The following is a 69,560-nucleotide window of genomic DNA, read 5'->3' as shown; positions in this document are numbered from 1 at the left end:
TCCTAAATCACAGGCACCCTGCAATGCAGCTCTTCGTGGTGCACATAAAAACTGGGCTGCTCTTCCTTGGGAAAAGGGTACCTCTAGGGAGAAGGTAAACATCATCATCCCTGTCTATTTCTGTGTAATAAGTGTAATGTTTCTGCCAGTCTGTGGCAGCTGTGCTGGGGCCTGTGCTCTTGAACTTACAGGCTTATAATCAAACATGTTAATTTTGGACACAGTAAATCTGTTGCTCCTGTTGCTCCAGCTGGGAACAATTACAGAACCTCACTTTTCTGATATGGAAATTAAAATTTATTCTTTACCTCTGGAACTGTTCATTGCCAGTTGTGCTCACTTATTCTTATACCAGTGTTCTTTATCAGAAGAAATCTTGATTTTATTGATGTTGGAGGAATTTTACATTTAATTGCAATGAGATTAAAATTTCTTTGAGTTTTGAACATGCTTCAGGGCTCCCCTTTAAGGGATATCTCGATAGTTCTGCAGTCCTGTGTTTTCCTTTAGTCTGGAATGCTTATATAAATCAGAGCAACATTTGTATTTCTAACTTGAGTAACATTTTTAGGTAAGTTGTTACCTGACTCTTTTAGTTTAGTACTCTTTTTCCTGAAGGCACCATTTTGGTTTAAAGCACCTGATTTTGTTACTTTATATAGGAAACCAAAATAAATTTCATCAGTTAGTAACAATTTCTATTAAAAATGTTTTTTATAGTAGTAATTTAAATTACCTGGCCAATGTTTATGTAGCATTTCCGAATACTAAAAATATGTAACTTGCAAAAAAAAAAAGTTCTGACACAATATTTTAATATCTGCCTTCAAAGAAACTTAACACTGTTTAATGCAAGTTGTTTCAGTAGACAATGGTGAGCTGTAATCCTTTGCTCCTGACAAGAGGTTCTGTAGTTTTATGATTCCCACATATTTAGCCAGGTACTGAATCAAATCTTCAGTTTGTCAATGCCAGTGTGTGTGTTTGGCTTTTTGTAGGCTGTACTTGGGTGGGGAGGAAAAGTGCCCCTGGCAAATTTTCAGCCTTAGAGAAGGGAGAAATTAAATACTCGTGACTGGTGCAGGATATCAGTTTCTGAAGTCACAAAGTTTGGAAGTTTTAAAATGTTCTGCTCTCACTTATTTGACCATTTCTAGAGACTGGTGCCACACAGCAGGTAGTGAGTGAGGAGAAACCCACTGCCATGCTGAGACAGCAGATTTGGGGGATGTACCCAGATTTGGGATGAATATCTCTGAGGTAATGCAGGGGATATTGCCAGGTCAAACAGTGAAGCCAAGTGGAATGAAAAATCAGTGTGGCTGCAGGAAACACACAGGTGGAGCTCCACTGCCTACACTAGACCTAAACCTATGAGAGAAAATTCAGAGTAATTGGAGTTCAAAGATAGCATTCTGAAACCTGTTCTTGTGGAGTATTTCCTCCACAGAGGCAGTTCTGCAAAATTAAGAAAATACTGTTGAAACTAAGGAAGTGTCACAGAATTAGTCATGTTAGAGGAGGATTAACCAGGAGAAGCATTCCCACCACCAGAGGGCAAGGATTTGTCTGAAAGTTCTGGTGGTTAAATAAAGAACTCCAGTTACTTTAGTGGTTATTTCAGTAGCACTAGGAGGCACGGCTTTATTCTCCAAGTTACTGGCAAAAAGGTGTTCAGGATGACAACAGAACAAAACAATTTGTGAAAATCAGTCCAGCATCAGAGAATGTTTAAGAAGGAAAAGAGTCCAGACAGAAAATGGCTTCAGTAGTTGAGCTAGTTGAAAGTTAATGGAATTTATTCTCTTTAATTTCAAGCGATGGAAAGTGGAAATGTTTATAGTAGTCCATCAGGAAAAACACAGTAGCCTAATCTAAAAGTGTGTCAGAAGGTTTCCTATTCTATTACACATACCTTCTGATTGAGCAACAACTATGGCAATGAGCTTGGGAGAGCTACTTTATAATTTGATTAGATTTTCATTACTAGGGAGGTGATGGGTTTAGATTTGAATTGTTTCCCTGTCATTTTCGGTTTATAATATCAGAGCACAGTTCAGTTTTCTTTCATGTTTCTTTTGCAGTAAAGATATATGTTAAATATTTAATTCCTACCTCAAATATCATGTGATGCTATTTCAGCATGTTTTCAGTCAGGCAGTTTCCAACAACCTGTGGCCATCAGGCAATGAGACAACAATTGGAGAAGAAAAAAGATGACATTCATATTGACACTTAGCAGATCCCCCCATGGCAATTCATTATTGCTTCTACTGCTGCTCTGATTATTTTAGAAGGAACTTAGGTGCCCACACCCACCCAGTTTCACTTCAGCCCCACAGCATTGCACATTTTTTTTCCCAGCTGCTGGGAATCTGCTCTGACAGTGTCCTGTGACTGCAGACACGATGGCCAAGTGAGCTTTGGGAGGGTTTCTTTGATTCAGGCTCTGTGCTGCATGACCAGCAGGCAGCCTGCTGAAGTTCATGGAAATCTAGACCAGAAGCAAACTGTTGATTATTCCCAGGTTTCAGAATTAGGCCATTTATTTCATAGTTTATTTCTTTGAAAGTTTCCTTTCAAACCAGTTAGTTCCTAATTGGTTATTTCAACTGCGCCCTGCAAGCTCAGCTGTAAGACCAAGTGTTTAAGAGATGATCATGGATCAGGTTGAATTTGGTTGATCTCATATATAAAAACAGACTATTTAAAAAGAAGTTTGAACATTTTTTCCCTTGATTGGAGTACTATACTCATCATTTCCTAGTAGCCAAAAACATCAGGGATTAAATGATAACAACAAAAATAATAAAGTTTGATAAAATCTGGAATAAGTTTTGAAATTTTCCTTTAGAGAAAAACTCCCCCTGCTCAGAAAGAATTTGTTGTTAGTGACAGTACACACTGCTGAGCTATCTGACTCTTACTAGCTAATTTTTGAAGCCTGCAAGGAATAATTTTATGCTTCAAGATAATTTCCAGTTTTGGAGCATAACAATACATCATTTAACATGAAGATGTTATTCCAAGGAGCTGTGACAAATGGTTATTTGGATTTCATTATATAAGGGGATGATACTGGTTGTCTGGAGCACCGAGGGCAATTGTGGGCATTGCCTGGCAATGCTGGGGGGCTGCAGCAAAGAAACAAAACACAAGTGCTCTGAACATTCACTGACTGTTTCTAATGAGAAAATACAGGAAGTACTAAGCCTTTTGGCAGGTGGGTTTGAACAGTGATCTCTGTCCAGGAGTGTAAAAGGAGTTTACCCTGGCAAATGCCTAGGTCAGTATGAATGAAACTTTTCAATAATTACTGTGAAACCTTTCTCTGTCAATTGTTGCTTTGCTTAAATTAGTTCTGTTTTGAGTGTGTACACTCCTAATCAGCAAAGCTGTAGTGCAGCAATGCACAAAGCTGCTCCATCCCCTCTATCTCCTGCCTGCACGTGTCCCCATGGCAGCTGGGCAGATATCTGTGCCACAGAGGGACGTGCAGGGGGGGACAAGGACCTGAAGGATTCAGAGCAGTATTTATAAGCTGGCTATGAACACATCAAACTGTAACAATTGCAGAGCTGGACCTTTATTAGTAAAGCCCTGGGCTCTGAAACAACCACTTGCAAAAAGGAGCATGATGTAAAACCTCTATGTATTCATAAAGTGGACCTTGATAGTTTAGGAAAGTCAGGGTAAACTCAGAAGAGAGATCTGAAAAGTTATACTAACAGGGTAACAAACTCTACAATTACAAGAGACTCGATTATAAGTCTTACTTTGTAAGAAATACTATGGTTTCCTAACAGCTTCTGTAATATTTTTGTTTCCATATTTGTTATGATTTGTTAACTGTCAGGTTCCTTCTCCCCACCAATTTTCCTTATCCATGGTAGCCCAGAGGACCTTGCTGGTAGGGTTTTTTTCCATTTATATAACATCTCTTGGACATCAGGGGTGTATTTCTCAAATGTCTCTGTTTATGTCAGTAAGACACTGCTATTTCTCCTGCTGTTATCCCAACTTTTTCATTCACTGTGCTGCTTCAGAGTATTTATTAATTCTCTTGCTGCCCACAAACCACACCAAGGTTTTGTTCTGTTCAGGCTGTGAACAGAACAAAGTTCTGAACACTTACTCTTTCCCCATTTCCAAAACCCAGTACGTGGAATGCACAACACGCCATTGACTATTCATTTGTTTCTGGTGGTTGTTTCATTGTTGGGTTTTTGTTCTGTTGTTTTTCAAATTTTAAAAAATTTATTTAAACATGTAGCTAGTAAATATTAAATATTCCTGTCACGTAATGAAAAATGCTTCTTTTTCATGTCAAGACATTTTGGTTAAGTCACATGAAGATAAGCATTTTTCTTTTTTATCTCCTGGTTAAAAGAGAGTTTTTCTAATTGACAAATGCTTTCAAAACCAACCTTCTCAGTTGAAATTCCCACACATTGTTTCCAAGAGACGTGTCTGTCATTGCCACTTCAGCAGAGAATGCATTCCTGAAAGAAATCTTAATTTTTTCACAGCTGTTTGTAACTACAAGTATGGCTTGCAGTGTTAAACACAGTTCAAGGCAAGACACTGCAGGTGCTCTTGCTGTACAGAGAAGGTACAGGAGGCCTGAGTGTCAGGGGATTCATTTTTCTTGTTAAACCAGTTATTCTAAACAACAATTTGAAGGTTTGTTTTGTACTTCTGAAGAAAATGACATGGAGAGAAAGTGCTAAGCCATTATTAGGTTTGGTATTGTTTTTCCTATGTATGGATTGAGATTAGGCTTCTCCTGCAGAAAACCTCCCCTAAGAGGGTATTTGCAGCTACCAGGGATTATCCATATCCACTCAGTGCAGCTGCAGGAGCCTGTGCTACATTCTCTGGGGATCTTTTTGTCTGTTGTGCATCTTGTTAGTGCTTTTACTTTTATCTGTTATTGCTACCAGTCATAAAGCCTTTCTCTCTGCAGTTTGAATGAGACAAATTCTCAAAGATTAATGGAAAAAATCTTGGTGACAGCATCTCAGATTTTAAAATTACAGTAGTGAGAAACATTACATTACAGTTCATAGAATTGGTTTTCTTTTTGTAGTTCTCCTTTAAAATATTTTCTTTCAGAAATGGACTGACTGCAAAACTTAATTTTCCCATATTTACATGACAGAGATTATGTTCTGCATTCTTCTAGTTGAATGTCTGACATCAAAAAGCTGTTTCCTGTATTTCCCTCTTTTGTTATGTCCATCTCTATTTTTTTACTCAAAGATATTGTTCTTTTTCATCCCATATCAGGTCCAAATGAGTGTTTCAATGATGTTTAGCTATTCTGACACTTGTTATATTCATTGCTTTGTGCAGTGGAGTGTACAAAACTTTGTTTATCAGGCAAGACTCAAACATTGCTCCACTGGAGTCACTGATTTACAATCTCAGTGTTTCAGATCATGCAGTGCATGACAGGTATTTTGTGACTTGTCTTGGGAACTGTGACTCTGCACCTTTTTTCTTTCTTTTTGTCCTTTTTCATTCTTTATATAATCAGGTTGCTTAGAGAATTGGAAAGTTATGGATCTGTTTTCTAGATTCCAGTTTTAGACTGGTTCAGGGTTACCATGAGCACTGAAAGATGTCTGCTCAGAACAGTTAATTCTACTCTAGTGTTTCCCAAATCAGCCCTCAAGTAATGTTTATTAAAATAAATAAAATTCTAGGGAAGTATGAAGGAGAATATGTTAGTTTTGTCAAGTGTGGGCAAATAAAAGAACACTGGCTGAATATTCTATTTCTCCTATCTATTTTAATAGTCTTTCCCTCACTGAAGATCTGTGTGAAATTATTTCTTTTTGCCCAATCTAAGGCACTTCTAAGACAGCACTAACCAATAGCAGCTTCCACAAATTAGACTGACTAATCAATAATTTAGATTCATTAGTGCAAAGCAACAAAGGCCTCTCTTCACTCCCATGGGAGTTTTACAGAAAACAGGCAGGAAATGCTCATCATCAAGTGGAAATGGTACTGAAGAACTGGAACTTCAAAATACATTGGGCTTTAAATACAAATCTCATTTATAGGTCAAGAAATAACTTAAGTCTTTAAAGTTTAATGTGAAAATTAAGTTGTTCCTGCTCAGAGAGCTGGGAGAGCATTTCCTGGTTCAGTACTTCATGTAGCCAAATACTACAGAAGCTGTGGGGGTTTAGATGTCTGTTTAAATTCTGTCTCCCTCTTCTAATTTAGAACTAAAGGAGTTGAAGAGTTGAACTGTCTTACTGCCATTGAGTTCTGTCTTTCACATTTGTGTCCTAAATATGGGGTTTTTCAATTCTTGTTGTTTTGTTCATATCAGTTCCACAACTTTTCTTCTACCCATAGAGTCTGGGCTGCCTTGTGCATTGCCAACATTCCTGTGGGATGTTCCAGCAAATATAAAATATTATATGACTTACCCTTGTATTTCTATTGCTGTAACAGGATCAAGTATGAATGTACTCTGTGGTTTGAAGGGTTCCACTCTCCTCTGGCATGTCCCTCTGAAAGAATGCATGAAACAATCATTTTACCAAAACTTCTGTGACAGCTTACAAAGCATCATTCAACTACAGGGTTTTATAGACTAATGATAAACCAATATAAAACAAAAAACAGTAATAGAAACATTGGCACATTCTCTAAAAATAAATGTACTGTAAAGATGATCATAAAAATTAAATTCATTTGCCTTGCATACAAGATATGCATTCCTATGACAGATATTTTGCCTTCACTGCAACTGTATATAGGCATGTTCTTTCCACTGCCTAGTCTGTGATTACAAACTGGAATATGATCTTGTGCACTCAAGGCACGATGGAATTCAAGAACTGTGTCAAATGAAGGGTCAAGGCTGAAATATTGATAACCTTTCAACATCATTGGCCAATCTAGAAAGCAGGAAGAGAATCATATGGTGACTGAAAACCATCTCCTACCCCATATTGCTCCAAATGAATTAGGTGTATTTCACACAAATAAAAGATGAGACGAAAACAATACAGACCACTAACTTGTTCATTACAAAAATTACAAAAATCCCAAGCTGATGAGACTGCCTTTTTCTTTATGTGAGGTCAGTTTCTTATTCACAGCTGTTAAGGGTAAAGGCAGGGCTTTCCATCATTTACCTTTTCTTACCATATTAATGTCATAGCCGTGGGCGGGAAATGTCCAAGGGAAATGGCATTGCAAGTAAAGATAATGTTGTAATTCAATCATATTTGTCTGACCATTTTCTTGCATTGAATTGTCCAGATTTAAATAACTGTCAACAGGCAGTATGATTTATATAACCATTACTATGACTTTCTCTTGTTCTGATCTCTTACCAAAACGTATCTATTCATTAACAAAAAGCTACTGCTTGAATAAGGCCAGGCACAGACACACTGATTTCTGCTCAGTGGACTGAACCTTGAGTGGAGCACATCAGTGAATGTTGTGGCTGTGTTCTTTGCTAGCATTTTCAGGAAACCCTTCACATACAAATATGAAGTGAGGTAGCAGTTTATCCCATCCGATATACCTAATCCCAGGATTAATTCTGTGTGCCCATCAGTGGTGAAGCAAGATGGATTTAATAGCCCATTAGCCTTTCAGCATGATAATTTTCACGTCACTTATCCTGCTGGGTTAATTGCTTTAAAGTGGATATTATTGACCTCAATCCTAGTGGCAAACAGAGAATGTCTTATTCATCTCCCAAATGTACATTCTTAGAGTCTTGTTTCTTTTGGTCCTGACAATAAATCCACTAGATTATGTGTTTGTATATTATAATTTATACCCTATTGGCCCATATTTAAGATCTTACCGAAGCAACGTCTTTCAGATATTATTACCCACGACTGGAATATTAAATCCTGGTTCTTATGTAAAGAGAAATGTTGCAAGCATAAAAATAAATGTTTTACCTCTTGTTAAGAAATTAATTTTAATGCTAAAAGCTGTAGCAGGTGCAGCAGGGATTAAGCACTTTTGGAATAAACAGCTGGACAGTATATTTCCAACTGCAGAAGTCTGGTCATTAGAAGGAGAGAATGAAGAACAAATTTGGACAGAGAAGCTGCAGGAAAGGAAATTCAGATTCTAGCAGCGAAACAGAAAAATATATAATGAAAAAGAAAATGTAATGACGAGAAGAAGTTTTATTCATGTGCATTATTTGTGGATATTTTCCTTTAGTGATTTAGAGAAAACACAGACCAGCTGCTTTGAGGGAATTAATGCTAGCTGTGAGCAGTAAAAAATAAAAAAAGCAGGAATGGAAGAGGAGCACAAGTTATGTTATTGCTTGTGGGGAGGTGAAACAGAGCTGGAAGTTACCACAGCCAGTTTTTAGCTCTGTATGTCAACAGTGTTACACACAGTTCTACTTAGGGCCTTGCATTCCTTAGGTTCCTCCGGGAAACAGGAGGGGAAGATTTAGATACTTGATTGTAGGCACCCCAGGTGTGCCCACAGACTCTGGAAGAACCCAAATCCCACAGATCTCATTTGTAACACTGTGTATCCTCACACACCCCTGAGGTCCCATTCTGTAGTTTCCTGGGGTAAATTTGCTCTGTAAGATAAAGGATGGAGAAGCTTGTTATTTACAAATAGTAGTTTCTAAACCACGTTAATGTTAACATAGGTAATTCATCACTAGTGTAAGCCTATCTTGGCTCAATAGGCTTATCAAACAGCAGAATAATGGCAGGACTGTTTCTTCACAAAGCAAACTGGAGCCACAGATTCCTACTGAACTTTCTGATTGAATTACACAGTGCTAGGATTTTTCCTGGGAGCTCAGTTCCATATTTTACTGACAATGACAATGTCAATGTCAGTGATGTAGTTTTGATTAGCAGCTGTTCCTGTGTGACATTGACGTGAGTTCAGTCGTGACACGAGCAGTGGAAGCTGCTTGCTCCTGCTTCAGTTACAAACCACCTTTGACTCTGGTTGAAACTAAACCTGCCTGCATGGAGCAACTCTCTGCTGCAGCAGGTGCGTGGCCAGTCACTGCTCTCTGAAGGATTTTCCAGGAAAAAACAACAACTTGTTTTTTAACCTTCAATTTTTTTTTTTCTAAATTTAGGTCATCTGCTTTAGGTCATTTAGGTCGTTGGAAAAGGTACAATGTTAGCATGTTTCGTAAAAGGCAAAATAAATGAAACCTTCTGAATTACAAGAATATCAGCAGTGAGAAGCAGTGAGAATTTGGTCCTTATAAGACTGGAAATATTTCCTGTTTACTCTTAAGAATGCTGTTTAAGCATTGGTGATTATTTAGTGATGTTTATTTTTCACTTTGAACAGCTCCTGCCATCCATACTAGGAAAAAATTAGAGCATTGCTTTCTGTGTTTAAAACTTAGAACTGGTTGATCAGCTCAGGTAAATTAGCACATAGCACATCCAGAGGAATCAGAAGAGGAAGGACAGATTACTGATGCTGAACACTTAGTCCTAGATTTTTTTAACTTAAACTATGAGGAAAATACAGTGGATCAGATCTTGTTCCCATGTGTACTGACGTCAGGGGCACAAAACTTGACCCTAAATACATTGTATTGGGTCATTAAACATTAAAAGATTTTAATCATACATAGCGTTGCTAGGGTGAAATCACTGAAATATAAAGTGCATTTACTTTTTTCTCTAACATTGATGTCGCACACTGTTAGGCACCTTTGTGCGGAACAAGCACATATTTTGTGGATCAGGGGCTGACTGGTGTTTCCTCTCGGGTACCAGAAGTACAGGACTGCTGCCTCTGCTCTCTCCCCTGCTGGGGGAACGGCCAGCCGAGCACCGAATTCCCAAAGGAGAACTGTGCATTTCTCACCTCCGTCCCAAGAAAGCCAGACCCCGTGGGGTTGCTCTCCCCACAAATCCGCTGCAATCCGCCCTGAGGATCTTCACGGAACCAGGGCCACCAGCCCGTCCCCCGGGCCATCCCCGCCGCCAGGATCGGCGGGCACCTGAGCTGGGACCGGGAGCGCCTCCGCTCTCGCCACGCTCCGAGACTGAATTTCCAGACTTTTGGGACACAGAGGGACACCGGCAGCGCTGGGCTGGGGACGAGGCACGTGGTCCTTCTTTCACGGAGCACCTCCCGCTGTCCCCAGCCGGCCTGAGCCCACTGCCCACGAGGGGCTGAGGGGCGGCGGGGACTGCCAGGCGCTCACCCCGCAGTGTGAGGGGAACAGCCCGCCCCGAGCACCCCGCTGAGCGGGAAGGCGATCCCCTCCTCTCCGAGGAAAGTCTAACACTTTTTATTGATATTTTTCCATCGGGATTCTCCACAGGACTGATCCCTGTCCTCCCCACCGGGTCACGCGGGGTGACCCAGCCCCGCCCGAGGCGCCACCCCGGGCCGGAGTCGCGGCGCGAGGGGACGGAGGGGGTGTAGTGCGCCCTCCCACACGGTAGGGGGCGCTGCAGCCGGAGGGCGCGCGGGGCTCCGCCGCCGCCGCCATCTCCTCGCTGAGCTCATAAAGGTGTCGCGCAGGTTCCGCCCGGGCTCGTCATTCCGCCGCCCCGGGCCCGGTGCTGCTGCCGCCGCCGCCGCTTCCCCTGAGCCGCGGCCCCCGCCCGCTCCCTCCCTCGTAGGGCTGCCGGTCCGCGTCAGCGGCCACCCCCTTCCCGTACCGGCCCGCCGGCAGGCGCCGGTTGTGCCCTCCCCGCCCCTTCCTCCCCTGTCTTCCCCTCACCCCCCCGCCCGCCCGGCCCCTATCCCGCCGGCCGAGCCCCGGAGCGCCGCCGCCGCCGGGGTGTGAGTGGGGCCCGGCGCCGTGCCGGGCCGTCCCTCGCCGGCGGGGCCATGGCCGCGAGCGCCAAGCGGAAGCAGGAGGAGAAGCACCTGAAGCTGCTGCGGGAGATGAGCAGCCTCCCGCCCAACCGCAAGTGCTTCGACTGCGACCAGCGGGGCCCCACCTACACCGACATGACCGTGGGCAGCTTCGTGTGCACCTCCTGCTCCGGCATCCTGTGAGTGAGTGCGGGAGGGGACCGCCGGCTCCATCCCCCCGGCAGCGGTGACCTCCGCCCCCGGCCGCCGGGGCACGCGTCCGCAGGGCGGCGGCGGCCGGGCGGTGCAGCCCCGCCGCGGCTCTCGCAGCGCCGCCGCTCCCCCCGCGCTCGCCCTTCCTGTTGCCGCTCGGCCACGTCGGAGGGCAGCGGGCAGGGGGCTCTCCCGGGGAAGGGAGGGAGGCCGTCGGGAGGCTTTCCCGGGCGCGTTCGCTGGAAATCCCCGTCGGAGCCCCCGGTGCGGAGGTGGCCGCCGCTGGCAGGGCAGGGTGTGCGGCGCTGGGGCGCACGGCAGCCCCGCGGCCCCGAGGTGGTCCTGGGGAGGCTCCTCCGGCACGTACGGGGAGCGCGCACGGGCAGCCCGAGCACCGCCGCCCCACGGAAGTGTCGGAGGGTGGTTAATGAAGCAAGTGTGCGACAATACTTGTGGAAAGGGAAGGAGCACGTGGCTTAGCAGTTCACTGTCATGATAGCCTTGAAGATGCGGGGATACTAACCCTGTCGTGAATGCGTTTACAGATATTACTTAAACGTTAAGTTAAACCACCAGCATGGTTTTATGTGCATCGAGTTCTGCTTGGTGATAGTTTGTAAGACAACCGTTTAAGCTCTGTCTCAGTCGAACTCTAGGCCCAATGGTTTAAGAGGCTTGATCAGAAAAGTAGAAGCTGGCTGGGGTTTTTTGACTTTACATCGACTATTTCCTACAAGCTATATATATAAACCTGGGAAAGGGATTGGCTCTGATAAAGTGATTGCATTTTTCCTGTTCCTCATTCCTGTATGGGCCTTTCTACTACTCCTCCCTTTTCCACCCATCCTTCCCAGAGATAGTGTGTATGAAACTAAGAGTTGAGGTCAGTCAGTTGTGAATTTCACCACATATCCATAATTTGGGAGTCTTCAGTGCTGCTTTTTCCTTAGCTATATCCGTTTGCTTTCATATGATTCTGTTGCATTGTGGCAATGGAATGGAGCAGAATCAGAGTAACCAAAGAAGTAATAAATAGTATGTCAGAGGATACAGACTGGTGTTTCTAAAAAGCATTCAGGAGCCTGAACTAATTTCTGTCTCCTTACTACCCCAAACATCCCTTCCAAGTAAGGTCTTGTGTTTTAGAACAAAGTTAGTAATTATGTTGAAATGCAAAGCAAATATATTAGTTCTTTGCTGAATTTACATGGAACAAACTGCCTTTTATACTAATAGACAGCTAATTAGACTTGGAGTTCTTCTACTTTATGTAGGCTTCTGAACAGACTTGATGCAAATACAGAAAATACATTCAGGTTGTGAAATTGAAAAGAGACTCTAGGTTTTCACACGAACATGCCACTCAGTCAGCCAGCTCTGGCTATTGTTTGCTCTCTTAGCAAACTGTTATTTGTGCTGGCATGTGAAACTATTTTAAGCTACTGCACTGAGCTTATTTAATGGTTGCACATGTTCTTACTGGGTTAGACTGAAAGTGTGGTAAAGCTGCACCACGAGAGTGTTTGTCTTTATTTTTTGGGCTTCTTAACCTTAATAGGCAAGTATGTTGTGAATGCTGCTGAGATGCTTAGCGTGGGTTCAGAAGAGTCTGTTCCTTTTATCTGTTGGCTGGGAGGTTGGGACTACTGACATAGTCCAATTTACAGCAACCAAAAGGATGTACAGGCAGTGAAACAGCTCGTAAGCAGGGGACAGCTGCACTTGGTGTTGGCCATCACTTGGATGTTACCATGCTTAAAGGAGGAAGACTGTCTGCAAAAACATGGTTAATGTATTGGTATTCCAATGAAACACAAATGGTTTTTTCATTCTAAATATGCAGTGTTTTTGTCTTGCTGCAAAAAAGCAACTACAAACTCTATGTTTGGTTCTTACAGCTAGTAACACCTACACTTATAGCTGGAGTAAATGACTATTAAGAGGACTTAGTTTCCCTCTGAAATAAATTTGGACTCATTCTTTCATGTCAACTTGGAAAAACTTCCATAAGTTGTGTGTGCAGGATCATATATATTGGTTAACACCTCATGGCCTAGCCAGTGGCGTTTATTTGTTAGTGATGAGACTTGGTGTAGGTCATGTCTGTTTCATAACTGGAAACTTATTTTTAACACTTCCATGAGAACAGTTCTTCAAACAACTTGTTTATTTCCAAACACTTTTCACTGTAGAATTTCACTGTGTGGGGAAACGACTTGGGAACAAACAACATAATGGCAATTATAAAAGTACTGCTGCTTTTGGAGTTCTTAATGGCTGTTTGTGTTCTGCCTCATAGTACTTGCTTTACTGTAAGGTTTTAACAATCTTAGTACTTTATCTTGTTTATATGCTATGTGAATGACTTGCATTGCTTCTTGTTTTAATTATTTTTTTCTAATCGGGTACAGGAAGTATTCTTGAAGTCAGGTAGACCAGTTTTTTCAAGTATGAAGCGCTCAATGCAAGATTTAAATACTAGATTAAAAAGTCTCCTTCAGAAAGGTTTCTCAATTAACTAAAAGTGATTGCTAACATCAGTATCATCTTAAATAAGCATGTTATTCTAGCTACAGTTAACTCTAAGCTCTTTAAAACTGTAGTATAACTTTTTTACTAGTTTTCTGAAGTGTTTGTTCATTGTCCTGGCAAGGACTGTCTAGTTGCATCCAAAATCTTAATTCTGGATCCATCCTGAATTTCCTTAAAGTATTTCATGTCTATCAAAAGAGTGATGCTATGTATTACTAGATTTAGCTTTTAAAACCTACTATTCTCTCTACTGTTTCCCAAAATAGTGTGTCTAGCTTTTTCATACACTGCTAAAAACAGTGACAGAGCTAGTGGCTTTGCTAAAAAGATCTGTTTCTGACTTAATGTTGAAGGGTGAGTCTTGTCAAGTCAGAAGTGTGGGTGACAGGAGGTTTTTTCCATAGTACCTGGGGTTTAAGTGACTGGGTCAGACCAGGCTTAGCAGAGCAGAAGTTTTGCTGTGTAAAATGGTGCATGCAGGAGAAAGTTCATGCACAGTGGTGTGAATTTGCTTCCTCTTAAAATAGTTCCACTTGTCCCTTGTGTTTAAATTCTTCATGTGGGCAAAAAAAGTGTGCTAGCATCACACAAGGTAACTCAAGTTTTTGGTGTTGTACAAGAATCTAAGATATCTGGAATTCTACACAATTTCTGCCCTGAGAGTGGGAGGAGGTGCTCTGGAGGAGCAGTTGCTCAGGTCAAGATTACAGTCATACACCACAGGAAAATTTCTCTTTATTACAGCAAACCTGCATCTTGGGAGATGTTGGCAGGGAGATTATTTTGGTTTGACAGAAGTCCTTTGATTCCAAGGATTGTGTTGGTAGCTATGACTATTGTTTTCCTGGATGCTCCCATGTGGCCTGCTGACAGTGACATCCTTCCCTTTGTCTTATCAAATGCCTCCCTGCCTTGTATCTCAGCTGTCTGTGCATCTCTGCTTTCAAGTGCTTCTGGAGCACTCGCAGCCAGCCCGCTCCCAACTTTGATAAAAAGAACATGTTTTTCAATTCACCAACAGAAAATATCCCTGTTTAACAGTCTGCTTGCACATGTTTTGAATTATATAATTTTTTATTTTAATCTTGACTCTTTTTTGTATCTGCTGATGTGATAATTAAGGTACTCCTATCCTTTCTCTCTTAACTCCCTCCCAACTTATTTTGGAAGTATCTTGTTCAGCAACAAGGAATGTTTAGAGCATAATAGGTACTTTGAGAAATGCTAAAGCCCTTTTATGCTAATTTTTTACAACTGTTGACCTTCTTCTGGCTACTTGTAATGCTCCAAGTTGAAATTTTAAATTTAAAATTTTCATGGGTAGGGGACTTCTGTATTAGCCAGATAGAAGTATTTGATGGCTGATGGAATAGTAACAAATGATAACATCTCTGTGCAGTGGTGATAAGTTATTGTTCTTTACCTAGAATAAGTTTAGCAGAAATTTTAAGAGTCTAAATAAACAGTGCTAGAGTGAAAGTGATTGAGTTAGCATGACTTTGCAGTCCTTTTTTCCCTTTGGAGCCTGTTTGGAAAATGACTCCATGTGTCCTGGGCCTCTGTGTATGTGTAAATATATTTTTTTAGGGATATTTTTTGTGTTTTCAGTTGCAAGGCAGGAGAGCAAAGGAAATGTGTTTATACCACATTGAACACTGTGCAGTTCAAAAAGAATGTTTGGTTATTTATTAAGAAAAAACCTAAAATAATATTAACTCTGCTTCAAAATGTGTGTATGAGTCGTCTGCTATTAAAAATAAATGAGCTTGTGAGATGGCGGAGGGTCTCCAGGGAGGTCTACAAGTATCAGGAATGGCCAGTGCTGCTTATATTCCTTTTTGCTAATTACAGTAGCACAGAAATAATGAATGCTGTCACACTGGGTTTTCTGGTGCTTGTTTTCTGGACATCTGGGTGTGTGGGGTGCTCTGTGATGGCTCGGTATTTGACTTGCCTCTTTAACTTCCTGCATTTTAGGGGCTCACATTTTGCTGGCTTAGGTTCGAGATGGTGTTAGAATCTGATCCAGGGGCCATGAGCAGCGTTGAGCAGCCATCTGCCCACCATTCCTCCCTCGAAAGGGACCCTCTGTTCTGCCAGAGCTCACTCTTCACATTTTTCTCCCCTCCCAGCCTTAGCCTTTGCAGTCGGCCGCTCTGCCAACAATCACAAGTTCAACTATAATTTGCCGCTAAATTATGTTAGAAACAAATATCCACTGCTTGTTGACTGTGTTTTGAATGTTTAATGTTTCAACTGCCAGACTGCAGAATCCTGTGTCAGTGGCCTTAAAGCTTCCTTTGTTTGTGAGAGCAGCAGTTTAACAATGCCCTCTGGAGAACAGAGGTCTCATGTTCTCCGAAGCTGCCCCTGCGCTGAGCTGTGACTCAGTGAGGGTCAGTGGAGGAGACTCTCGGGGCTGCAGTCTCTGGTCACAGTGCTCTTCCACAGAAATAATCCTTGCTGAGCGTGAAGAAGTTGGCAGTGATGAGTGGGATCTCTGTGTGGGATGTTCTAGCTCTGGTGTGCTGGATAAGTGCAGATGGCAGAATTGTCTTACTCTGTCATCCTTCCCCGGGGCCTCTTGGGAGGAGAGAGCTGCAGTCTGGTGTAAGTGCTGAGGTGGCGTTTGGTTGCTGCCTTCCCCAGGAGCTCTGTTGTAGGGAAGGGAGTAACTGCTGCTGCTGCACAGGGGCAGGTTGCAAATACTTGTTCGGGATCAATTTAAATTTAGGCATGGATAATTTGCACTAAGGGGCTGTAATCCATTCTGTCCCCTGTTAAATACGGAGTACCATAAAGCAGTGGAACTGTGTGAAACACTTGTCAAATACAAGGAAAGAAACATTTTTCCTGTGAAAAAGGAGATTTGGTAATTCCTCTTAAGGGATAATTGTACTTGGCTGTCTACCAATAAGCTTCCCCCATATGTAGATGAGGTGTTTGTGAATCATTTGGGTCATTAAATAGTCTCTGTAAGGTAAGGAAGGGTTGGTCCTTGAATCTTGTTTCAAAAATTGCACAACTTCTCTGTTTTAGGGAAATTCCAGGCCATTCATGCATGTTAGTTAGAAATCATAAAAAAATAGTTTGCTGTTCTAATGGTAGAATCAAAGTAATTTTTGTAAGGAAGATAATGCTTGGGCTATGCTTGCGTGCAGCTTCTTGTCTTGAATTCCTTGTTTTGGGCTGATTTCTTAGGCTGCTTTAGCTTAAGAGGAAGCTTTACATAGGTTCCCTGCATCCTTTGCCATATTCAATGGACATAAATACTTGAGTGTACAGTATTGCAGCTTTATAGTTTACTTTAGATTATGGCTGTTAAAGTTTTGTTCAGAATTTCCAATACCCCTGGACCACTGGACGTGGTGCCGTGCTCTCTTTCATCCTGCCAGACATCTGACACCTCTGTGTGGTGATCTGATCTTTAGGGAGGATGTCTTCCTTCTTTTAGCAGGATGGTGTAAGAGAAATGTGAATTCCTCTTATCCCATGTGGATATAGTGTGTATAGCAGGAAACCTTATATGTCTGAACTCTTCACTGGAGAGAGAGGCATGGAGGAAGTCTCTGGTGAGATTTAACAAAATCTTATGTAGGCCTCAACCACACTTAATATTGCTGCTTAATAGAGCTGAAGATACTGAAGATGTCAGTGTTTGCTGCTGAAAATGCTCTAAAGAGCCCTGGTAGATCAGTGTAGAGTAGGTAAGTCTTAGAGAACTTGTGCAGTGCCTTGAAATTGCAAACACAGGTACAACAGAGCACTTAAACCGTACTAACTGCAAAAAGGAATTTCCAGCAGGAGCTAGTGGGAAAGTTGAGATACACTGCCTGTGCTGAGAAACACGTGAATGTGTTAGTGAATAGCTCTGGCTTTTAAATAGCCATTAAATAGTTTACAACTACCTAACTGTGCTGCTATTGTAATTACTAGGAGGAGAGTAAATTGAACAGACTAAGGCAGACAGAACTGCTTTTATACTTACTGTAAAAGCAGGGGACAGTAATTGTCATATAACATTTGATGGAGCAGGTAGATCTGTGTGAAGTGCCAAGTGGATGCCAGCTTTGTTTCTGTGCTGTCACTCAATATGTGATGCTACAAGTGCCATTTAGTGAAGTGTAATTACTTGCATGCACAGACTGAGAAGGTGTTTCTTTTAAAAGCCAAAAGTAAGCAAAACCTAATCCTAGCACCGGCTCTGAAACAATGAATTTTAACTGCACAGAACTCCTACAGGTTTCTTTTAAATTACATCATCTTAAAATCAGTACTTAGTTTAAAAAAAACCTCAGATAATATTATAGTATTTTAATAAATGTAGTTTATTTGTGGTGTAGATGATACAGCTAGATGAAAGATGTTAAATTAGTAGCTTTAATTTACCAAGAGATTTAAATATTTTGAGAGAAGATAGTTTAATCAACTATCATAAAACCTCTCTCACCAATTTCAGTGAAACTTCTACCTTGTCAAGGTGCTGAACTGTGGAGTCGAATGTCAGCTGCTCTGATTTCAAAAGTTTGCTGAAGCAAATGGTATTCTGTGAAACAAATTTTCATATGCCTCTAGGTTTGGAAATGACTTCTGCTTTTAAGGTATTCAAAATGACTGCATTTCTTAGCAAAATACAATTAATTGTTTATCCAAGTCTTTCAAACAGTAATTATCTCAGATTTGTTTGCTCATGAAACTTAGGCTAAAATGTTACTGCTTAGTGTTCTAAGTCATATTCAACTTCTGATTAAAAATGTGGAATTCTTTAAAACAGGATCAGAATTGTCTTACAGGTGCACTTAAATTTAGGTGTGGATGCACAACAGTATTTTTCCCATTAGACTTACTTGGAAAACTTGAAGTGCTAAAATTTTTCTGCCAAAGTTGAATTTAAAATTAATATTTGGAATATCAGATTTTTGTCATAGGCTGTTCTGATGGATAACAATTTAATTTATAGCTAATGTTCTTGAGATAATCATGGAGTTTTAAGAAATCTACTGGCTGTCCTAAATTAGATGTCAGTGTTTTTTTGTTGTGTTTTTTCTTTTTTCTTAAAAGCAGTCTGTACCAAATTTAGAATTAAAAGTGTAGGGACAAATAGAACCAATACAGTTGATTTTCTTAGTGATTTGTTAGGCCTGCATTGCATCCCTGGAAAGCTTTTTGTGTGCTTTGATGTCTCATGGTTAGTGTATATGAATTGTTTTTTAAGATGGTATTTCAGAAATCCAGGCCTGATTAACCTGAGTGTTGAACTGGTACTGCCTGGGTGAGTGTCTGCAGTGCTTGGCGCCTGTGGGATGGGATGTTCTTGCATCCACTGGGCAAAGCACAGCTTGGCTCTGACTGGAAGCAGTTGTGGGCAAAAGCAGCAGTAGCTAGCATGTGTTTAAAGGAGGAGTTGGAAAAGAAAGCAAGCTTTGCTTACCCTGGTGCTGTTGCTCAGCATGTTTTCTGTGTGTGCTCGCAGGCTGTGGCTGAGCTGCGTTTGGCAGTGTCAGGCTGTGGCAGCACAAATGCCTGGTGTGCTGCTGGCCCTGCTGTGGCAGCCTGGCACGGATGTGAGAGTGCTGCCAGTCTGGGCTTCAGGCAGGGCTGCTCACGTTTGAGCTGTGGCATGAGCAGTGGGATCTCATGTGACAGCGCACTAAAGCCTGTGTCATTTTGCTTTTGTTCTGGCTACTTCAGTAGTGTTCAGGAGGAGGAGTAAGCCCCTGTGAGTTCTCAGGGGCAAAAAGTAAACTATAAAAATATGCTGTGAGGAAACAGGAAATGTAGGTTAAAGCAAGAGAAAAATACTGAGCTGAGCAGTTTAGCTTGAAGAAATCTAGTTACTGTGTAGAAGCTGTAATAAGAGATCAAAGTGTGGAAAGAGTTGGAGGAAAAGGAAACTACAACCAAGAAACCCGAGAGTGAGAGACAAAAGGTAGAGGCAAGGGTGAAGCAGATTAGGATTTTAAAAAAAAGTCTTAATTTTGTTTTCTTAAATTTGCATAGAAAGTGCCTGAGTTATTTTGCATGAGCAGTTGTGAATATTGGTCTCCCCTGAAGTTCTGTTACTCAGCTTTGTATACTGAATGTTACTTGAGAAGAGCTTACACAGCCTTAAGTTGTATGGCAGTACCAAGAATGAGTGTGCTTTACAGAGATGGCTCCTGATTTTAAAACTGTCTGACTTCTAGCTGTAGTGTTAAACGTGATTGTATGGTGACAAATTTCCCAAGTGCTGAATACCTCTTTCTTCTTTCAGGCGGGGCTTGAATCCACCCCACAGAGTGAAGTCAATTTCAATGACTACGTTCACACAACAGGAAATAGAATTTCTGCAGAAACATGGAAACGAAGTAAGTGTAATTTGGAGAATAAAGTGGGTTTGGCACTTTAGTATTAAGGTTGAAAACACTACTTAAATAAAACTTAGGATTTTTTGTTTGGATTTTTTTTTTGGCAAAAGCTAGACAGAAGTCTTTTGAAGCCAACATAATTTGAAATGAGACTTCTGAAGAGCTTATTTCATTGGGTAGCTGATCATCATAATGTTATTGCCCAACCCAGACAATCCAGATTCACATGATCAGTATTTCTGAATTGGGTTTCCTTTTGAGTTTGCATAAGGCAATATGCAGCCACTTTTTTTTTTCCCCTGTAAGCTCAGAACTTGAAACTGACTGCAGCAGTATTTCCTGAAAGAGTGTACTGTGCCAAAAATAAATAAAAAAGTGCAGCTTTTAGCTGTATTTCTTCACACTTGGTATCAGAAAGTCTTCTAGTAGTTTTAGTACTTAATAAAATAATAATAAAGAATTAATTTATAATTAATAATAATTTAAATACTTAATAAAAGTATATACATATAATTGTGTATGTGTGTTAAAGTCTATCCATATTGAATGTTCTTGGACAGAGGGAGGAAAGAGAGAAATTGTTATCTAGTGAGTAGTTTGTGGCAGCTTTGAAAGTGACAAGTTCTAGCATACTGACTTTTTGTTCCTTTTAATAGGAGGAAAAATCTGAGATAGATGTTGGATTGACTCTGTGGGAATACATGGAGGTGTTGATCCCTGGATGTGGCTATTGCTGACTTCAGTTTGAGGGTGTAGTTTGTGTTTTAATAACATGCTGGAGCCTTGAGGATTTTAGAGGCAGATTTTGCCTCTGTTCAAACTAGATAAGGTTCTGCTTCACATTGATTGCATCTGTACCCTGTCTAGTAGAACTATTGATTGTAGGCTAGAGTGTGTTTTATTAGTGTGCTTTTGTGAAGCTTTGTGAGGATAAATCCCATCATTCAGTAAAATGCTGATACTTAACTTTCTTAAAGTTGGTCCATTCATAACTGTCAGGTTGAAGAATGAAAACAGAAGTAGTAATTTCTTTTTCTGCCCTGGTAAACATGTGTTATTTGTTGAAATGACTGTTAGTGGCTGATTCCTTTAGACAGAGCTAGAACAAGGCCTGAACTCTCCCAGATCTTATAAAATACTCTTGATGGCTTAGGTTGGTTGGGCTTTTTAAAACTGTAGAGCATTGCATATGTGTGTGTATATGTATAGAGCATATATTAGTCAGTATTACTGACTTTTTGCATAAGGAAATTTAAGAAACAATCATCTGTGGATTCACATAGAGTGTGTTGGAGGCTCTTTCCATAAGATTAGATTGTAAACTTCAGTTTTGCTTTAAGCTTCACAAAGTGTAAAGGAAAACATGTGTTTGTAGCTCCCTCCCTGTATTTGTTTTAATTTCATTTCTTACTAAACTTGCTATGTCTAGAGATGGCTTTGAGTTTGTTTTCACTGATCCTGATCTGGAACCTTAAGTGATCCCTTCTCAACTGATTAGTGTGGCTGTCCTTCACATAGCCATGACTAGTCTGCTAATCTTAATGATTCAGTTGATACATAGTTTATTATTGACATTAAAACAACCACAGACCTCTGCAGTGCTACTCTGTTTCTAAAGCAGAGGTCTTTGTGCTTGTAGTACTCTAATTAAAGAATTGTAATGATTTAAATGAGCTGCCTCCTGAATGAAAATGTCCTTCTGAGTTTAGTTTTAGGTTGTTGATTATTGCTTTAATCTTAAAAAGAACTGAATAGACGCACTGTAAGTGCTGATGGTACATTTTTAGGAATGCTCAAATATTGAACAGAAATTATTATTGTTTTAAACACTGTTAGAAGCTTAAAACATAGTTAAACATGTTGTTGTACTTTATGTTGCAGTAGTTAAATAGGCATTTTGCTTTCTCTTGTTAGTATTGGACTTTGGAATACTTATCTGTAGATAAGATAATGTATTGGACAGAGGAAGTTCATCTGACAAAAACCCCCCATTTTTCTGCTTAGCTTACTGTTCAGCATAGGAGGCTTTTGGAAGAAAGGAAATCGCCTGAAATTAGACTTTTCAAACATGGAGTTGTCCAATGTTGTAATATCAACAGTTATAATAATTTTACAGCAGTACATTTAAAAAGAAGCTCAACTTTTTTGGCAATCTATCATGTTTAACTTCCATTTTTCTGTAACTTCTAAAATACTTTCATTCCAACTTTCTTGTTCTAGTCTTTCTCCAGCATGGCTCAGGCCTCTGTGATAACCTTTCTTGCTTCCAGATGAGTAGGTCATGCTGGTACAATAGGGATCTTGTTCTGAATACAAAGTAAAATAGCAAGAAAACTTCCATGAGATAAAATAGTTAAGGTGCTGAGTTGTTCTTAAAGAAAGTAATTTTCCACTCTCATTTAAAGGGTATTTATAAGGTCAGTGTGCTGTTTGAGGTTGAAGTCCTCTAAAACAACCCAACCACCCAAACTAAACAAAGAAGAAACCCCAAAATGCTTCATAATATTTTAAATACCAGCTTTTCCCCAGTTGTTGTAAATGTCCCTCTTTGTGGCACACATGGGTGAAACATTCAGTTACTGAAAGGCTTCTGCAAAGCAGCTGCTTCAGGGAGAGATTATGCAGAGCAGCTCTTCCTTAGGTGAGGCACCATCCTCTTCTCCACATGTGCACATTCTAAAAAATTTCTGGCACAGGTAGCTTGAAAATTATTAAATTATTTTTAATGAGCTTTTACTGCTTCAAAGTTTTGAATCCTTATACTGTATTAGAAGACACCTATATTTTGGTGTTGCTGACTCATCTGGAGGTATAAACAGCTGAGCAGTCTCCAGTTGTGCTTATGTTGGGATTAGGTCACTGTAGCAAGAAATGGAGGCATCTTCCAGCTGACATTCCTCAAGTGCCTTCTGAAATCCTTTTGAAGGATAAAGGCAGTTCTGAATCACTGGGTAGGGTTTTTTGTCTCCTTGCTGTCTTCATGAAGAGCAGTGTGAGGTATTTTCACATTTTCTCCTTAGGAATAATGAGGAGAGAGTGAAATGGAGATGTGTCTGTTTGAATACTCATCCTCAAATGATGCTGGTGCTGATTTGGCCTCTGATTCAGTAGTGCAGTGGTAGTAGGAAGTGAACTTGCTGTTTGAAGAAAGTGGAGGTGGTGCTAATCTCCTGTTGCCATTATAGCTGTGACTATTTATTCAGAAACTTTTCTTCTAAGATGAAGAATAGTATTATGAGGCAAACCAGTTACAGAGTTAATTTTTCTCCTACCCTTTTGAAAGATGACAGATATTTTATAACCTTTCCAAATAACCCATTCTAATTTGCATGTGGTTGAAGAACAAAATTTTGATGGTCTTGGATTTAGAAAATTTCTGCTACACTGGGGCAAAGACCATGTTTACCTGAGCAGAATACATGAAGGTATGCTCAGCTGCTTGGAGTTATTTTAATAGTGCTGAATTTTGGTGCCAGTTTTCCTGACTCTCAGTAGCACCTGTGCAAGTGCCTGTTTCCTGCACTCTTGCAGAACTGGCAGCAGTCTGAGCCTGGTTCAGAGCTGGTGTTAGGTCAGACCAGAATGCTTCCCTAGAATCTCCTTTAGTGTGGAATGTGGCCTGGACACCCTGGAGAGAAAGGAGCAGTCCTGAGCTGGAGCTGATGAGTGCTGACAGCAGGAGCTGTGCACTCAGGTGTCCTTGGAGTACATTGCTGGTTCTGCTAATACCATACACAGATCCATGAGCTGATTGTGTGGAGAATAATGTCTTTGTTAGCTGGATTTACTGCCTTCACTCTGCTTATGAAACCACTATCACTTCTGGACCCAAACTGCCTTTGAAATTAGTACTCTGGCAGTATAAAATTCTTTTAACCTACAGACATTAATGAATAATATTGACATGAGAAGTGCAGGATTACTAAACAAAGCTATAACTTGCTTACATAAAGAAACTGTTTCCAAATCTTTCTTCCTGTAGGGTGTTATGTTTTGGAACATAGCTTTGTTGTGTGGTAATGTGCAGCTCTTTGCACTGCCAGCATTATATTTGGTGCATAACTGAGGATATTTTATTGGCAGGGATGGGGAGAAGAAGAAATCTAATTTGGCATTTACCAGCCTCCTGAAAGGTATTATCTTGTTAGAGCTTTTTAAACTAGACTGACACATGTAATCTTCCTATGCAGTGGTATGTCTGGGTCTCCAGAAGTGTTGCAGGTCAAGTAGTGTGCTTTTTCCTAGGTTGAAGTGCAGCTCCTATCAACACAAGCATGTGTCCTGTGAGAGCTTTTCCTTGCCTTGCTGCCTTCATCACATACAGGAGCAGGAGGCTTAATGAGCAAGAACTTAACTTTGCTGGCCTGACTGAATTTTTATTCTTCCTGACTAGCACAGCTGTGCTAAGAGGAGTTTCTGAAGTGTGGTGGCTCAGTGTGTTGTGTAAGCAGAAGGCCTTTGTCTCTCCCATATCCGCCTTTCCCCACACACTGGAGATCTCTATCAGTGAAATAGTTATAACATGGCAGAGCTTTGTTTGGTAGTTGAAATACAAAGCACTGGAATAGAAATAACTGAAGTCTCAGATTCTCAGTGTTTCTGCAAAATTTAGTGGATAGTGCTTATTCTTAATTAACAGTTTTTTAGTAGGCCTGTTCTTTCCTCCTTGCCCAACTCTAAAAGCACACAGGAAAAAACCCCAAAACATGTGAACAAATATAAAGCAAAAAAGAAGCTAAACTTCTGTGGAAAACAGGTACATGTACTTTCCTTTTAGTATTAGAACTCTTCTTGGAACTCCTGAAAGCATGAAATGTAACTGGAGGCTGGGTTTTAAACCAGAAACCTTTCTGATTAACTTTGTAGTGTGCCAGATGTGCACTGAATGGGATGTGCTCTTTGTTGCTTTCTGTCAAAGCTGAAAACAAAGGTAATTTCTCAAAGTGCAGGGCTATAAATGTAAATATGGTATGGAAAACCCAATGTATGGAAAATATAATTACTCTGGGGAAAACAGTCTCAGATGGAATAGCTGTGGAGTGCATATTCAGGGAAACCAATGCAGTGAAGATAAATATAGGTAAAGGCTTTATTATAACATACAATATGCACTTGGCCCAATTTCTCCTTTCAATGATATATTTAAGTTACAGAAACTCACAGTTTCTGCCTTGCTACCTCCTGGGTTTTTATCTAGGTCAGGGTGAGTAGGTTGATGCTGGTTGTGATTCTCTTTCCCTCTTTACTTCATGCTGTACTTGCTGATCTAATTCTGAATGTCCCAGTATCTGGTTGCCAAGTGTCTAATGACATCCCTTGCAGGACTGGAGCTTGTTGGCAGAGGACAGGTACTATCCTTCCCAAAGCAGTTGTAAAGGGATTCTCATGAATCCTTAAATTCCATGAAGACAACTGCTGAATCTTGGTATCTACTTATTGTTATGTGAAGGTAAAACTTTGCTTTGTCTTGATTTTTGCAGCCCCCAGCGTGTAGTAGGGGCAAAACTTCAAAGTATTGCTTCTGTCAAGCCTTCAACAAAAGTAGACTTTCAAATGCTGCATATGCTTAGTCATTCTGACTTCAATGCTCTCCTTTTTTTTTTCCCCTGCTCTGTTGGTGAACCAGTGGGACATGGACTAATTATACTTTTCAGGGACAGTGGACAATGATTATGGATTGTTGGATATATTCCACTGTTTCTAGGGGCTTCCACATAACTTGAATGTTTACTCTTGGCTCCAGCTTGTCAGACTCTTCTCTAAGCAGAGCATTTTATTTGATAGAGCTGTGATTATCAAAGGAGGAGTATAGCAAAAACTTTAAGCAAATAAACAGAGCTTTTGAGCACAGGCTTATTTGTGCTGCTGTTGCAGAAAGAACAATATTAATATTAAATGGCTGAACCAGAGTATTCCCAATGCGATGGTGCAATGTAGAAGGATTTCAGAAAGTCATAGAATTTTTAGGCCCACTACCTTAATAGTAGTGTTGTGTAATTGTGTGGTGAGTTGGGATGATGGTTCATATATTACCTGTAAAAGCAAAGGAATGAGTAATTCTGTTAAAATGGGACTGAAGATGTGTCGTACAACTTGAGCAGTAGCATTTTCTGAATGAGCTCTGCAAGTGTGATTTATATATGGAGCTGTTAGAGGGGTGGTTCGAAATACATGCTCCTTGGGATATCAAATTCAAATTTCTCAAAACATGTTTTCCAAATTACCTAAAATTGAGAACAATTACTTCCTTGGATTTTTTTTTTCAGATAGTGAATTTGTTTGAAATAAGAGGAAAACTGTGTTTAGTAGAGTAACTGCATGCTTAAGGCCTGGGTTTGTGCAGGTTTACATTTGCTTTGATGCCTTTTTGCAGTTCCTCCCTGCTCCCATGCAAGTAATGCCCTGCAAGAGTGAGCACATGCTGTGCATGGCTGTGCTGAGTAACTGTGGGAGTAACTCTGCTCTTCAGGTGTCCTGCCTGGGCAGCTCCTGGGCCAGACAGAACATAGCACTGAAGCTTGTGGTGAGCTGTTGGCAACTAAAGTTGCCAGTCTGATCTTTCTATAGTTGTGCTGGTTTTTTATTGCTGTTGTAATGAATCTTTTGGCATCTATCCAGTTCAGATGATGAATTAGTAGGGAGTAATCAGGGTACCAAAGGTATAAATGCTGAGTAATCTTCCCCCACCATAAACAGCAAGTTGTATGGCATAAGTTTCCCTGATATTTGTCACAAGAGTAACTTTTGAATAGCTTTGAAACAAAAAATGTGATGACCTGATCAATAAAAATAAGGCAAAAATAAAAATTTCTCACAGCAAACTCCTTTCTTTGCACAAGATTCAGGACTGTTGGTGACTTACTTTAAAATGACTTTGGACAGATAACTACTTCAAGAAAACACAATTACATGATGTGAGTTCTGTCTTTGTCAACAGTATTTTTTAAATTTTATTTTTCAGTTTTCATTTCATCCTGTGGTATTGCACAGCTCTCTGCCATTTGTGTTTTTTTTAGATGGCTGAAAATTGTTTTGTGATTCACTTGAAGCATAATCAATGCAGTGTTGTGGATCCCTGTCAAGTCAGATGATGGTAGCAGAAGTATAACTAGACAGAGCACACAGGTCACCAGCAAACAAGGGAAGACAACGAGCCTTTTATTGCTCTCTGAATGCCTGCTTGGAATGGCTGCTGATGTTCAAAGCATTGTGTGCTGTTCAGACAGAAATATGTGCCTTTCCATGCTGCTTTCTGGTGTGGGTCTAAAACTTCATAAGATACAGCTTTCCAAAGGACTTAAGTCACAATTGTGTAGGTTGGAAAAAACCTTTAAGATCATCAAGCCCAACTGTAGTAGGAAGACAAAACAGCCTTTTTTTGGCATAAGCATGGTCTGAAATGCCCTTATGAGGATGTGATTTACCCTTCGTATTCCAGTCATGTTGTACACCCACGTACAATCTTAGGGTTTCTTTCCATCCTTCCCACTAATCCAGACTACTCTTATCTATTGTGGGTGTCTGGTTTTGGTTTAAGACTGGTCCATTTTAAGAACATTTAAGAAATTGTACTTCCTCTGATAACTCTTTAGGTTAAGAAACCTAGGTGGAATTTAATTTGCATTTGGTGTGGTGAATGTTTTACACTGCTTTTGTACAGCTCCTGCAGTCAGACTGGTACAATGAGAATGTCTTGCTGAAGTGTGTGTGACTAAGTAGGCTCTTTGGCTTAGTGGTTATCCATTGATAAAACTGGTAATAAAATTGGTTGCCCATTAGTAAAACTGTTCTCTGTGCTACCAGCAGCAGAAGAGCACAGAGTGCCTGGCAGTTTGTTTAAATTAATTAGAGCAGTGACTTGAGGCATATTTCACTTGTTACTTCCTTTTGTGGTTAGGTATTTAGAAGGAATTAGTTGCTCCAGGAAACACTTTTGGAAGCCTGAAAGGTTTTCTGAAGGTTTGCAGAAATTGCAGTGTAATGGCAAGAGCTGATGCCTTTAAGAAGCTTGCATCATTTTAAACGAACAGGTGTTTGTTCAGCACAGTCCTCCTCCGTTCCTCTTTGCATATTCATAGAACTGGATCTACTATGGCTCTGTAGCTGCTAATGATCTGGAGTCACACAGCACCTTGTTTTCTGAGTCCTCACAGAAACTGCCTGTAGTGGTCATGATGGCCTGAGACATTGACATGGAGCTGTGGTGGTATTTTTTGTTTGGATTGTTTGTTGTTGGGGGTTTTTGTTTGGTTGTTGTGACGGTTTTTTGTTTGATTTTCTTCCCCCCTTACTCCAAATGCTTAGGCACTTCAAGGGGAAGAGTAAGCAGAAAACTGGGAGGGAGAAACATGAAAAACTGGGTTGTGGTTTGTTGCTGTGAGTTGATCTCTAGGTCTCAATGGTAGCAGTGACTTGGTAATTGTGATGAGTTTCTTTGATCTGACTTGTTTTGGATGGCAGGAGAAGCAGAAGTAATTGGATGGGCTGGTATGGGTGGGGGAGGAGGCTTCCTCTGTCGTTGGCCAGCACATCTCAGGCTGGATGCAAACTGATTATCATGGTAGAGCCCCAAGTGTTAGAGGGCTGGGTGCAGAATCACGTGGGGGCTGTTGTAACATTTGTCTTTCTGCTTGTCTGAAATTGAGCCCAGTTTTTCTTTTCTTCAGTGTTTCCTGATGTTCTTTCCAATATTGAAGTTGGGGCTGGGGAGGGACTGTAGATTTGAGCACCACCAACTCCTGCTGCTAGAGATTCTGTAAATAGCCACAAGCAGGACTTCTCTTCCTCCTAGCAATCATATGACTGCTGCTTGGATAGTTATACTCACAAATCTAAGTATGGAAATACTACTGCTGGCTCACTTCAGGCTATTCACTGCAAGTTTAAAGCTACACACATAAATATTCTGATTTTATATATTTTGTCACCAAAAAGTAGTGAAAGATTGATACTGTTAAAACAGTGATTTTTGATATTAGCTTTTACTTTAGAACAGACTTGTGACTTTTTTGACTAAATTTGTCTTCTAATTTCGCATGAAGATGTATTAAACAAATAATTAAGCTTCATTTTATCTATTACTATACTGTAAATGACTGTTTAATTTTGAGAACTCAAATCAGTGCGTTGAACTTGATCCTGTTGTGGAGTACAATTGCAGAATGAATGCAGAGTTGCTGAGTTTGAGGTAGTAACTACTGATCTTAGCTCTAAATTAGCTATATAAATACTCATTTAAAATATCTTTTGATCATTACATCTGTTTCCTGTTGTTGTTTGTCTCTATCCAGTAGGATGATGATAGTGTTGGTAATAAGGACTGTTAGGTGTTGAATATGCAATTGAATTATTTAGAGCTGAAACATCAAAAATGAAATACATAGTTAGGATGTCTGCCCGATCTCTCTAATGCTGAGCAATCTTGGAAATGACCTGTAAGATTTATCATGTTTGCCAAGTAGTTTGGGGAAGATGCTGAGGTGGGAGTATCACAGCTTCTACCTTGATTTGCCAACTTTCAGAGCAATCAGTTTTGCAGCTCTTGGTTGTTAGAGCCTGAAGGTCACTGGGGACAATGTTGAAAACCTGACACTTGCAGGGATAGAGGGCATGTTTGTAGTAGGCAGGTAGGAGGCATGGTCAGGGCTATTTCAGAAAGGGTGTGGGAAGAAAAGCTATGCATCATAAAAACAAAGCTTTTTTGACTCTGCTTCTCTGGAAGAAACCTGTTCTAAAAGGGCACTGTGATTTTTGAGGGCAGCTAATGTTTGGTGTTATTGTTTGGGTGCATATTCAGGTTACTTGCGGAATAGTCTGAAGGGCTTAAAACATTTCATGTTAAAACTCCTACATCTGCTTTAGTTTGAAAACACCTTTCCTCTTGTTTTGCTCAGGAATTAAAGCTTGAACATACTGAGAATTTTGCAAGTGGTTAAACTTCTGCTCACTCACAACTACAATTAGAAAACAAAATTGGAGCAAGAGTATTTTTACCCCTTATCTCATACCATCACTCAAATGTATATGGTATTGTAGAAACTGCATCATGGTAACAAAGGCTGTTGAAAAAACAGTTCTTGTACTCAAATAGTAATTAAAGGTATAAATACTGAACCTTGGATTCTTTAAAATCTACCATTTGAGGCTTAAGGCATATGGAATCTGTTGAAACAGTTTAAGCCCTGAAGTATGGTAAGGGAATGTGTAGAATTAGGTGCAGGAGAAGAATTTTAAAGATTGCAAGTAGAAATCAGGTGCTTTGCATTTCATGAGCACATTCTACAAATACTTTGCAAAAGGAGTGTTGAATGATGAAATTGGATGCTGGGATCTGCTTGCCCTGCTGTGACAGGCAGCTTTAGGTATTTAGACCAGTACATGATGCACCAGTCAGTTGTTACAGCAGCTCAGTCTGGAATATAAATTATGCAGCCACACACTTTAATGGTTTAATGTATTAACAATAGTAAACTTATTTAAGTTTTGAATTAAGGAATTTTCTCTGATTAATCTGTGTTGTTGTGGTTTTTTTTTTAATTAAGGTGTGCAAACAGATTTGGCTCGGCCTATTTGATGATAGATCATCAGCAATTCCAGACTTCAGGGATCCACAGAAAGTAAAGGAATTTCTACAGGAAAAATATGAAAAGAAAAGATGGTAAGATACCTTTACTATTACAAAGATTGCCCCTATGATGAGGAGTGAAGATGGACTGTTTGCTCTCATTTTGAATGTTATTTCCTTCTTTGAATCTGTTTACATACTCTAAAGTGAAATGATTCCTGAACTTTGTGTAGAGCTCCTATAGGAAGCAGAGAAGGCAAACTAAACAAGTTTCTCCGTGTTCATATTGATGGAACAGAAATGGCATAAGAGGATGTCAACAACAGTGTAAAGTAACAATTTTGCAAACTGTTATTTCCCATCCGATTTATTAGTATGGGAAAGACATGTTTTGTATTGAATAAGTGCTAAAAACATTGATGACTTTAAATTCTAGTCCATTAAAAAAAACCAACTCTGTCATATTTAAAGAATAGGTACTTTGTAACCTACTGATACAGTCTATTGCAGGATCAGGGTTTCAGTAGCAAAGCTGAAATCTGCCAGTTCTCAACTTCAGAGTCAAGAACTTCCATGTGAAACTTGTGAAAACCATTGCTCTTCTTGCATGTAGGTATGTTCCTCCAGAGCAAGCCAAGGTGGTGGCATCAGTCCATGCATCCATCTCGGGCTCTTCTGCCAGTAGTACAAGCAGCACGCCTGAGGTGAAGCCGCTCAAATCTCTCTTGGGAGAAGCTGCACCCGCACTGCACTTAAACAAGGGCACACCTAGCCAAGTGAGTAATGATTGCTGAGGGGCACAGGACTGTTTGCAGTCCTTGTAACTCTTTCAGTGGCACAAAAATTCTTGCAGTAACAGCTGCTGTGATCTGTAGGAACTGATATGATCACTGTGTATTGTATATTTTTCTGAAGTATATACATGTTTGCAGATCAGGTACTAAATGAAGTTTGTTTCTATTGACCAAACTGATTTTTAATGGTTATTTTCAGTAAATAGAGTTGTCCATTGTGATAGGGTTAATTAATTGTCTTTTGCATAAATACCTCTAAAGTTTAGACCTAATGTGTTATATTTTAATTTTTGCATTTTCTCTCTGAAAATAAGAAAACGACTGATGTTGTTAACTGTGAGATTAGTAGTGACTAATGGATGAAAGCATGTCATATTTAATATGACTTCCTATGCATTCTGAAACTGTCTTATGCTGTAATGTAAAGTCAGACAACACTGTGTACTTAGATTTTTGGAGGGAAGACAGTTTGTTTGAAAACTGCCATCAGGGTACAGGCAACTCTTAAATGGACCTCTTTTAACTCAAACAGTAGAAAATTGCAACTTCAAGCCTTGCTATTAAATTCTTCAATTTTTGTCTCTTATACTGAATTCTAATGTTATTTTTCAGAATGTAGTGAATAAATATTTTCTGTCTTGTAAAATTAAGTTTTATTGCTTGTATTTGTACAGTATTTACAGTTTCAAATGCAAAATCTGAAGTTGCTAATAATATCTTGCTACTTTAGTCTTCTGGGTGCATTTAAACCATGTAAATCTGCAAGAGTTCCTTTAAGAGCCAGAGTAATAGCATATAAATAGTCTTCCTTATACTGTGGGAGGAGGGTGTGTGCTGCATACAGCATCTTAAACTTCAGGAATAAATGTGTTGTTAAAGAAATAAGCTTAGTCTAGCCTTCTAATATTTTGTAAATGTCAGTTTGGTAAAACACCACCTTTTTGTACTAGCTAATTGAAGTCTTGTTTGTAGTCTCCTGTTGTAGTTCGATCTCAAGGACAGCAGCAACAAGAAAAGAAACAATTTGACCTCCTCAGTGACCTTGGCTCAGATATCTTTGCTGCTGCCCCTCCTCAGTCAACTGCTACAGCGAATTTTGCTAATTTTGCACACTTCAACAGTCACACAGGTAGGTATTTGGACCACTGTACCCTTTTTAATTGTATAAAATGTAGTTTTAATTTTGATGGCTTTTGACTAAACTTCATGAGATGTATGTAATCTCTGTGCCTTAGGAATGTGGTATTGTTGAAAATTTCTTTCAGGTCTTTATAAAGAAAGGTTGAAGACATAAAGACTGACAATTCTGCTTTGGGAAGTGGGGGTTGCTATAGCTGTTCTCTAGGATATATGTGATTACACTGTTTCTGCCTACTACTAAACTTTAGGTTCTTTGGGGGACAGAGTGAGAGGATGAGTAATAAATTGTTGAGAGAAGCTGATATCAGACCTTCAATTTTCTTTCTGAAAATTATTAGGAAGAGCATTCATGAAAAGCAAGCAGATACAGAGACTTTAAAGCAGTTCAAATGTATTGATAATAACTACCAGTTTGTCAAAGGAAAAACCAAGGCTTGCCCAGTTTAAAGAATGATCTCATCTTTTGTGTGTGTGTCTGTTTGAAAGCTGAGTACTGCCCATGTGAGCAGTATTCTGTAGTTTCAGGAAGGATAAACAAGCCTTGAGCATATGTATTGACTGAGGAAAGAGGATAGGCCTTGAATTCTTAGAGGATGACTTCAGTAAAATATATTGAATCCTCAGGGGTTTTTTTTTCCAGCCAAAGACCAAGAGCCATAGAAATGTATCCTAAAGACAAAGTCAGTTCTGTGGTCAGTGAAGTTTCTTGTTGCTGGCTTGCCTTGTAGTTGTGGGAAAGTACCTTTGCCTGCCTGGTCTGAATAGGCTTTTCATCTAGTTGTTCTGAGAGAAACTGTGATGCTGCTAAGCTACTCGGAGAGATTTCTTGCAAATCAGTCCTGAAACTGTTAACAGACAAGATAAACTATCATAGGCTGGACTTCAGGTTCACACCTGAGGTGCTGAGCAAAGTACCAAGATCTATCCAAATTAATGTGAAATCAATGTCTGAATTCAGTAACACTGCAACAGCAATTGTTATTCTGTGTGTTTTGTAAAATCCTTAAAATTAGATTTCATGTTAATCAAAATTTTGGAGGTGTTTTAACTGGGAGAACTTCTGCTGGCCAGTGCTGCATAGTGTTACTGAAAAGGCTGCAGATGGTTAATTTTTTCTAGTAATTTCTTTCCAAACTTGTTGCTGAATGATTCTTTATTTATATATATACCCTTTATTATTCTTAGTGCTTTTTAGGAGATGAAAATTCCATTAAAGCAGTATTTCAATACTGTGTTCCAAATCTAGGTAAAATTCCACTGCGTCTCTGCTGGGTAATTTTTAGAAGGATAGAAAGCTGTAGGAGCACTCCAGAATAAATAAAATCTGAGGAGAGAGTCTGTTAATTTCTGGTCACAAACTAACCACTGTGGTCATTCCCATGACTTCTTACCATAAGTTTTAGAGCCCCAAGCAGTATCAGTGCTAGTAAATCAGTTTCTAAAAGGCAGAAACCCGATTCTGAGTGTGTGATGGCTGAACATGTATTGCAGACTTGCTACCTGAGGGTGTTTTCTAACTTGCTGTAGTAAAATGCTTGTAAGGCATGTCTTGTGTGCAGTAAGTACAGGGTAGTGTTAGTGAAATGAATAACAAAATGTTACAGACTCTTCCTTTGGAACACAAGGAGGGTTGATCAGTCTGCCAGCTTTGGCAGAAATGAATTTGAAATGCTCATTAAGGAGCTGTCTAAACATGTAATTTTTGTTAGCAATTACACACTGCTAAGGAGGATGGGAGAATTTGCACTTAGTCCAGTGCTCCTTTCTCGAAGTTTACAGTCTGGTCTTCTTGTTTTAGGGCTTGGTTTTAGCTGTGAGTGGACTTTTTTCCCTTCCTGTTCACAATACCAACTAAATCACTGAAGAAACCAGCAAATTAAGACCCTTCAATACAAGTTACTGAGTGTGGCAGCTGATAGGAAAATATTAACAAACTTGTCCCGTAATCTGTGAAGTGTAGGTGTAAATCTTGAAAATGATGCAGGAACTGCAATTTGTGGTATGTTTCTGCTTTTCAAGTTCTTTAATGTATTAAGCCTGTTCAGGATATTGTTGCTTATTGAAGGGGAAACATACTGACCTTATGTTTGCTGTCAGTATTTAATTTACAAAGTTCTGTAATTTCTGCAAAATCGAGATTTTGATTTGTCTGTAGTTTATAGATTGGTAATTGCAACAAGGATCAAAATTTTTGGCACGTAAGTTTCTTAAAAACTGATGGAATAGATGACCTGCACAAAAGATATGACAAAGGTGTAGTGACACAGCACAACTGTATTACAGATAACATGGAAGAAGAGACTTTATCTAGAAAAAACAAAATAGTATAAGAATTATTTTGTGGAGTTGTGGTTTTTTTGTGTTTTTTTTTTTTTTTTTACTTTAGGTATACATAGATTTTATTTTAGTTTTTTTTTCTATTTTGCAGTGTTTCATTCCTTTATTACATAGGAGGTAGTACAAACCTCACAGAAGAAACTGCAGAGATTGTAGAAGCAGCTGGCATTGCCATGACTGCTGTTGTCATCCCTGGCTGTAGCCAATTGGCTTTTGTACTGCCTTGTTGGTCTGCAGCGTCAAGGGCAGCTGTAAATCCATGGCAATCTGCAACCCCCTGCAGTTCCTGAGCTTACTTAGGATTGTTCTTGGGTTTTTGTGTGGAGAACTGAATTTTGGAATTGGCAATTTATGTATTGTCCAGGTGAAGGAGAGTACAAGTCTTGCCCGGTCTTTACTTTTGTGTCACATTTACAAAGGTTGACATTTTACTGCATAAAATAAAACAAGATTAATATCAGAATACTCTGCTGAAAAGGTTTTGCAGCAGTACTATTTGAACATGGACTCACTTGAAGGTCATCCTTTCTGTGTCAGCTGATACAGTAAAATGAAGTGTTTTGTAATGTAATACACTCCAGTTTTTAATTTGGGCCCAAAAGATATTTCATTTAAGATTCTTGACATAGTTTTCTGTTTGTGTGAGTGATTAAAATGAATAATCTTGCCCTTATTCTAGAAGTGACATTTAAGTGCTTAATCCTCTTTGGTCGACTAAACATCAGTCTCTTGCCTGTCCAATTGATGCATTAGGATGAAAGTATCACTTTCATTTTTAAAGTAAATTCTTAATCTATTCCTATTTAAAAACTATTGGTTTAAACACCAAAACAGCTCAAACTTTGGGATTTGGAGTCTGTAAAATGCTGTTTGAACCAATACACAGGATATCATAGAAGTAATTTTTTGTCTGTTTGTGCCAACTTTTTGCACACTTCAATAACTTTCCCATGATCTTGCTTTCACTTTGATATTTTTTTTTCTCCTTGCTGACTCCCATGCTGTGGTGGGTTCCAGGTGCCCAGGGGACTGTGTGTTCACTCTCCCATCAGCAAGGTTGGGAAAGACAAGAAAAAGCTGCTGAGTCAAGAGAAAGTAACTGGGCAAACCAGACTTGACTTACTTATTGACAATAATAGAGTAGGATAGTAAAAGAATAAAATGAAATCTGCCTTCATCCCTTCTTGTGAGGTGTAGGTGTGTGAGGTGTCCTGACCATTTTAGTTCCTCCCCATGAGGGAGCTGAGGAATGAGCATTGCAGTTAAATAATGAGATTTTGTCTCTGTTGCTACTTCTTCCTCATGCTGTTCCCCTGCTCCAGTGTGGGTCCTTTCCATGGGGTGCTGTGCTTCAGGCAAGGTCACAGCTCCTGCCAGAAACCTGCTCCAGCAGCAGCTTTCCATGAGCTCCAGCCTCCTCATGCCCTCCCTACCTGCTCTGGCAGGGCTCCTCCAAGGCTGCAGGGTGAATGTGTCACACCATGGTCCTTCATGGGCTGCAGTGGGACAGCCTTCCTTACCATGGTCTTCTCCATGGGCCTGGAGCATGTCCTTCCCTCCCTCTTGGCTGGCCTTGGTATCTGCAGTGTTTTCTCTTGCATTTTCCTCATTCCTCTCTGCCACAGCTGCTGCACACTGGTTTTTGACCTTTTTAACCACAGTGCCCCAGCCAGCACTGCTGGTAGCCTTGGCTTTGGGCAGTGGTGGGGCAGTCTTGGAGCTGCAGCAGCTGTGCAGCAATGGGGGCAGCTTCTGTTCACTCCTCACAGGGACCACCCTGGCTGCTCCCTGCTGCCAAAACCATGCTCTGTAACCTAATGCTTGTGCACATGGTTTATTAAACATGGTATTGAGTCCAGCCAAACCTCACTCTCTCCCAGGCTACTCGGGGAAGGAAAGTGCAGGCACTTTCCTGCTAATTTATATTAGCAGCATTGTGGAGTACAGTAGTTTGTATTAAAATGTCTTTTCAGTTTTTAAGTTTATAGTACAGATATTTATGAATAGAAATTAATTTAAATAATACAACTTTTAATTAGCACTATCAGATTATTAAGTTACAGTACTTCAGCAATCAGCATAATTTATTCTCTTTGTATATACTTAATCTGCAAAATCTCTCCAGAATAAACAAATTCTAACCTAAAAATATAATGTATTGCCATCTGTTATTCCAGAAGGTGTTGTGTGAGCTTTTTTTAGATTGTAATTCAAGTTATCTTTATAAAAAGGTTTGGTTTGCATTTGATTAAAAACATTTTTTTCTTTCTTGCTTATAACAGAGTTGAAGGGCTTCTGTGGAGCTTACCAGTTAGGTGTGCAATTTCTGTTGAGTCTATAGATGCTTGAATGTCCAGCTGGTCAAAATTAGATTAGTGTTAACTTCTATTTTCTCCTATAGTATGGCACAAAAGGAAGGCAAAAAATGAAGTTTTACTTGAAATTTCCTTGGATTTAATTTTGTGGATACACCGTGAATGCTATCTTCTTGTCACTGGCATTGATTTTCCATATTTCTGTACTCTGATTTAGTTTTTTTAAAGACTGAATTTTCCAGTTAAATGAATTTATAAACCTAGCCAAAACTATTCAGGCTGTGCCAACCAAAATTCACCTGAGGAAGAAGCACTTGGTGTATGAGGAATTTGAATTGCCAATGTGTTACAAGAATACCTTCTGATTTTTGTGCACAAAGAAATGTTCAGTTAGCTCACAAGTTCTAGTTTTGGAAACCAGGTATTCTGTACTTTGTGGCTGTTTTTTCCTGGGCAGCCAGCACTGCAAGCACTGAGGGTTAAGCTGGAGTGGATCCCATTGGGTCATAGAGTTGTGAGCAGCAGCTTGTGTGGGAAAGACAGGAGTGGCATTAACTGACACAGCTCTGTGAAGGTGATTTGTGAGAGCCTGTTCAAAGACAACTTTCAATTGTAGAATAACATGTAATTTTCTTCATGTCAAAAGCAGCACATGTATGGTAGGCCATAACCCTTGAAGGCTGTCATGACCATGAATTCAGTTAATACATCTGTTTTTGTGTTTATTTCCCATATCCATTAACATGTTTTGTTCCTTTGCGATTTACAGCGCAGAACTCTGCCAATGCAGGTTTTGCAAACTTTGATGCATTTGGACAGTCTAGTGGCTCGAGTAATTTTGGAGGTTTCCCCACAGCAAGTCAGTCTCCTTTTCAGCCCCAAAATACAGGTAGAAGTCCTAGCACTTTTGATTAATCCTTAATTGAAATAATCCTTACCTTTATGTTGAAAGGTACCGAAGTTGAGTTTTCTTGCATCTGCCTGCTTTAATGTGATCAAGCCATCTGAAGCTCTGGGGAAACTCAAAATGAATTCCTTGTGTTTGGTGTTGATTTTTTTTTTCCCCTAACGCTACTCAGAAGTCTGATTTATGGCACTGTGTTTGTTAGCTCTACACCTGAAATAACTATGAAAAGAATAAACTCTACTGGTTTTAATAAGTATTGAATTGACTCTGTCTTCTAAGAGAAGCACTTCAGTAGATCCAAAAGGATGTCACAGTACCAAACAAGTGTGTGTCTGCATATGTATGGCATGTGCACACACTTCAGTATGTTTGACTTCATGTGTAGAGCCTATTGCTAAGATTTATTTTGCTTTCCTTTAATTTGATCATGCTTTAGAACTTCTGCTTGAGTTTACACTTGCTGTTTGTCTAGATCTTTGGCTGACTGACTTTCTTTTCCTTTTTTTTTTTTCTTTTGAGTGTGGTGTTGTTTTAAACTTTTTTTTCAAATTTTCTTTCTCCCTTCTTATGTTAACTTTAACCCACACACAATTTCTGGCTGTCCAGCGTTCAGAACGCTTTCATCTAGCTGCAGTTTTGGTGAATTTACTTCAGCTTTTCCTCTCCAGGCTGTACACAGTAAGTTCCACGCAGTGGAAAACTCAGCTTGCTTCATTTTATGCCATTGTAGTATAGCACTTCCATTCCTACTGTTGCATATGTTTCAACTTGTTGCTTATGCTTTTAGAAAGTTGTGTTTCTGTTTTAGAAAGTTCTGTAGTATGAGTGGAATCATCAACCAACTGTTATAAAATGTGATGCACTTAATGGAACAACTCATTTAAATTTGTGACCTGCCTAGATTAAATTGTCTGGACAATGAAGAGATGGAAGCTCATGGTGTCATACTTGATCTGAAGTTCAGTTTTATGGACTCATATCAAATTTATAAAATTGATTTATGTATCTCTGACTTCAGTGGAGATTTGTTATAAAAGAGCTGTGTTGTGTCTTCCCCCTCACCTCTTTCCTGATTGGATGCAGTCTAAAACTCTTGAGAACAGAGAACAAAACTCTTTAAACCTGGGCATGAAATCATATAACTTTTGGACTTCCAGGCACTTTTTTTTTTGTTTAGGATTATAGCTGACATCTGAAATGACTAAACATTGAACCACTTAGCAAATGTAAATAGTAGTTATTTGTTAGCCACATATGGTAGGGAAATGAAGGTTCTGTATTTTGAGTATTAAAGATTAAGACAAATGAATCTTTTTCCAGGAAACTTTTATTATTGAAATTACTTTTAACAGCTAAAAATAGCATATAGTTTTCAGGATCAAATTATGACTGTGATTTAAAGTGTTGAAGTTTGGGGTGTTTATCCCTGATATGCAGTCAAAACACTATTTTATGATTTTTTTCTGATGGCCCACTGAACTTTGAAGGAAATGGGAAAGAGCCTTAAATGGGTAGGATGGGGCAGGCAAACACATTGCCTCACATAGCCACAAAGGGAGGGTTATTGTGCCATCAGTTACATTTGGAGAAACTTCCTAACTTTGGAGCATTGATCATGTTTAACTTAATTTGTTACAGGTGGAAGTGCTGGATCAGTGAATGCTAATTTTGCTCACTTTGATAACTTCCCCAAATCCTCCAGTGCTGATTTTGGATCCTTCAATGCTTCTCAGAGCAACGCCACAGCAACTGCAGCCAGTAAAGCTGCAGTGAATAAACTGAATCTTCAGTCAGCTGACAAATATGCAGCTCTTGCTAATTTAGATAATATCTTCAGTGCAGGGCAAGGTATTAAACTTTATTGTTTGCCATGGTTATTCTATATGTGTATAGTTACCACAAGGATGGCTGTCCTTGTCAAAGTACTGTTACAGTATTTCAAAATTTCTCTAAGTGATCAGCAGAATTTTGTTTCGATGTACCCTTAAATATGCAAGATATGAGTTTTAAGACTTGATTTCAAAAGGATGTCATTAGAAGACTGCTGTTTGGGAACCTATTTCCCATTGAGATGAGTAATTCAAAATTAAAATATCTAAATAATCATTACTTCAATAATGAAAACATGCAAAAATACAAATACATATTTTATATTTGTACTACAACCTAGAGTGGATGCTCTGGAATGGAGAGCTGCAGTTGTTGCAAAGAGCTACCAGAGCAGTTTTCTTCCTCTCTGCCACAAAAACAATTGAATTTTGTTTTTCATAAAATAGTAGCGATGATATTTGGATTTAGTTGATCATAAATTGAGGAGAAAAAGCTACTTATTCTGTTACTCAAATGTAGTTCTTCTCAAATGGTGTGTTAAAACTTATGTTCATTTGTACTCTAGAGGTTTTTTCTGAAATGGATTATTCGAGGTTAGGTGTTTTGTTCATTTTCTAGTTGAAGATGAATGGATTCTTTTTCTAGGAAAACAAAAGCTCTTTGGGGCTGCAGAGTACCTATAGAGGCAGGACATTTTGCTGACAGCTAATGACTCGTTAAATACTTTTCCCTCTATGCCCTAGTGCATATTTAATTTTTAAGTCTGCAACTGTCTGTGAACTTTCATGTAGTTCTCAGTGTCAGCAGGGCAGAAAGTGAAACTATCTCCAGTATGCTTCACCTGCTTGCTTTCCTTCTAGGTGGGAGTGAGCAGGGAAGTGGCTTCAGCACAGCAGTGTCCTCAGCAGGCCCTGCCCTGTCAGCCCCCAACCAGCCAAGTGCGTCTTCGGACAAGTACGCGGCGCTGGCGGAGCTGGACAGCGTCTTCAGCTCCACGGCCACCTCCAGCAACGCCTACACCGCCACCAGTAACGTCAGCAGGTACGCTGCTCGCTGCCCACCCTGCCTGCAGCAGCGCCCAGCAGCTGCAAGGCGTTTCTCAGACCTGTTCTTATCCAAACTGGGAAGCCTTGAATGAGTTTAGAGGCAGTGCTGAAACTGCATCTCTTGTTTTCAATAATGGCAGGACTGAGGGATGGCTGACTCTAGGAATACTGTCAGCGGAATGTTCTCTACTTCTTTCTAATCATGACGTGCTAAACCTGTTAGATGGTAGCACTTTGCTCTGCAGAGCACCTGCATGCTTACTCCAAGGCAGAGGATCATCCCTGAAAAAAGAATTCAGATATTTTTAATGTAAATGGTGCCACCCATTTCTGGATCATTGAAGTAACAAATACCAAATGCCTGTTAGGGGCTTGGCATTGCAAGTGCCCCTAAGGCTTTTGCTTTGCAACCTTTATGCTGCTGGCCGTAGTTCTATATTCCTCCTCCTGCTGTTGGTGGAGATGACTTTCCATTGCTCAGCACCAGTGAGAGTGTCTCACCCTGGCATCAGGGAGGTACACTGCAGTCTGCAAACTGCACATGAATGTTCATCCCCTTTCTTTTACATGCCAGCAGTAACTGTAAATTGTATTTAATTATTAAACAAGCAATTCTGACTTCACTGAATGGATTGTATAAATTATTTCCAGCAATGCTTTTGGAACAGTACCTGTAGCTGCTACAGCACAGACGCAGCCTGCATCTTCAAGCGTGCCTGCTCCATTTGGAGGTATGGAAGTGTTACTAACACCCTTGGGGACTATAAGTAAGCAGTCTACTAATCTTTACTTGATAATGCTCTGCTTTGACACCACTAGTACTGCTAATAAAGGTGCTGTTAACAAAAAAGTACTTCTGTCAAAATAACTATATTTTAATGTATCTTATATATTCCTGATTTTTGGCCTAATTTTAGGTATTTGTGTCTTCGTATAAAGGTTGTGTAGACTTCATGTGAGTGAAATTTGCTGTTAGAGAAATGCTTACTTAGTAAAATGTCTTTAATCTTTCAGCAACACCTTCCACAAATCCATTTGTAGCTGCCCCTGTTGCCCCAGTGGCACCTTCAACAAATCCATTCCAGACCAATAGCCGAGGAGCAACAGGTTAGGAAAAAATACACTGAGTGTTTGAGAAACTTTCTTTAAAGAATTGCATTGATTCTTTTTTCCTGTATCTGTGCAATATGTTTCTTAAAGATTTTCTGTATTATCTGTCCCTAGTCTGTTTGACATGTTGTGTGTTTGCTCAATGTTGAAGTGCAATTCTAGGATTTCAAATGGTGGTGATGAACAATGTCGAAATGATCTGTTTGAGCTCTGCCTGTCTGGGGTATATGTATCACCAGCTGGCTTCCTTCCAAGATTATAACCTTGGCTTTAGAGCATGCTTTATAGACGGTAGCCCTGAAATAAGGGATCTTGAAAGCTCTTCTGTTTAATTTCTTTCTTTATTTCTAAGTGTTGAAAGCTCTCAAAACCAAAGAGCTGGAGCCAGAACCATCCCAAGGCTTTTGGGATGTTAGCTCTTCACCAGTCCACTTAATTAGTACAGTAGTGTATCTTTTTTAAAGTATATGATTAATCTTTACACTCATTCTTTATATTAATTTTCTGTGGAGTGATTCTGTAGAATCATAATTCTATGGGCAAAATGTAATCACTTTTTAAGAAAGCAAACTTCTACTTTAAAATTATGAACTTGGATTAGATGGCTGCTAGGTTATGCTTATTTTCCTCTACTGAGCAAGTGCTAATTTTTGACATTTTTATCTATTAGCTGGACTTAACAGATTAAAATCTACTGATGTGTGCATTTTGACATTTGAAATGTGGTTGCTCAGTGATTTAGGTAGGCTGAGTTAAAAACTGATTTGATAAATTTTTGTCCTCTGCTAAAATTATTTCTGTTTTCAGAGATATTATGCAGCTAAATTTGTTCAGATATTTAATGCCCAAAATACCTTTTTTCTTTATTTTAATCCCATTCCTAAATGGGCTAGTTTGGATCATCGTTAAGAATTTGTAGCCTCTTTAGATAAATTTCTTGAGTATGGCACCTCTATCCTTCCACCTTCTATGCAGCTGTCCCTGGCTTGCTGAGGTTCCAAGCCTTTGGCAGCATCCTGATGTTCCACACTGGGTGACAGAGATAATGTCTATAAGTAAAGATAATGTTCATCCCCTTTTAGTGTAAGGTGTAAACTTACAGCTTGTCCTTTTATGTGTTCTTCCTGCATGAACGTTGCTGTTTAATACATGGGAGATCTATTTTGTAGAGCTTATTTCTCATGGTTTTCTAATACTAATCTATGGCTGGTCATGCTATTGATGAACTGTTTGGTACATATATGTGTATCTATTTCTCTCTATATATATAAAAAATTAAGAAATGACTGTTCAAGAGTGTATAAATGATTTGACATTGTCTGGTCTCTTTGTGGCTTCCATAAGGCCTCTCGGGAGCAATGCACTCTCACATATTTCCTCAGGCTCATTTTGGTAGGTGGCCACATTTGGTATCAAGTTTCTTGTGGCTAATTGTTCTTGCTTGTAAAAGCTTATTGACAGCTATCTGGTTCTCTGCACAAAGCATTGTGGAAGGCTTCTTAAAAATGGAGTGGGTGTGGATATTTGGCAAGTGGGCAGAGGGAGAGAAGAGCATACATAGACATCCTGTTGAGCAACCAAAACAAAACCATTATTGGTATCATCTATGGTCACCATATAGTGCTTATGAATGACTGTTGAAGTTTCTGCCAACAGTAGTTTGATGCCTTTTGGGATATCCCAAGTCCCCTGCTGATTTTGTTGTGCTTCTTTTTGCTGTTTTAGCCAAGTTTGCTGTGGAGTAGCTGCTCTGCTCACTGTAACTTGAGAACAGTGTTAGTACATTAGTTTTGCGTGCACGTGTCTACACTTTGTCTGTACAATGTCTTGCCCTTGAACACTTTTGGGGTAAATACTTCAACTGATAATTAAGCTATATTCATTAAATTTATTTTATTAGCTTTATTAAACAGTTGAGCTTGCATAAAATGTAGCTTGTAACATTTCAAAAGAGAAGTCCTGTTTAACTAGCATAGAATACCTGGTGTCTGTATTTGTACCAAAAATCTTCCTATGCACTTCTCTTTTCAAGAATAACTCCCAAAAGACTGAATAATGGTTTTGTTACTATACTTGTGCACCTCATGTGCTCCTGTTTATTTGCTGAAGGCATGGGGAAATGCTTATGAGCTTGTGTGTTCTTTACTTGAAATATTCAGCAGAGAATCAGATGAAAAGTTTTGGGCTCTTTTTGTTTTAAGTTCTACCTCAACAGTAAGAGAGTTTGCAGCAGAAACTTTGTGTGCAAATAATGTGCATGGTGAGAATCTCCTTAAAGACATTAAAGATGGGATTCTAAAAGGGGATGCATGTATCCCTTTGGTTTTTTTTTAATTTATAACCTCCTGTAGTGCAGCTTGAAGTAGGGAAGTTCTTTCATGCTTTTCTAAGGAGAAAAACAGAGGGGCTTAGGCTGCCTGAACCTGCTTGCTTCTTATGTGTACAGACTTCTACCAGAAAAACTGTGGGGGAAATATATGATAACACTCGGAAGAAAAAATAATTTTCTCTTCACAAAGTATATCTGAATGTGCTGGATCTATAAATTTTAAATAACGCCATTCATTTTCAAAGTGTAAAGGCAAATTATGCATCTGGTTGGGGGTGATGGAAGGGAACAAATCAGTTCAGTGAGTGGCTGTGGAAGTTGAACCAAACTTTTGTCCAGTCACATAGAGCATTAGAAGACTTTTAACATGGCCTTATAGTAATTTGTTTCATGAAAAAAATGATTTCTTACAAATAATTGCATGTTATTTTTTGCCTACCAGCAGCAACATTTGGTACTGCATCCATGAGCATGCCGGCAGGATTTGGAACTCCTGCCTCCTACAGTCTTCCTACTAGTTATAGTGGCAACTTCCAGCAGCCCACGTTCCCAACCCAGGCAGCTTTCCCTCAACAGACTGCTTTTGCTCAGCAGCCAAATGGTAGGTGTGCATGTTTTAGATAACCTTGTCTAAATCAGAAACATGGAGAAAATGCTCTGTCTATAAGTTGGCAATAACGGGTGGATATTTATTTCTACATGAACTTGATAGTAATGTTGATGAAGGGTTCCCACACTGTTCTGGCTCTGTAGATGAGCCTTCTGACTTGGCTGTGTGCAATTGCCTAATTACCAAACTGAAATTTTACCAGAATCTCATACTAAAATGGTAAGTATTCCCAGGCTTAAAGGGGTTTTAGGCAAGAAGGGCTGTTTGGAAATGTCTGCAACATACTATTACACTTCCTCTAACTTCATAGAACACAGGCAAGAGAAAATTGGAAAACATTTTATCCCTGAATTTATATGATATAACATTGAAAAAGGTGCATATGTAGAAATTGGAGATTGATGAGTTGTGAACAGTTGATAACAAACAAAAAACCAAAAAGCTCAGCCACAGTGTTTGACACTTGCATTCCTGATCATGTTTAAGTAGGATCAGTCCTGCTGATTCTGCAGTTCAAACTTACACTTAATTTTGGCTGGGAGCTGCAGCAAAGAACTCTTTGAACATTGTTTACTAGTATTAATATTATTTTGCTTTTCTTTCCAAGGAGCAGGTTTTGCTACATTTGGGCAAGCAAAGCCTGTAGTAACTCCTTTTGGACAAGTTGCAGCTGTTGGAGTATCTAGTAACCCTTTTATGGTGAGTTGTTGCATGTCAGTGACTTCTGTATGTCCAAAGAAGAATAGTCTGTAACACTTAATTTAGAGATAGACAAAGATTAGGGAGTTTTATTGCTTTTTATAATGGAGGGAAGCATGTGACTCTCCTAACTGCAGCTCACTGTTTGGATTTATGCCATTTGTAAGGATGTTCAGACAAAGCAGAAGTACTTTCATACATGTTCCCAGAGTAGTGTTATTCCAGAGAAGCAGCAGAAAGCAGATTGCAATATAAAACAGAAGTACTCCCCAGCAGGTTATTTTTTTAAAATATATTCTGCATTTATTATTTACAATATGGAAAAAAAAATCTTAAAATACTTGCCTTATTTTTCTTTGTTCCTTTTCCCCCAGGCTGGTGCACCAACAGGACAATTTCCAACAGGAAGCTCATCAACCAATCCTTTCTTATAGCCTTATAGACACTTTACCCAAAAGAACTCTTATGTGGTCACATAACATCTCTGCGCCTCTTGCACTGTTGTCTTGTTTCACTGATATTAGCTTTAAACACAAAAGAAGTCTTTAAGAAGTAAAAATAAAAGCCTGCATTGTGTACCTTTAAAAAGTTTCAAAAAGGAAAAAAAAAAAAACACCACCCGACACAAAAAGCAAGAAAAGCAACCCCCCACGAGGTAATAACGTGCAAAACAGAGGGCTGTGGTAACATCCTTGAACCTGTGAAGTGGCAGGTACAAAGTAGCGGTATCATGTGTATTACAATTGGCTAATAAGTTATTGCAGATACCACACTCATTATGCTGCAGTACTGTACATATTTTTCTTAGAAAATAGCTATTTGTGCATATCAGTATTTGTAACTTTAACACATTGTTATGTGAAAATGTTACTGGGGAATAGATCAGCCACTTTAAGGTGCTGTTGTATCTCTTGGAATGAATGAGCTGCATCATTTTAACCATTGGTATTGGAAGTCACGAAGTTAAATTGAAGGTTTGTTCATTTCTCAAAATGTTTTCCTTTCCTAAGAGCTCTTCTATTTATACATGCCTAAATCTCTAATGTTAGAGGGATACCTGTCTGCATAATAAAGCTGATCATGTTTTGCTACAGTTTGCAGGTGAAAAAATAAATATTAGAAAAAAACCCCTGTGTAGCATTATTTCTGTGCAGTAACATGTACTGAATGAAAATGTACACACTGTGTCTTGTATACAGATGAAGTGTCCAAAGCAGTGTGTTTAAAGGTGAGCTAAGCCTAAAATTTTCACATCCTCACTTGGATGTTTCTTTTTGCCCTTGTGATGAAGCTCACTGTTCTAGCTCAAGTGAAGTGACCTGTCACACAGGAGAGTGTTAGGTGAGGTTTGGATTGTTTGCATAGAGTATGTCATGAAGGACACTGGAAGCACTGGGAAGGGTAGTTACTGGAGAGGAGGTTTGCAGCAAAGGACACCTTATTATGGGTAACTAATGACAGGCCTTAGTTGTGCTCTGAACAGAGTGTGTAACAGCAGGCCAAGGGACCACAGATGTAACAGCCCTCTCTTTATTAAAAACTGATACCTATCAGTAAGAGCTCCTGTGGAATATTAAATTTATTTTTTTAATTTACAGAAATATTTTGTGCCATTCTACAGTGAAACTTGTAGGGGGAAAATGTCTGGCTTTGTCTTCCTCTGTAACAGTGATAAGATTCAAGGAAAATATAACTGCATCAAAGTAGTTGGTGTTTTAAACAGACATAAATTTGGCTACAGTTCAAGTGTAATACTGGAACTAAGCAAATAATGTAAGTATATTGTGAATACATAAACTGCAAGCTTAAAGGTTTCTGACCAGCTGGAGAATAAAATTCTAACAGATTTTAGGATAATAGGAATAAATAAGGTGAGATTGACTTTTTTTAAAAAGAACATGCGAGTCCATTTGAGATAAACATTAAAATTCTTCAAGGTAACACATTTCACTTGTAATTGACTGCCTGAATGTTGGCTAGGTTTTTCTAGGGCATCTGAAAAGTTTGACCTCTGCTTGTAAAAACATTTGTGCTAATGCTTTTGACTTTTGTTGCCTGCCTGTGGGGATTGTAATTTCTTTTTGGTTTTGTTTTTTAAACTTTGGAGATACCAAGCTGGAGACAGGCAACTCATAAAGCATACTGCAAGTTTTCTGAACTTAAATGTCTGGTTTTGTCCCGTTGGTATATTTAAAACAGGCTTGAAGGCTCTCTTTTGTTTCTGATGGAGACTGCTCAACAGTGTGGTGTTCAGTTCAGTTCCCAACATTCTCTGAGGAATTCACTGAAGAAATCCCCAGCAACTGGAGGTTTGCAGGGTATTAGTAACACCCTTACTCTCACCACTGTATTTTAGCACAGTGTAAATAGTTGTAGCTCTCCCTGTTCCCCAGCCTTGGCTGTTTTGGATAGTATGAGGTAAATGCAGTAGAGAGTGGAGAACTGCAAGGGTTCAGCTGGGCTTGTGGAGTACTTAAAAATGCCTAGTGCAGAGAACTGGACCGAATCAAAGACATGTCTTGTCAATGAGATGAAAAGTGTTATGAAAGAGCAACAATTCTGTGCCTTCTTCACTTACAGTGGTGTGAATTAGGCTTTGGGCAAGGCCTAATGATATCAGCATCTATAGAGATTATTCTAATCCAAATATTACTGCTGAGATACTGAAACTGATTGAAGTATGCAAGGCATGTAGTTTAGAATATGCTGTAGAAGTCTTTATTTTTCATAACTGACTTATGACAGATAAGTTTGCAACTTTAACTACACACAAGCACACATCTTTAGTCTGTGTTCACGGATTTTAGATTTGTCCAATTCCAGATAAGCTGAAGATCTTGTATTGTTTTGAATCTTCTGTATATTGAGCATTAACTGGCACCATTGGTGTTTAGTTGTTTAGGTTTTAAAATACCTTTATTTACAAAATTAATTTTTCACCCCTGATTTTAAATGTTTTTTATCATGGAGATCTCTGCAGTTATTCCCTTAATTGTTCATGCAAATAGCATAGTTGCCTAAAAGCTGTATTTTTGTGTTTTAGCATCAAAGCACTTCACTTGATAACTCTAGGCCCCTTATACAGAAGTTAATATGGAGACCTCTTAATTAGACTTCAGTCCTAAACATCAGCTGTTACAAGTGTAAGAAGATGCTACACTTGCACGACCATCCTGAGCTCTGTAAGGCAGATGTGATGTCCAGTTGAAAAAGCCTTGAAGTTTTCCAAAGGCTTCTGTGACAAATTATCTGACAAGTCATTGTATGGTTCAACTGCTTTAGATTGCCTGGGCATGTCTGATGGTCTTCTGTCAGTGAATAAATTGCTTTAAATTGAAATACTCAGTAGAAGGCAAAGTCCAGGAATTCTGTGAGTTCCTCTGGTGTGAGGTTCAGGAATTTGTATGTCCTTGTGCTCACTGAGCCTTAATAGAAATTTGTATGTCAGATCACTAAACTTGAATTAGAAGACTGTTTGAGGAATGTTTGTATTAAACTTTTGGTGAAGAAAATGGAGCAAATGCATCATTCTGCATTTGACAAAGCTCTCTGTGCAGTAGGCTCATAAACAGCTTGCTTCAACCTGGACCAGTTTTCCTTGATTGAATGTTACATTTCTCTTGATTTCTTGTCCAGATGACGGAGCCTTCTGCATTGTTGCTTGTAACCATTGCTTTTGTCTTGGTTGTTAAGGGGCAGTGCTTTCAGCAGCCACACTTGTATTTCTGCATTTGATGGAAATTATGGTGTACATGCTTCTGATCAGGAAAATTCCAGTTATGACTGCGAAGTAGCTGCCATAAATGAGAAACTGGGAAATGGATGTGGGGAGGGAGAAGAGTAGTTATCTAACAGGAAAAACAGTTTTTGACTCTAATGGGTGTCTCTCTATTGCTGCCTTCCCTTCCCTGTCACATGTGCCCAGAATGACCCCATCTTGAGAGGATTCAAGAAGTCTGGACTGCTTGACTTTACACTATAGAAATTCTGTGGTTGTAAAAGGGGGAGACAAGGTTCTGATATGTCCTTCCCCACCTCAGTAAGGGAGGACAGCTATCTTGCACTTTGTCTTTTTTCTGGAAACATGAAACCTAGAGTCTTAGACTCATTTTGTGTCTCCGTTTAAACTAATTTTAGAAATTTAATGGGGAACTGCAATGAGTTAATTTCCAGAATTACAGTAACTTTAAAGGTGTGTCCACTGGAACTATGTAACTTAGAATTACCCTAATAATAGACCTATAGGTTGTCTTTCAACTGGCTTCCTGCTTCTGGTTAGGGTATTTTGACTATAAACTTGTGAATAGTAAGCCTTGAATTGAAAGAATACCCAAAGTAATAGGTGGCCACCTTTGCCCTCTGTTTTGTGAACACAGAATATTTTCCAGTCATCCCAGTATTGGGAGGCCTAGAGGACAAGCAGGTTGTATTAGTTCAAGCCAGTTCACTTTAAATGAGTAATTTTCCAGGTGAGTAACTGTCCTGAGCTTGCACATTACCACAGGCTAATCTTGGAGTAGAACCTGCTTTTGAAGGAGAGTAGGGGAACTAAGCAGTGGGACTCAGTGGCTTACCTGAGTGCTGATATCCAGTCCCAGACCTCCTGAATCTACTACAACAACAGTTAAAATTGTCTGAATCACCAGTGCAACAAAGTTGTTGAAGCCAAACATCAAAGCATAACGCTCCATGCTGAGGTTGATAGCAATCTGAAACCTGACAATGAATGCATATGTTCACAAAACCGTGGAGAACAAGGACGGGTGGATGCACTTATGGGAACAGTTTAATGGGCACAGTGCACTCTTCAAAGTACAAGATCACTTTAATCTTGGCTATTAAGCTTTATCAGCTTCATTTTGACTGAAATATTTTTGATTTTTCTGGCTTTGTGACTTTTGTGCATCTTATTTACCCTTGAGTGAATATTTTTGCTAAATACCTGTGTATATTCACTGGATCATTTTGAGAACACTCATGCATTGGTTAGTGAATGGCCAAGTGCAGAAGCTACCTTGTTCTCACTTGGAGTGTACTATTGTAATGGTTAGGTCATATAATTTCACCCAGTTTTATACAGGCTAGTAACAATATATGCTGCTGTCATAACCTGTTTGTATTTATACCTAGGGAAACATCCAGTAAAAATTTGATAAATATAAAAATTTGACAGTGATTTAAATCCAATTTAGTTAGAAGAGTTGTGTGTTGTACTTACGTGGCTATTGTTATAAGAAGCATATAGCAAGCTTTAAATGCAAGGTAACCAGCATAACATGCCCAGATGTTGTCAGTGAAGTGCATAAGAAGCAGAGAACCACTATCCAGTGCAGAGAAAATTCCCAAAGCCAGTTCTCCAGAGAGATCCCAGTTTACTTTGACATATCCAACTGCCATGGATGTTGCTGAACCTAAAAATTGAAAAGTAGTAATTAAAACTTGGAAACATTATCATTGAGAACCGTTGCATAACTGTCATTGGATCATGCCAGGAGCTCTTCAGTCTTGCTCACAGTGGACTTTGGTAATGGTATGGATCATATTTCTTCTTAGGGATGTGGGAGTCTTCTGTTATTTGGATGTTTTCTTCCTTGTTTAGACCCTTCACTGCCTGAAGTGCTCTGGGAAAGTGCCTCATGCCTAAGGCTGGAGGCAGCAGTGCACTATCTACTGTGGCTCTGTTTTTAGACAACTATGAGCAAAGAGAAGAACAATCCCACCAAGCATTTTCTGTCAAAATATGTATAATGAGTTTAGTTACTTCATGTGAAGTTCTTTATGGAAAGAAAATCTTAGCACTTCATGCCTTTTTTGTTTTACTGGAAGTGTATTTACAGGTTTGGATGAAAAGCCTTATGAAACTGCATTTGTCAATGTCCTATTGGCCATCACATGTTAAAACCCTTACTCAAGTCAATTACAGTGTAGCAAACCCCATGTTCTCAGGTGGGCTAGCAGAAAAACTGGACTTTTTTTGCTGGTTATATGTGTTCTTCATCAGAATTCCAGAAATTGGAGCAAACCAATCCCTTTGGTCCATCCCTGCTGTGAGCAGTGGTTCCCAGTGGTCAGTGTCTTCTGTCACCATGAGCAGTGGTTCCCAGTGCTGTGAGTGTCTTCTGTACTCTGAAGGTGTGTTAAATGCCAAGTAAGGGCAAGAAAGACTTTGGGAACTCTGTTCAAAGCAGTAGTCAGAAGTTCTGGAGTAGCTTCAGTAAAATGGAATTTTAGGCTGATTGCAGGGAGGAAAAGTAACCTGACAATTGCCTGTAGCAGTGTGGGATACAGCTCCTGGAATATAGGGAGAGACAGCTGTGTAAATGGGAGCTCCATAAGGAGGCTGTATTGGTGCTGTACAGCCATGTAAATGAAGTTTCACTTTACCCATACCCTTCTGTGGCTAAAGAGAAATGGAATTTGGGTGGACCAGGTAAATGATGAGAAGCAGAATGGCTGAGGTTGGAAGATACTGAGGTCACATGGCCCTTTTAAAAGCTGCCAGCTAAAGGAAGCTGCTCAGGATTGTGCCTAGATTTTGACTCTAGGATGGAGAGTCCACATCTCTGGCCAACCTGTTCCTGTTTAAAATCACCCTTGGAATAAAAATGTTCCTCTGTGTTTAAGTGGGACTTTGCTTGATTTTGTGCCCCTTGATTCTTGTCCTGGCCCTGGCCACCACTGGGAAGAGCATGGTTCCAGCCTCTTGGCTCCTCCCCTTCAAGTCTCTATGCACATGGTTTTCAAGGGTAAACAATTACAGTGCTCTCAGCCTTGTCACATCACAGAAATGGTTTCACAGAATATTCTAACTTGGAAGGAACCCACAAGGACCATCAAGTCGAACTCTGAAGAGAATGGCCCATACAGGCATTGAGTACAACCCCTTAGTTGTAGCAAACATGCCAATCAGGACACAGATGTAGTCAGGATATTTGTTGAGGAGCACAAAGACTGGAATGATTTTTAATCCAGTGTCTAAATAGACATTTTCACAGTATGCTCTGAGTAATACTTAGAGGAGTGTATCTGTTAACATGTTCTTTTAATTCTTAAACCAGCCAGCTTAAGGTATATTTGAAAGAGGAATATGGAAGATATCATTGCACAGTTTTAATGTGCTTACTTAAGGTTAAAGACGTGGTCTAAACAGAGCAGTAATCTTAAAACATTTTGGCAGAATGAGTCTCCTCTAAGAAGGAAAAGCTTATTTATATATGTTTTTAAGACTAATTTTGAAGAGCCCCCTGTAAAAGTTTATAGTAAAATCATGCTTTGCACACTATTTATCTCTGTCTGTTTACTTAGCTCTCATAGGAGGTGGAAAGGTACCAAACACATTTCTGAAGAGTCCCTCAGCACAGGATGGGTTACAAGTACCTGCTAATGATTGCTTACCCAAAAAGGTTGCTATGGCTTCCACAGCTCCGTTGTACACTGCGGAGCTGTGCGAGGGGGCTCGCAAGTCCCACAGCACCTGGACATAATTCACCACCTGGTTGAAGCCGGCCGTGGCCAGAGCCCACCACAGGGACCAGCAGAGGAGCTTGCGGGAGCCGTAGCAGTGCCTCAGGTCCCTGCCCAGCTGCAGCAGCACGCCCAGCAGGTGCCTGTGGGGCCCGGCACTGCCGGCCTGGGGCTGGGGGCTCGGGGCCCCGGCAGCAGCAGCAGCAGCAGCAGGGCTCCTTTCCTCTTGGCAGCTCTGGGGCCTGGGGGCAGTGCCCACGGCCAGCCCTTTGCCAGGCCCTGGCACAGGCTCAGGGGCATCTTTCCTGTGGAAGAACATGCTCCTCTGGGGCATGGGCAGGAAGAGTGCGCACACGAACGCCAAGGACACGGAAGCCAAGCTGATGGCGTTGAGGTGGAAGTAGGAGACGCCTGCTAAGGACACCAGCAGCTGTCCCAGCACGGCGGCCACGGTGGCTGCCACCAGAGTGACGCTCCTGCAGTAGCTGGTGACCCTCTGGTAGTGTTGGCTGCTGACCACGCTGTAGATGTAGGCGTAATAGGCCACCTCGGTGGCTGTGACCATGCCGTAGAAGAATTCCACCAGCTGCATGGCCACCACTCCATGTGCAAAGAGCAGCAGCAGCCACGTGACGATGAGGCTGAGGCCCTGCAGGAGGAGGACGGGCTTGTAGCGCACGTAGTCTGTGAGCAGGAACACTGGGAAAAGGAGAGCCAGGTAGGAGTATGTCCAGACTGGAAAAATCTTGTTAGTAACCTAGAACACAATGAAAGAGGAGATGTTAAACAAACAAAACAGCCCCAACGCCCCATATGTTTGAAATACCCTCTTGGATGGTTTTTGATGGTGTTACTGCTGAAATGACATAGTTTTGATGATATGAAACACTGGAATGTGTGAACAGTGCAGGATTAAACTGCTTTTAGTTACCAGACTGTGACTTCACTATGTAAGGACTAAAGACAGTGATGCTGTGCTCCACTAAAGAAACAGATTGGCTTAAAAAGTAATTCCAGTAAAGGCCTATGAAGAAGGCACCTTTTCATGTGCAACTGTTTAAAGTAATTACGACTTTGTGTCTGATGTCTCTCTGGTTTCAAATCCTATTCCCTCCAGTATCTGAAAATGAAGGCTTGTTTTAACTTAACGTGAGTCATTGTATACCTTTGGTCACGTCTTTCCCTTGTTAGGTATAGATAAAAAAAAGCATGTGCTTCTTACAAAGGGGAACTGGAACTGCACAGAGTGTGTAACTGCTACTAGTGTACTGCACCTTTTATGTTTTTTTCTGATTTGAAGAAGTCTTTCAGTAAGTTTCAGTTGGAGTTCAATACATAGATGCCCTGTGAAGAAATTCTTTCTCTTTTTTCCTAAAACTTCTGATTTTGAGTTGGAAGGTGCTGTTTGTGGTTGCCACGAAAGCTCAGTGCTTGCCCAGGCAGTTTGGGCACACCTGGGGCAGGTATCCTTATAGATGCACATCGCAGAGCAACCTTCTTCTGTGACTCTTAAGTTGCCTGTTTTGGACAGGTCTTGCCCAGTAATTGTGGGGCCTGCTAAGGTATCCATTCCTATCTCTTGTTCTCTGCTTAAGCAATTAGACTAGAAAGGAACTGTATCAAATGCTAGAGGAATGTTTTTTACTTCTGAGCAAGTACTGGAATGATTTTGCATAGTGAGCAGCAGGTTCACTGTATCTTTCTGTGTGACTTCTTTTGTTTCTCTGAACTTAGAATTACCTCATTGAATTAATTCACTGGAGGTGAGTTTGGCTGAAAGAGACAATATCTGTACTCTGCTTGATTTTGAGTTAAGGATACTTGCTGAAATCAGAATTAAGGCACTCTATGATGCTATCTGTGTGATTTATATAAGAAATAATGCTTTCCCTTGTGGTTACAAAAAAAAATTAAAAGGGGGGAGAAAAAGACTCCCTGACAACCTAAACCACAAATACCTTTTTTCAGCAGAAACCTTGGGTTCACAGTGTGCTAATGGATTCTGCCTTAACATTTGCTACTGCACATCAGGAATGACTGTTCCTCATATTAGCTGTATGTGGGTGTAGCAAGCCTGTGTTTTCTAATTATACCGTTAGCTCCATGACTCAGCCACGTGTTAAGCATGTCCCCTTTTGTTGGGAGGTGTACTCCTGAAGCAGCCAGTGCTGAACACAGCACATAGCAAGGAAGCTTGGAGTGCATGTTTTTGTCAAAAACCCCCAATTTTTCTGAATGTGGACTTAACCTCCAAAGGTTAATGCATGCATGAAATATAGGGAATAAGCTTACAACTCGTAAGGGGAAGGCTGCTTAGCTGGGAAGGCTGCTTAGCTTTCTTATGTTTTGAAATCAATTCTGTCAGTGTAATCAATTCCATGGTAAGTATAAATAAATGTCTCCTCTGGGGTGGAGAGAGGAACTAGCTGACCTGATTTTGCCAAAAATATCAACCATCAAAGGGGTTTCAAAGTTCTGAGAATGTAGGGACTTTAAAATTTGGACCTCCTGCCAAAGAGGTGACTCCCTACTCTTTTCCAGAAGCATCTTAAATATGGATATTTAGATAAAATACACTTCATCTTCCCTTCAGTTACTGCTGTAAGACCTAATGCTTTAAGCATTTTAGTTACTGCTTAAGTGAATAGTTACATACCTCTTCAGCTGTTAGGTTTTTGTCTGGTCCTGTTAGATAGGGGGTGAGAAAAGATTCTGATGGCCTCATTGTGGTGAAAAATCCATTTGCACAGATGATCACTGTGGGATAAATCCAGCTGTGGCTTACGGCTCCCTTCCAGCAATCCATAATCTACCTAAACAAACAAAAAAAAAGTGTCAAAGGAAGAATAGGTGCTCTTCACAGTTGGTAAAAATTAATTTTCAAGTTTACATTTTAACTAAACCTACAGTCACTCCCCTGCAGCCATAACCACCAGTGAGGGCTGTGGTGGTGGCATCCAGTGTAACTGGACTTAGGGGGACAGGTGGCAGTGTGACAACCAAGGGCTGCCTGCAGAGGTGGCTCAGATGTCTGGCTGGTGTGCAGATGCTACCAAACCATTGATCTCAAGCTCTCCTGCACTGAGCTGCACTCCTGGATCTCCTCTTGGGCAGGGACACCTCTGGCACGCTCCTGAGGCTGAGATTCTTTGCTGCAACACATTCTTGGTAAGTGACTAACAGCATGCTCAGCCTTGAAACCTTGGCTACGTCATATAAAGAACTTATTGCATTTATTGCATAACCCTTTAGATGGAAGCAGTTGACCAAATCTGGGACTAGGAGTGGGTCTAAGCTGCACCCAGGCTCCTCTCTGAGAGGAGTTTAGAGCCCAGTGACTTAGGAGGAGGGTCTCTCTGAAAGTTTTACCTGATCTTGCCATCTCTGCACTAAATCAAGCACACTTTCCTGTTGAGTCTTGTTAAACCACTGTCACATTTACCACTGAACTTTGTTATATTGATAAAGGGCATTGTCACTTCTCTCTCACGAGTGAAGTGCATGGCTCCACCTGTGCCACATGCCTAAGCCAATGTTCCCTCACTGAACCTGCCTGGCTCCATAGCTGCAGTTTGGAAATGAGCAACTGGATCAAGGTGCACCAGCCCTGGTAAACTCAAAGGTTGTTCATAGTGATGTGCTTAGGGCTCAGTGGCTGTGCTCTAGCAGAAGAATAAAGTTCCATTATAACCTCATTTCTGAGTAAATGGGTGGGCAGAGTGTGAGATCCAAGCTCATTCTGTGTGCTCAAGGAGGTTTTTGTCTGTTGATTTGCAAATCTGTTTGATTTTTTTGTTGACTGATTTTACACAGTGACCATGCAAATGTTCTTGATGGCAATAAAAGTCATCAGGGAGCTCAACCCATTTTGATCCAAGCTTCTTAAAAATGCCTTAACACTCACCATGTTTCTTGCACTCCAGTCATTGGAGAGGGTAAAGAAAGACCCAGAAACTATCTGCTCATGGTACCTGCTCAGACTTAGAATAGAGAACTATTGACTTCACTTTTGAAAGTGATGACCAAAAGGAAAAAGAGGCTTGTTTCTTCAGTGTAGCTGGCAGCAAAAAGAAGTCAAGAAAGATTTGGTTTTTTAAGTTTATTTTACTGCTTTTGTGCTAAAAAGTCAATTTCACTGATCCTGAAATAAGTGAAACAGTGTTTTCAATCATAAGCAAGTTAAAGCAAAGCACTAGCCGATGTCTAATCATGCTGCTACAAGCTGTGTATCTTAAATTGCTGAATTCCACTCTATAGCAGGCACTTTTGAAAAAGTGCTTCTGCTTGCACTGAGATGATATCCATTAAAACTTAGTATAAATCATATGTTATAAAGACAATATTTGTGTGACCTCAGAGGAATGTTAGAAAAAGCATCCCTAACCTTGTAACTTGATTTTTAAAAATTGTCTCTGTCATCTTTCTCCTACAAATAATTGTAACTACAATTTAGTCTCTAGTATCTTTAACTCAAGCCCTTATTTGAAATGTGATAAAAATATAAAAAATTAAGCCCTGGACTGATCAGCAACGTCTCCATAAATCTTGCATCACCTCCAAATGCACTGAGCAAGTGAGTAGCCAGCACACTCCCAAATAATGATGAATTACCTGTCAAGGCTCTGGCTGTGGAGAATTTCCTGTGGATTCAGGTGCAGTTCTTCCTAGGATGACTTTGTCTTGCAGAGAAGTGAGAAACCACCCTTTCGAGCTGGTGGTAGTCAGATATTTCTGTAACTTTTTCCAAGAAGTTATTTCTAAACTTGAAAATGTTATCAGAATTCAAATAATAATAATAACAGCAACTTGTCCATGAAGATTGTAGGGAAAGTGTTCTTTATGTATTTTGTCAGCAAACTGAGTTCTGTTTTTAAGATAAAACTATAAGACTTAGTGTAGCTAATGATTAATAAGACCTGTTGTGACAAGAAAGCAATGATTGCATTCTTTCTGTTAATAAATACCATTAAAAGCTCTCTGATTTATGGAAAGACAGATAACCAGTTTTACAATTTGGACTAACTGTCCCTCTCCCGTGCACAGCACAGAGGCCTCTGGGCTCATGGGGCATCTCTGACTCTCCTGGCTCTGCTGGGGCTATGGGAGGTGGGCCAGCAAATGCTTCCTACTATTAGTTGGCCTGGAATTACTTCTGTATAGGAACAGATCTGTCATTTAAGGAAAAAGGGATTAAATTCAACTGCTAAATCTAGGTTCTTAGCTAAAAAATTACCAGGCTTGTTTCAGAGAAATGCTGCTGCTTTGCTTTCCTTTACCCACTTTTTTTTTTAGACTGTACTGCCTGCATCTTCCAAGGTTCATCAGAGGCTGGAGTTCACCCTGAAACCTGTTGGTAGGACGTGTGTTGACCCTGGGAGCAGAAGCTGAGGCCCTGGCAGGAGAGGCCCTTTGGGAGCTTGACAGAGCCTGGTCTGGTCCTGCAGGTATGGGAGGTTCCCTCAGGGCTGAAATTGGTGCAAGCAGGCAGGAAATGCTCAGGAGAGCTGGACCTGCCTCTGCCCTTCATCTTCCTCCCTGGCCAAGGGCTTTGAGGCAGGGAAAGGACCTTGGGAAAGGAAGGGGCTGCTAGGCAGGGGCTGAAAGGGCTGCTGGCTCCTGTTCCTCTGGTAGCCCACACAGTGCTTGGGCAGTACCTGCATGTTTTGAACACAAACACACATTTGTTCCTTGTTTGCTCAAACTGGCCTTACCAGCTTGTTGGGCTGTATCTTCACGGAAGATTTGTGCCCAAAGCCACTAAGGTTTCAAAGGTAATTAGTGGTGTATTTAGAGGGGGTTGCAGCTATGGGGAGGAATGTTGCCAGCTCTGGAGTTCCATGTTTGCCTGGAAACCTTTAACATGCTGGAAGAAAGACAAGCAGTACTAAAAGTTGCTAGGAGAGGTGGATGTTGAGAATTTCCTTTTTCCACAGAACTAGACAGCCTGGGGTTCCAGCCTTCCTTGTAACCTGCCAAGTCTCAGCTATCTCCTCTCCATAGTGTGTGTGCATGTAGGTACACAAACACACAGGTGCAAGTGTACATCTTACTCTTTTAGAAACCTCTGACTGCTGGGTGAGTTCTGATCTGCAGCTGAAAACCCAGGAAAACATAAGGTCTTGTCTTTCTCCTCCTAACACTCCTAAGAGCTGCCTTCTTCCTCCTCTATTTCCCCCATAATGCTTCCTGCCAGCTTCCAACCTCAGAATCATTATTTTGGAGATTAGAGAGAATAGGAATGGATTTTTTCTTTGAAGTCTTATCTGTTTTCTGAAGATGGTTTTCTCTAAAGCTGCAAGCCAAATACACTGTGTCTGCTCGGTCCTTTGCTCCTCAGTGGCATCCTACAGACACAGAGAGCAGTTAGCTCTAGTCAGAACATAAGAATGGAACTGAAAATATGAAGTTCCTCTTTTTGATTTAAACACAAGCTCTTGTTAACTTCTAGTCCGGGACTGACATCTAGTTCTAAACTGAATGCCTCCAAAGAAGATTGCTACTCACAAGGGAGAAGAGAAAAATAGTCCTTACTCTCCTGGATTCTGTCCCTGTTTCTTCAGGCAGGAGCATCATGTCCTCAGTTCTGCAGTAAGAAATGAACTGCCTCTGGAGACTAAGTGCATCTCCTATTTTTATGACTGTAATGATTAAACTGTTCTGCTTAGAGCCAGTTTAAAACGGACAATGTCCCCACAATGCACAGTAGTAAACAAAAGGCCTAAAAAAATTAGCCAGGTTCATTTTGTCAGATCCTACTGATTCTTCTTGTGACTTGAAACAAATTGCTTCAGTCCTGTCCTTGCCTCTGGGCACTTTGTCTGTGTTGCAGTGTGTGACAGTGGTATGAAAAGCTGGTATCTGTACAAATGATGGCTTGTGTCTCTACAGGAAAAATATTCTGTAAATGCTAAGTGGTTTTTATTAGTTAGATGTAGATATTGGAAGCTAGAAGCAAACAGCAGTACAGAAATAACTTCAGCATATGGATATGGTTCATATTAAATTAGACATTCACTATGCAAACTCATTTCTAGTGTCTTTTTTCTTCTCCTGGACTGTCCTTTGGACAAAATTAGCTGTAGGACTTGGAGCTTCTTGACATGAGTTTGGCTGATCCTGCCAAATTCTTGGCCAAGATCAGTGGACCTCCCTCACTTGGCACTCAAAAACACACATGATGCTCACTGTTTGTTTCAGTTATAAATCTTGGATATTCCTGTTAATCTGGAATTTTCCTCTGTGTAATCAGCTAAATTTCTCCACAATGTCCTTCTCTGGTTTTAATCTGTGCTACTTAAGCTCTTTCATATTATTTTTTTCCTGCTGAAAGAGGAAGATAGCCAGTCCTGAGTTTAATTTTACTGGAAGTACAAAGGTGCTCTTGCTTTTTGCTTGGACTCTGGAATTATTCCCTTCTCAGCAGAGGTTGCTTTGAAGTCAGCACAGTGTTTGTAGCTCTCAAATGTGGGCCAAGCAATAACTGTGATGTTGCAGTGCTGCAGTGAAGCTCCCAGGACAGGTTGTGCAAGCCCAGCTTTCTGCAGCCTGTGTGCACTGAGCTGTGGGTGAGACAGGAGGAGCCTGTCCCCCATCTGCCTGTAGAGGGTATGAAAGAATAGAATGATGCAAACATGATCTTTTCTTCATTGGTTCAGAACAAGGTCTGTGCAAAGGGGAGACACACCCTCAGCCACTGCATCAGCAAACGTGACAGAAGCAGCTTTGCCAGCACCACATTCAGGAGCTACAATGAGCAAGGCAGGGTGAACTCTGCTCTCTGCCATCATGCGTGGGGGGAGGCAAAGGTGGTTGCTCTGATTTTGTGTATAACTTACTGCCCTTAAGCTATTTATATACATGTAAATAAGAATCTAAAGAAACTTATCTTTTATTCTTGGCACAGTGCCATTCTGGTGAGCTCTCTGCTGGCATATGTTCTGCTGAAGTGCTGGAATGATTCAGTGTAGCTTTTCAGGGCTCAGTTGAACGTTCTTCTTGCACTGCTGTTCCCTGCATGCTGCTCTTCTTCCCTGCTGGGAGCCCTTCTCCCAGGAGAAGCCCTTCTCCAGCCTGCCTGCCTCCTACAGCCGTGTCATGTGGCTTGTGACAATCTGCTCTCTTGACTCGTGCTCAGCCTGGTTCAGCTGCTCTGTGCAAGATCTCACTATTTTCCTTTGGCATTTGCATGAGACCAGCACACAAATGCTTCTGATCATGAAAATCCCATGTATGACTGCGAAGTAGCTGCCATAAATTAAAAACTGGGAGAGGAGGAGAAAAATGCAGAACAGTTAATGAAAAACACATTAGAGAAATGCTGCTTCTTCTGAAGATGAGAGTCACTCTGATTTTCTTGTGTTCTGGCAGTTTCTCTACACTTGAGTTTTTGCTTTGTGATTAAGCAAAATCTCAGCTTTTGCTGAGATACAGCAGATAACTGTGAAATGAAGAACTGCCCTTCCATTCCTTACGCCTCTTGACAAACGTCCAACAGGGAGAGGGATAAGAACAGTCCTGAACTCCCATTCTGCATCTGACCAAACCAGTCTGAGCTTTTGGGAAGAGAGGATGGTGTCCTATTAACTACTAAAACTGGTTGGATAGCAGGGCCTGGTTAGTTATGTTCTCCCTTTGAAAAGTAACAGTCCAGCATCAGTAATCCTAAATGCATTAAAAGGCAAAAGGGAAGAATGATGTCTGGATTTCTATAGAGGAAAGATAATTAAGTTGTCCTTTATCATATGAATTTTGAAGATAACTTGGCTGAGCAGTAAGTAGGAAAGTAAGGTAACTGCACTTACTTGAGTCACTATGTCCAGTCCCAGGCCTCTTGAATCTACAACAACTATTGTGAGAATGGTCTGGATGAGCAGGGCAATGAAGTTGTTGAATCCAAACATCAGGGCATAGCGCTCCATGCTCAGATTGACGGCGATCTGGAACCTAACAGGAAACTGGCAGGTCAGTCACTGCCCCTGGGAAAGCTATTGCTGTCTAGCAGTTGATGAAGAGAAAGTGATTCATGCAGATGGTCCATCAAGGACAGAGGAAATGGTGCTTCTTTGTTTGTTTGCTTCATTGCTTTCTCTAAAACAAAAAAAGTCTTGGGTACCATAGTGTATTTTAATGTTTTTTTTTGACCTGCATGGGCTGCTTTTCTAACCCCTGCTTTCAGATGATCAGGTAGAATGTCAGCTCTCTGTACCCTTCCCCTTTCCTCCTTCTCTGCCTGCACAGACTATGCCAGACAGGCTGTAGTGAGTCCATGGCTGGAAGCTTTCAGAGACCAGGCAATGCTGTGATTTGCTCTGGCACTGAAGCAGTTCTGCCCTGGCTGGGAGGTCACTGGGTACCTTCTAACCAAGCTATCCATGGTAATAAGTCACATTTTGCTTTGTGATTTGACAGTGGAGGTAACTTGCTATTTATTTCTGTCAAGAGCCCATAGATTTTTTACTTGTAATATCTTTTTTGACAATAATCAAAACATCTTTCTTCACAATATACACCTGCAAAGTTTCTATACAAACAAAAGGGTGTTACTACTTCAGGATTCATTTTCAATAATTTTAGCTTGGGAGTTTTTTGCAAGATTTTACTTTGTTGGGATTTTTTTTAGAATATATTGAAATAGTCCAGGAGTAATTAACTATAATGTAATAACAATCTACAAAAATGACAATTAGGAGCTCACTTGGCTTCCTTCAAGATAGGCATAACCTTGCCATGCATTATAATGTTAGCAATTTTTTAAAGTGGTATCTGATTAATTTTGGAGTTTGACACAAAATGCATCCAGTATTTTTGTTAATGAAATAGTGTGGTATGTCTCAAGACATTCCAAACAAGAAAATTACTGGAGCAATAACATTTTATATTTATTACACAGGACGAAATGTTTGTTGTCAATATTATTTATGCATTTCTATTTCTGACAACAGAATAGCTTGGTCTCCTATGAGATCTCATCTGAGTTTATATGTCCTATGCTCCTTTTTATTCCTTCTTTACATCTTAATATCATTAATGATCAATTGTATAAAATTATGTTGGGGTACACTTTATGTGGAGTCTTTTCCTGCATTCAAGCAGTTCATCACATGCTAAAAGGGTCATCAGGAGGGGGTCTAGGCATATGGTGATCCTAAAGGATGGCTGTCAAGGTATGCTTGTCCCTGTTGTTCATTTTGCATCTTTCATGCCAGGAAGGAGGAAAATGGCTTCTACATTTTGCAGTTACCATTGCCTTTAGTAACAAAATTACCTTGTGCTTTGTTTAATTTCTGCTTAGGTAAATGTTCGATGTCCTTTTGACAATTTTTCTCTCCTGGTTGTTTGGAAGAATGAAAACAACATAACCAGACATGTAAGTGTTCTTGTCCTTACCTAAACAGTTATGTCAAGCATTAGGTCAGCTACCTCTGAGGAAAAGGATGCCCAAAGCAAACTCAGAGTAGGGTCAGTATTCTGTGCATGATGAGGATGATGCATTGTGATGTTTTGTACTTACGTTGCTATTGTCAGGAGGAGCACATAGCATGCCTTGAAAATGAGATATCCAGCATAACATGCCCAGATGCTGATAGAGAAATGCATGAGAAACAGGCAACCTGCATCTATTGCAGAGAAGATCCCTAAAGCCAGTTCTCCAAAATGGTCCCAGTTAATCTGCATATATTGTACCAGGAAAGATGTTACTGAGCCTAGAAAAAGAAAAAAAAATACGTGTAAATATTGTATCTCCACAGCCTGTATGACCAAGTCCTGCCACACTCACATACCAAAAGGCAATGCTGAATAATGAAGCAGAGTAGTCTGAAGTTTGAAAGCATTTCTGACGGCTTCTGCAGCTGTGCAGATGACTGGACATTTTAAGACAACTGCATATATCAAGTCTATGCCATTCCATTCTTAGTGCTTTATTCCACTTCACAGGATAAATTTACTGTAACGTAGGAGGATTCATTATTTAGGTGTCTGTACACAGCATGGCTCTCTGGGGAGAGAATTAGGAACATGGTTTGGAGTTCAAGAAGGAAATTCTTCCACCTTCTCCTAGTTAGGCTATTGAACAGTTTAGCTCTGTGCACCTCATAGAGAGGTAAACTGTCAAAAAAGTGAGTTTTGAGGCATCAAGGAAGTATATCCAAGGAACAAGAAAGGATAGGTTTGCTTTTTGTGGGCCTCCTAGAAGATGCATCTGTTGCAAAGTTAAGCCACCTGGCTGCCCATCTTAGGGGTCCCAGACCCTTTTTAAAACTTCTATAAATTATATTTAAAAACTTCTATACTTATACACTGAGAACTAGGCAAGTCCATGAGAGAGAAATTCATCAAGGAGTAGATACTACAGGAGGTCTTCAAATTCATGATTCATGTGGTCTGTTTAGTTGCCTGCTGCAAGAGTGGTATCTGTTTCTCCTTAAAGACTTTAAGGGTGACCTGAATGATTAGGTGTGGGGCAGATGTGTTTATTTTTCCTGATAAAACACACCCCCATATCTTGTGCAAGTTCTTTACAATAGCAAAATGTGAGCCAAGGCAGGGTGGTATCCTCTGATGTTACCTTTTGATAACCTCACTTTGCATGTGTGATGTGAGCAATGCTCCTGGTACAAAAATGGAATGGTTCAGATCAGTATCGTAAGGATTCATAGGGTCTTTTTTCCCCTGAAAATTTTTGTATCATGCAATGACTAAAATTTTTCTTTTTGTCTGGTTGCACAAGGGTATTTCACTAGGAAAAAAAAAGAGAGGATTATGTTCATTTTGTGTAAAATTTTCACAGAAAATTTCTCTTAACTGTGTAAGCTGATAGCATTGTTATGGAAACAATGCAATATTTTCTTTAGGGGAAAAAATACCAACACCCAATAGCCTCATCCAAAGAAACAGGGGTGCTTCGGAATGGATTTACCAGCTAGATGCAATGTCTGTGTGACTTGCACACTTTCTGCATACTGGTAAAATACAGTTATTTGTCGACTATAAAAGAAAAACCAACATAACTCACATTTGAACTGTTGTACATCAAAGACCTAGGTCTGGAATGCACAGGGTGTGCACTGGCTCCCTGGAGCGCCTGCAATGGAATGGCACTTAGAAAGTTTACTAAAGTGAAACTTCAGAGGCTGTCATTGTGGTCAATGTTTAAACACTGACTTACTCAGAAACGTTGCTATGGCTTCCACAGCTCCGTTGTACACTGCGGAGCTGTGTGAGGGGGCTCGCAAGTCCCACAGCACCTGGACATAATTCACCACCTGGTTGAAGCCGGCCGTGGCCAGAGCCCACCACAGGGACCAGCAGAGGAGCTTGCGGGAGCCGTAGCAGTGCCTCAGGTCCCTGCCCAGCTGCAGCAGCACGCCCAGCAGGTGCCTGTGGGGCCCGGCACTGCCGGCCTGGGGCTGGGGGCTCGGGGCCCCGGCAGCAGCAGCAGCATCAGCAGGGCTCCTTTCCTCTTGGCAGCTCTGGGGCCTGGGGGCAGTGCCCACGGCCAGCCCTTTGCCAGGCCCTGGCACAGGCTCAGGGGCATCTTTCCTGTGGAAGAACATGCTCCTCTGGGGCATGGGCAGGAAGAGCGCGCACACGAACGCCAAGGACACGGAAGCCAAGCTGATGGCGTTGAGGTGGAAGTAGGAGACGCCTGCTAAGGACACCAGCAGCTGTCCCAGCACGGCGGCCACGGTGGCTGCCACCAGAGTGACGCTCCTGCAGTAGCTGGTGACCCTCTGGTAGTGTTGGCTGCTGACCACGCTGTAGATGTAGGCGTAATAGGCCACCTCGGTGGCTGTGACCATGCCGTAGAAGAATTCCACCAGCTGCATGGCCACCACTCCATGTGCAAAGAGCAGCAGCAGCCACGTGACGATGAGGCTGAGGCCCTGCAGGAGGAGGACGGGCTTGTAGCGCACGTAGTCTGTGAGCAGGAACACTGGGAAAAGGAGAGCCAGGTAGGAGTATGTCCAGACTGGAAAAATCTGGTTGGTAACCTAGAACAGAAGAGAAAATGTCAGTGTTCCTATTGTTGAGGAAAGGAGGTTCATGTATTTTAAATGGTGTTGTAGAGGGGAGTTTTTTCTCTGAAGGAATTCATAAAATATATAACCACATTGAATCAGCATGGGACTGTTGGGCAGGCAAATGGATCTTGGGTCCGTTAAATGGATATTTTATTCATGCAGTCTGCTGCAAATTGCAACCTGTCAGAGCTAGTTAAATTTGTGCTTTTTTTTTCTTTTCATCCTTTAAAAAAAATTAAACAGTGTTTTCCAGTTCTCTTTTCAATACAGTTAAAATAAATCATAGAATAAAGCCATACCTCATCTGTGGTCAGGTTTTTATCTGGTCCTGTTAGATAGGGTGTTAGGAAAGGTTCTGATGGTTTCATCATGTAGAAGAATCCATAGAGGCAGAGGATCAGGGTGGGAAAAAACCAGGTGCTGGTTTTCTCTTGCTTCCAGCAGCCCATGGCCTCTGCAGCAAAGCTGAGGATAAAGTTTGTTAGAATAATGACACTGCCCATGCAAGTGCAAAGAGATCTTGTAACTGATTTTTATTTTGTGGTTTCTAATGCTAAGGAGTACTCTTTAGAGGTTGACGGTTCAAAAGAATTTTTATCTATAATGCTAAAGTGAATAGCTATTCCTTACATTTGTCTGCTGCTCTCTTTGTAGAAAGGGCATAAAAAATGAATTGGAAGATCCTTAACTGGAAGACAAACTACCCTGTCATTCTATCTGCACTGAGCAAGATAAACACAGGAAAAGCCTTTCTAGATTGAAGTGGCTGAAGACAGCTGAGTACTGAGATTTCCCTTGACTCCGTGACTGATCACAGCCAAGCACCTTTTATATGACAAAGATAACTCTGGAGCCTAGCAGATGGAGCTGCTAAGAAATACAGAAATTATATCAAGCCAGACTCTCATCTGGGATTATCTGCATGAGAAGTCCATTTTGGATACAGACATCATATTTTCCATTTATAAACGTGGTCACAGAAGGTTAACAGTTCATGCTGAAATGAAATGAAGCAGGTATTTTTGTTCTTGTCACTAGGTGAGGTGGTGGAATAAATTAAAATTTGCAACTCTGCTGGACAGAGCCCAAACAAAAGTCAAAATGGGTGTAAAGGGGACATGCAAAGGAAGTTAACATCCATATTCATGTTAGTATAGGCAATGTCAAGAATCTTAATGTGTGCAGTTTATCTTTTGGAGCCCTTTGGACTTTGTATATTAGCAGGTGGGATTTCTATCACTCCAGTTTTGACTTTTATCTACTTCCCTACTGATAACTCTTTCTTTTTTTGACAGAAAATGAATCTTATAAAAATCTAAAAAATGAAGTAGTGTTTTTTTCACAAAATTTTTTTGTAAAAGCTGAAGGAAGGTCTATTCAGCCCAAAGCAGTCATGTCCTGATGAGTATATCACTTCAGGTAGGATGGGCAGAGGATCCTTTTTATAGGATGTGATATGTACAAGGCAGTAGGCATTATGCATCTTCTTTTCTAACTTCATGCTATGACAGCACGTTTTACTGACAGCCTGACACACTAAGAAATGAGTGCAGATCCAAGGGAATTTGAAGTTCTTCCTTTGGTGCATAAAGGCCAAAAGCATGGGCATTACAGGATTGCAGCACGAAGGAACCCAGCTCTGTGTCAGCTCTGCAGTGTGAACCACTAGATGGCAAGGTGGCCCCAGCAAGGCAAACGAGCTGGGGAGGACTGACACACGGAGTGCTGCTCCAGGAAAGAAGCGTTTCTGCCCCTCCTTCCTGCCGGCTGTTGGAACACCAGCCTGCTGCAAACGTGGCTCTGGCAGGACCAGTCTGAGCCCTGCCCAGGATCGTGCTCACTGAGTCACCATAACATCCCCTGCTCTCCTCCCACCTGGTAATTATTAAAGCCATACAGCACCTAGTGCCATGGGCATGCTTTGTGTGATTCTGAGAGAATCACACCAGAGAGCGGGGTGGAGACCATCTCTAACACAGTAATGAGAAACATTTGTACAAGTCAGCTTTGGGACGTAGCCAGGGCATATTTTTCCCTTTCCAGCCTAGATTCTCTGCCCCGTTTCAGGTCTTGCCCTGTTTGCTCACCCCCAGCAGGCTGTGTGAAACAAGGGCAGCAAGTCTTATGTAGCTTGTCAAAATGTCACACACACCTTGGGAGGTGAGTGGGCAGCTGCTGCCTCTGCAGGGCTTGCAGGGTGCTTGTGCTGCCCCTGGGATGCTGCCCATGGGTGGCAGGGCTTTGCCATCCTGTGCAGGAATTCATGGTTTCTGCTGTACACAGAAGAACTTGAGGTGTGTCCTGGTCACTGCATCCCTACAGTGCCAGCTGTGCACTGTTCAGGGTTTGGGGCTACACCTGTACCTCTCCAATCTGCACTTCTGCTCTTTGAGCTGCCAGGGTTAGGCTGGTAGGTGAGGTGAGAATTTTCCCACTTGATACAAGGAGCTGTGCAGAAAAACCTGTCACTGGGGCTGGGCTGGGAGGGGCAGGGGGCTGAGGGCTCTCAGGGCAGCCCACTCTGCCCTTGGGGAGTGGGAGGGGGTGTCACCTCACCTGCCCTGGGCTTTGTGTTCCACTCACACCCCAGCCCTTGGGGAAGCCCCTCCAGCTCTGCAGCTGCTGTACAAGCCCTCCTTTCTGCATTCCTAACCAGAAACCTGACAACCACAGCTCTGCCTTGCTGCTTGAGGGGGAAGGATCCAATTTGTTCCTTGTTCAGTCATCCCATGTGGTCAATTTTTCTTTTATAAATCTAGGTTTTGTTCACTTTTGAAGAGATTTTAGGATGCCTTGGTGGTGTTTTGCAACAACAACAAAAAATCCTCTGTTTCTTTTTTCCTTCAGCAATTCTTGGTGCCAGAGCTGTCAGCTCTTCTACACACAGCCTAACACAGACCCCCAGCTCCCCGCTGAATTGCTCTCTTCTTTCCTCCCACTTTCCTTTGTCATTGCAGGATTTCATATTTCTAAAGTTCATATATAATCATACCTTCTGTGCTGGAGCTCTTCCTTTCTTACTTCCAAGGGAAAAGCCTCCTTTTGGTATTCCCAGTCTTACTTCTGGTTGTCCTGTGTGTATTGCAGCTACTGGACTCTGTTTGGGTTTTGTGCTTTTCCTGCTCTTCTAGTGTTACAGCTTGCTCTGACACCTCCTTTGGAAAGGCCTCCAGCTGGCTTTCTTTCAGCACCCTTAAAGGAACAGCCAAATAATCCTGGCCTGACTTTGCCCCAAGGCAGCAGTGAATCAAGACCCAAACTACAGTCTAGTGCCTGACTGGCACAAAATCAATAGAGGAAGTTCTGTTCCCAAAGAATTTGGGGTCTATTTGACAGGATATGTGGCTTGGGAGCCATCTGTGCCTCAAACTGACCTATATTAAAGAGGGAGCAGTAGCTGTGCGTGGGTAGTTACAGAGGTGAGGGTGAGCAAATACCACTGCTGTAAGGTTGGAAGGAATCCACACCACTTACATGGGGTTTAAAACTATT

At 40.7% G+C, this 69,560-nt stretch overlaps 3 protein-coding genes across 11 annotated transcripts; 1 reads left to right on the top strand and 2 right to left on the bottom strand.

Moving 5' to 3' along the window:
* Window positions 1–10,806: 10,806 nt before the first annotated feature.
* Window positions 10,807–47,098, top strand: AGFG1 (ArfGAP with FG repeats 1). Of its 9 annotated transcripts, none has more exons than XM_058031567.1 (15): window positions 10,807–11,009; window positions 19,808–19,901; window positions 30,443–30,558; window positions 31,079–31,241; window positions 32,232–32,388; window positions 37,821–37,940; window positions 38,478–38,636; window positions 39,597–39,806; window positions 40,649–40,829; window positions 41,486–41,565; window positions 41,849–41,941; window positions 43,289–43,336; window positions 44,716–44,874; window positions 45,491–45,582; window positions 45,957–47,098. In XM_058031567.1, the coding sequence occupies exons 1-15, from the start codon at window positions 10,843–10,845 to the stop codon at window positions 46,014–46,016; spliced, it is 1,899 nt and encodes a 632-aa protein (XP_057887550.1). In that variant the 5' UTR covers window positions 10,807–10,842; the 3' UTR covers window positions 46,017–47,098. The 9 variants fall into 9 exon arrangements, with proteins under 9 accessions (XP_057887550.1, XP_057887552.1, XP_057887551.1 ...); XM_058031569.1 differs by having other exon boundaries at window positions 38,565–38,636; window positions 45,957–47,091; XM_058031568.1 differs by lacking the exon at window positions 43,289–43,336 and having other exon boundaries at window positions 45,957–47,097.
* LOC131087732 (thiamine transporter 2-like) lies at window positions 46,161–57,741 on the bottom strand. The gene is made up of 6 exons (XM_058031577.1): window positions 57,658–57,741; window positions 55,703–55,859; window positions 52,978–53,803; window positions 50,801–50,993; window positions 50,157–50,298; window positions 46,161–49,393 (listed from the first exon to the last, which is right to left on the bottom strand). Exons 2-6 carry the CDS (start codon window positions 55,850–55,852, stop codon window positions 49,271–49,273), a joined length of 1,434 nt encoding a protein of 477 aa, XP_057887560.1. The 5' UTR covers window positions 55,853–55,859; window positions 57,658–57,741; the 3' UTR covers window positions 46,161–49,270.
* Window positions 57,742–61,106: 3,365 nt separating this feature from the next.
* LOC131087731 (thiamine transporter 2-like) lies at window positions 61,107–69,145 on the bottom strand. The gene is made up of 6 exons (XM_058031576.1): window positions 69,061–69,145; window positions 66,368–66,533; window positions 65,213–66,038; window positions 63,557–63,749; window positions 61,848–61,989; window positions 61,107–61,307 (listed from the first exon to the last, which is right to left on the bottom strand). The coding sequence occupies exons 2-6, from the start codon at window positions 66,515–66,517 to the stop codon at window positions 61,128–61,130; spliced, it is 1,491 nt and encodes a 496-aa protein (XP_057887559.1). The 5' UTR covers window positions 66,518–66,533; window positions 69,061–69,145; the 3' UTR covers window positions 61,107–61,127.
* Between the last annotated feature and the right edge of the window lie 415 nt (window positions 69,146–69,560).

Source organism: Melospiza georgiana, chromosome 10, assembly GCF_028018845.1.
Source record: "Melospiza georgiana isolate bMelGeo1 chromosome 10, bMelGeo1.pri, whole genome shotgun sequence".
NCBI lineage: Eukaryota > Metazoa > Chordata > Aves > Passeriformes > Passerellidae > Melospiza > Melospiza georgiana.
This window is presented reverse-complemented; position numbering and strand designations above follow the sequence as displayed.

Coding starts and splice junctions, on each gene's coding strand:
- AGFG1 (XM_058031567.1), top strand. CDS start 10,843: ATGGCCGCGAGCGCCAAGCGGAAGCAGGAGGAGAAGCACCTGAAGCTG. Junction 41,566..41,848: donor CGTGCCTGCTCCATTTGGAG/GTATGGAAGTGT, acceptor TTAATCTTTCAG/CAACACCTTCCACAAATCCA. Junction 44,875..45,490: donor TTTTGCTCAGCAGCCAAATG/GTAGGTGTGCAT, acceptor TTTCTTTCCAAG/GAGCAGGTTTTGCTACATTT.
- LOC131087732 (XM_058031577.1), bottom strand. CDS start 55,852: ATGGATTGCTGGAAGGGAGCCGTAAGCCACAGCTGGATTTATCCCACA. Junction 53,804..55,702: donor AAAACCTAACAGCTGAAGAG/GTATGTAACTAT, acceptor ATTGTGTTCTAG/GTTACTAACAAGATTTTTCC. Junction 50,299..50,800: donor CTTCTTATAACAATAGCCAC/GTAAGTACAACA, acceptor ATTCATTGTCAG/GTTTCAGATTGCTATCAACC.
- LOC131087731 (XM_058031576.1), bottom strand. CDS start 66,517: ATGGGCTGCTGGAAGCAAGAGAAAACCAGCACCTGGTTTTTTCCCACC. Junction 61,990..63,556: donor CTCCTCCTGACAATAGCAAC/GTAAGTACAAAA, acceptor GTTTCCTGTTAG/GTTCCAGATCGCCGTCAATC. Junction 61,308..61,847: donor GACTGGACATAGTGACTCAA/GTAAGTGCAGTT, acceptor CTCCTCTCCCAG/TTTTTAATTTATGGCAGCTA.